This window comes from Ambystoma mexicanum, chromosome 9, assembly GCF_040938575.1.
Source record: "Ambystoma mexicanum isolate Mex_15411 chromosome 9, UKY_AmexF1_1, whole genome shotgun sequence".
Taxonomy (NCBI): Eukaryota; Metazoa; Chordata; class Amphibia; order Caudata; family Ambystomatidae; genus Ambystoma; species Ambystoma mexicanum.
In genome coordinates, this window is record NC_090931.1 from 1,518,271,743 (window position 1) to 1,518,343,636 (window position 71,894).

Below are 71,894 nucleotides of genomic sequence, written 5' to 3' on the forward strand. Positions count from 1 at the left end.
ACTCCCACACGCTGACGAAGCTTGCCAGCTGGCCTCCCACCGGGGTGCTTCGGTGGGGGCCCGACCCCACGGCCGGTTCAATCCTGCTTCGACGAGGCTTTGCCGCCTTGACCTCCTTGGCCTTGGCTTGGGGTCCGCCTGACTTGCCTCGTCCCCTGTAAGCTTCCTGAGACGATGAACGGGCCCCTTGACGGTAGGTGGAAAATCCGCCGCCGGAACCTTTGGAGGCGCCCTTGCCTCCGCCGCTCCGAAAGGGCGGCCGCCGTTGCTGGAGAACCCCGAGAGCCCGGGCCGTCTCTGTGTCCGCTTTAATGGCTTGAAGAGAATCGTCCACTGTTTTCCCAAACAGGTTGTTCCCATCGAACGGCATGTCCAGGACTCTGGTCTGTACGTCTTGACGGAAGTCAGTAGCCTTGAGCCATCCACGCCATCTAAGGCACACGCCGTTGCCCAACTGGCGAAATCCAGTGTCAGCGATGTCCGTCGCAATCGTGATGGCGTGGTCCGACGCCACCTCACCTTCCTGCAGGATCTCCAGGGCCTCCGCCCTCTTGTCGTCCGGTAGGAAGTCCAGCAGGGGAGCCAGTTTGTACCACAGCTCCCTGTCGTAGCGGGCTACGATAGCCAAGGCGTTGGCCGCCTTAATCGTTGTCGCTGCAGACGAGATGACTCTGCGCCCCATCGTGTCCAATTTCTTTCCCTCGCCGTCCGGCGGGGAAGTCGACGTGGAGGACGCACCCCCCCCCCCCACTTTCTTCCAGGCCGCCGCGGAGACGACGGAGTCCGGGGTAGGCTGTGCCCAGAGGCACAAGGGGGCCGCGTCCGGGACCCGGTACTTCTTCTCGTACCGGTCTCTTCTAGCCGGCGTCGTGGATGGGTTCTTGAGGAGGGCGAGGCCCTCATCCCAAATATCGTCCAGTAGAGGTACCGCGAGGACCGTTTTCCTCTTGGCCTCGCGCCGTTGATAAAGGAAACCTTCCTTCTTCTTCTCCTCAGGGCAGAGCTGGAAGAGCTCGGATGCCCTGGCGATCATGGAGTGAAACGATCCAATCTCGTCGGGCGGGGAAGCCCGGGTGGGAGGTGACGACGGCAGATCCTCGTCGTACACCTCGTCGTCCGTACCCGTCGCGGCCGTGTCAGTCCCCGTATCATCCCCTCGAGTCGTGGACGGGGAGGAGGGCTGAACGGGGCGCGACGGCTGAAAAGGAGGTGGAGGGTGAATCCGTCTTTTCTTGGGGGGAGGGCTGCCAGAAGGTCCTGGTTCTGGGTCCCCCGACGGGAGTGGCTCCTCCGCTGGTGGTAACGGTAGTCTCGTCCTTATCTCCGAGCATAAGGACTGTATAGCCAACAAAATGGCCGCCGAGTTGTCTTGCGGCGCTGGCAGAGGGGAGTCCGACGGGCGGTCAGGGGCCCCGTCGGCACCCTCGACGATATCGTCGTCTCCTGCGTCGGGATCCCTCCCGACGGGCTAGTCTTCTTCCACGCCAAGGCCATGGCTTAAGACCTCGATCAGCTCTTCCTCAGAGGTTGAGGCCGAATCCACGACGACCTCCTGCCCCCCCTTCTTCTCCGCCGGAGGTTTCACGGGGGTCCTGTCGATGGGCATAAAAGAGGACTCCCTCCGAAGTGGCAGGGAGACTCTGAGCCCCGAGGTCGCCACCACTGGTGTAGCCTCCACAGGCTGAGCCAGGGCCACCGCGACTGTCTCGATAGAGGCCTTGGCCGGATGGATTAAGGCTTTCACCACCTTAGGTGCGCTCACCGCCTTCTCCTTGAGGGGGGGGGGGACACTGCCTCGCTCCCCCTCCGATGGGGCCTTCGAGCTCGACCGGGGCCTCTCCAGGAGCTTCGCCGGGTGCTCGGCCTTCCTCTTACCCGACCCAGAGCGTTGGCTCGTGGTTGATGGTGCCGGGAGGGTGCGCCCTGCCTGGCGCCCGTAGAGCCCGACCGTTCGGCGCTCCCGGTGCCAGCGGACTCGCTGTGCTTGGCCTTATGTTGGACCCCCGTCGCCGGGGCGTCCTCAAAGGTCTTAGAAGACCGCTCGGATTTCTTCCTCTTCTTCTCGCCGGACGGGCTCTTCCCTTCCAGCCAGTTGGCGAGACGTTGATGGCGGTCCTTCATGGTCTACTCCGACATGTTGCCGCAAAACGCACAGTCCTTCTCCACGTGCGTCTTGTCCTCATGTAGGCAGTAAAGACAAAAGGAGTGTTCGTCTTCCTTAAAGACATTCTGCAGCTGGCATCCAGGGCAGACCCTGAACAGCTTTCCGGGCGTCGAGCTTCCCTTCTCCTGGGCCATGTCCGAGATGGGCCTGAGAAACTTCTGGAGTCCTCCAAAAGCGTAGCTCGACGAAATCTTCACCCTTGAGGGGCATAGACGAATCCGACACGGGTCCCCGTTGATCGGATGGAGAGTCGGTGGAGCTTGAGGCTCTTTTGACCGGAAAAACGAAGTTTTTGAGAAAAAACGTGAAAAAATAGCACTAACGCTCGAGAGCAATGGCACGAGGATCCCAACACATGAACGTGCGGTAAAAATCTGAAGATGACTGCCAGAGACGGGGCTTAGGTAGAGGGCAGTCATTGGCTGTGGTCAGTATGACGCAGAGATCAGTGATTGGTTACTACTACGAAAGACAGATCAGAAACGAAACTGATACTGTTTTTTTCTTTACCGAGGATTCCCAGCCTGACGACGGGGAATATTCATGAGCATGTGAATCCATGCCAGACCCCATGCTGGAGAATGTGAAAATGCATGAAAACTGGTTAAGATACTAAAGCTAGGATGTATCATACAATAATACACATTGCCCTCTTTGCACACAAACCTACCTAATGCTACCCCATGTTCGTATGTCAACTGCTGATATGAAATGTTGTGCTAAAATGGTATAGCCCCCAGCATGTACCCCTTCTAATGTAAAATGCATGTAAGCCATCTCAGAGACCCCACGTGTTGTCATACGCCCCTCACCCAAGGCACAGTACACCGCCCTGTGCAGAGTGCCGCGCTCAGCGCTGCAAGGCCATCTCCCCCTCCTCCCTCCCAGGCCGCTAGAGATAGCTGGTGTTCGAACAGCACTGCCTCGCCTCCCCTCCAAATCCTGCTGGACCCATTTCAAGCATCCACCTCCCCCATGTCAGAGGCCGCCACAGCCTGACTATGAATTACGAGCTACCTGGTCCTAAATCCCACCGTCTCCTGGGCACCGGTTACATGCCCCCCACGGCCCATTGGTATCCCCGCTAACCCCAAGGTAATGGTCCTGGAAGGGGGGCGCCCACCCCTGTACCAACAGATCGTAATACCATCCCTCACCGCACCCATCAAGACAGGACAATCGAGTAACCCCTCCTGTGCCCCTGACCCTGCACATGGCTTATGGGATCAACATGTTTGAACCTAAGGTGTCACTGTAAAGACCGGTGGGGGGGTCTGTACTTCTGCTCTCTATATGGTAGAGGAGAGGCACAGAGGACCCCAGCCAAGATTCTCTAATACGGTAGCAATGGGCGAGCAATCAAGGCCTAGCTTCTCAGGAGGTGATGCAGGCTGGTTCTTAAGTACAGTGTATCCCCAAGCCCCCACAAAGGAATGTCCACACACTGTATTACTGAAAACACAGTCTTTATATAATTAATATTCAAGGGTTATGTACACTTATCACAATAACGCACTTTGTGCTCAGGAAAATCAATAATGGTAAATATCTACAATTCTAAAGTGGTACCACTAATATTAGACCTCATTAAAGTGCATTCACAATACTGTAAAAATGGCACACAGATCAATAAGAAGGAAACCAGCAATAGAGAGAGGGGAGATAAAAGATGGTTGAAACAATAGGCAGAATACTGGCCCTAGCTACTGGACACAGTTCTGTGTGGAGATCCCCCCACCTGGGCAACCTGTAAAATAAAGGGATATGACACAAGCCCAGTCCATATATTGTTCCACAGTCTTATTCTCTCCTGCAATGTTTTTACCCCCCCAATGTACCTGGTGGAGTCGAGTTCTTCGAAGAGGCGTCGACAGATCCTTCTTGAATGACCCCCTTTAAAGCAGGAGTCACGGATCGTCGAGAGGCGTCGAGAAGCGTCGAGGAACTCGGTGTTCGGTGTCGGGGAATCGACGGCCCTTCTTGAATGCCTCCCCTTTCAAGCGGGAGACACGGGGCGTCGAACGTCCGACAACAAACGAGGTAGAACGGCGTCGATGAGGCGGCAGGCTTCGATCCGAGCGGTGCTCGTCGGCGTCGAGACGTCGGCGTCCTGCGAGGAAGAGGCGTGCGGGGCACCTCGGCGACACTAGTTCTGGACCGCAAAGATTGTAAATGACGGTGGCCCAGCAAGGGCGTCGAGTCGCTCGAGTCTTTGGGGTCGTGAGGTGGCGGGAAACCCACCGGCGGATTCTCCTCGGCGCGTTGGTCGTCCTCGACTTTCTCCGGCAGGACAAAAGCGGTCGACGGTGCGGACGAGGGAGTCCTTCGGGTCAAATGTTCTTAGGCAAGGAGCGGACGGCTCCGGTCGTCGGCGGCACGGCGTCAAGTGGTTCCCACGGCTGGGCAACACAACTTCGACGGGCCTCCAGCGGTTACACAGACCTGCGAACCCTGGTCGACGGCAATGGACTTCGACAGCGTCGAGGTCCGGGTGCTTTACTTCGATCTCCTCGGCGGTCCCGTCTCGGGTCGGCAGCCTTTCGAGGGTCTGACTTCCAGGGCGCTTCGGCGAAGATTCAGCGGTGCTCGATGGTCCCTCGGAGCACGGGAAGAGGGCGCCTAGCCAGGTCCTCTCTCGGGTCAGTCCTCGACGATGTCGACAACCTTCAGTTTCTGTCGAAGCAAATGCCACAGCAAGTCTTCTTCTTCCAGCTGGACGTCGAGGATCAGCAAATCCAGTTACTCTTGAGTGGAGACTCAGCTTCTGAATGCTTCTGAACAATTTCCAGTGGTGAGAGGTCCCCAGATATACTATCCTGTCTCTCATCCACACTGCTGGCACACACAGCAGCCAATCACACAGACGGGCATTCATGCAGTCAGTCAGCCAATCAGGCACACAGTGCATTCAGGCCACACTCCTCCCTTTCAGACACTCACAACAAGGAATGTGGATTGGGACAAGTACCCAGCCATTCAACACTACACACTGCATTCAGGCCAGTTTCGGGCAGGGCTGTCTCAGTCTTTGCCTCACATGCCAGAAACCAGACAACCACAACAAGAAGTGCATATTGGTCACACACTCCATTCACCCAGGTCCCACCCACAGGAGGTACCCACAACATACAGTCAAAGGGAAGGCTCCAGTCAGTCTAGCTGGGCCTTCACAACAACACCATATATGGAACTTCCACCCAACAGCCAGTCAGGGGGAAGGGACAGAGTCAGGGCTTCCCAGGACTTTGGGAAAAACAAGACAACAGGCAATAGAAAGCAAGAGGCCACAGGGGCCATCTTGTTTTCTATCAGGAATCAACTGATCCCAATGGCAGGGCCTGGGTATCCCAAAATGGAGGACACCCAGAGCACCTGTCTAATTCAGCATGGAGCTGCCACCAGCCCATACCCTGCTCTGTGGGCCACCCACAGGTGCCCAAAAACATACACTAGGGGCACAGGGTTGTACCCCTACCCATGGGTGCCATAAGGGTATCCCATGGGTCTGTTCACCAAACCAAAAGAGAGAGCTGCACTGCCAGGAGTCCCAAATGGACTCCTGGGCAGAAAACATAACAGAACACACGATAAAAGGCAGAAAAGGACAAGGATTCAGAGGCCCTGTCCCTCTGATGCATTTCCAGCATCACAGTCGCCCCCCCCAGACTGAGGTGGAGGGTGTCTAATCTCCCACGGGATAGACACCCTCATCCAGACGGTCAACATACCTCTGGAAAGGCCATCCGCATTATCGTGACTCTTCCCTGGTCTGTGCTCTATGGTGAAGTCTAGCCCTTGCAGGCTAATGGACCACCTGAGCAATTTCGGGTTCTCACCCTTCATCTGCATAAGCCACTTCAGGGGCTTATGATCTGTTTGGACCTTGAAGGTAGACCCCGTAAGGTAGGGCCTAAAACGCCTAAGGCTCCAAACTATGCTAAAACACTCCTTTTCAACAGTAGCCCACCTAAGTTCTCTACCCTTGAGTTGTCTACTGATGAATATGATAGGGTGTTCTCTCCCTTTGTCATCTAACTGGGACAAGACAGCTCCAATTCCGGTGTCGCAGGCATCCGTCTGGACGATAAAGGGTCGGCTGTAGTCAGGCGCACACAACACAGGTGCCCTACACAGACTTTCTTTCAAGCCATCAAAGGCCCTCTGACAGTCTTCAGTCCAATTAACCTTCCTAGGTTGTTTGGGCGAAGTTAGAGCTGTCAGGGGTGCAGCTATGGTTCCATAGTCTGCCATGAAATTGCGATAGTACCCAGTGAGGCCCAAAAAGGCTCTCACCTGGGTTTGAGTAGTGGGAGTCTCCCAGTTCTGTACGTCCTGTACTTTACTGGAGAGAGGTTGGATTTGACCCCCTCCTACCTCATGACCAAGATAGGTAACTTTCCCCTGAGCTATCTGGCACTTGGTGGCCTTGATAGTGAGGTTAGCCCTTTTCAAGGCCTGCAACACCCTATCCAGATGTGTCAAATGCTCTTCCCAGGTGGAACTGTAGACGGCAATGTCGTCTAAGTAAGCCACACAAAAGGCTTCCAGCCCACTGAGCGCATGGTTGACCAATCTCTGGAAGGTGGCAGGGGCATTCTTCAACCCAAAGGGCATGACCCTAAACTGGTAGAGTCCCTCAGGTGTGGAGAACGCCGTTTTTTCCTTGGCATGGTCCGTCAGAGCTATTTGCCAATAGCCTGAGGTAAGGTCAAAGGTGCTCACAAATTTGGCAGCACCTATGGTGTCCACGAGCTCATCAGCCCTGGGCAATGGGTGCGCGTCAGTTTTGGTGACGGCATTGACTCCTCGGTAGTCCACACAGAATCTCCAATCCTTGGTACCCGCCTGGGAACTTGCCTTGGGGACAAGGACCACTGGACTGGACCAGGGACTGGTTGAGGGTTCAATAACACCCAGATCCAACATCTTGGCGACCTCAGCCTGGATGTGGTTTTTGACGGTATCTGACATACGATAGCTCCTGCTCTTGACAGGCACGCTGTCACCAGTGTCAATTTCGTGCTTACACCACGGTGTAAGGCCCGGTGTCAGTGAAAACAGAGAGGCATACTGCTGGAGCAAAGCCATGCAGGCCCTCTGCTGCTCTGTTGTCAAATCTGGAGAGAGTTGTACTCCCTCCACTGAGCCATCCTGAGGGTTGCTATGCAGCAAATCAGGAAGGGGCTCACTCTCATCCTCTTCTTGCCCTGAAGCTAGCAAGAGACATGAGATCTCTGCTCGCCTGTGGAAAGGCTTGAGCCTGTTGACATGGAATACCTGGGGGGCTACCCCAGAGGCTCCCATGTCAACCAGATAATTGACTTCGCCCATCTTGGAGATGATCCTGAAGGGTCCAGTCCACTTGTCTGCCAAAGCTCTAGGCTTGGTAGGCTCCATCACAAGGATTTCCTGTCCTGGAGTCCAATCCACTTGCGAAGCTTTAAGATCATGCCAGTACTTGTTCAATTCCTGGCTGGCCTTGAGATTTGCTGTTGCCTGACCCATCATTTGTGTCATCCTCCGCCTGAGGCCTAACACATAGTCCCCCACTTGCTTGGCGGGACCTGGAGGGGTGGCTTCCAAGCCTTCTCGGATCAAGGCGAGGGGCCCCCTCACGGGATGTCCAAAGAGTAACTCAAAGGGGCTGAAACCAACACCCTCTTGAGGTACCTCTCTGTAAGCAAACAGCAGGCATGGCAGGAGGAGATCCCATTTCCTCCTTAGGGGCTCTTCCAAAGCACCTAGCATGCCCTTGAGAGTTTTATTAAATCTCTCAACCAGACCATTGGTCTGGGGGTGGTAAGAGGTGGAGAACTTGTAGGTTACCCCGCACTCTTTCCACATGGTTTTCATGTAACTAGACATGAAGTTGGATCCTCTGTCAGAGACAACCTCCTTGGGGAATCCAACACGGGTGAAAATGCCCAGGAGAGCCCTGGCAACCACCTTGGCAGTAACAGTCCGAAGGGGTATTGCCTCAGGGTACCTGGTGGCATGATCTACCAAGACCAGGATGAACCGATGTCCACCTGAAGTGGGAGGGTCAAGGGGACCGACGATGTCGATGCCCACCCTCTCAAATGGTGTGCCAACCACTGGTAATGGCTGCAGTGGGGCAATGATCCTGCCTCCAGTCTTGCCAGACAACTGACAAGTGGGGCAGGTCCTGCAGTGGGACTCCACTTCTACTCCCATCCGTGGCCAGTAGAAATGGGCAGAGAGCCTCTGCTTAGTCTTCTTGGTCCCAAGATGACCAGCCAAGGGCACCTCATGCGCCAACTGCAGTAGGAAGGGCCTGTAAACCTGGGGTACCACCAACCTCTTGCGGGCACCAGGTTCAGGCTTAGTGGGCTCACTAACAAGGAGCTCACCCTCCCAATAAATCTTGAATGTCCTAGGCACTTCACCTTGTGCCTGGGACAGGGCCTGTTTCCTCAGACCCTCGAGAGAGTGGCACTCTCTCTGTCCTTTACAGAAGTCTGCCCGGGAGGGTCCCCCTTCAGCTAACAAGCATTGAAGGTCGGGGTGCTCCTCCGGGTTAAGAACCTCTCCCACAGGAGAGTCTTCTGCCTCTTCTCCCACAGGAGTTGAGTTTGGGTTTTCCACTGGACCCAGCCCGTCCGGAGCATGGATCCCAATGGGTGCTGTCGGAACAGCAGGAAGAGAAGGTGTTCCCTCCACAGAGGTGGCCTTCTTGGTCTTCCTTCTTCTTGCCTTAGGCCTCGCCTTTGGCTCGGGTACCTGACTCACAGCCAGACCCGGTGTCACCTGTGACCTAGTGACTGCAGCAGCAGTCATGGGAAGACCATCCGAGATCAACCCCAACTCTACTAGATCATTTCCTAACAGAATGTTAGCAGGGACATTGTCCTGAACCAGGACAGGAAGCTTTGCTGTCTTGTCTCCAATCATGAGTGTGACTAAGGCTACAGGGGATAATTTGGGAGGCCCACCAGCTAATCTGGTGGTTTGCAGAGGAGCACCTTCATAGTCCTCTGGCCTGAGCAGGGTCCTGTCCACCACTGTCATGCTTGCCCCAGTGTCTCTCAAACCAGTAGAAGGCTGGTCATTCAAGAGGACACTTCTCAAAAACCTACGGGTGTTCTGTGGGATAGTCGCCAGTACTTCTGCGTACTGGTCCCAGGCCCCAAGGGACACTAAGGAAATCTCTACCGGAGCACCAAATGTGATTCCTGTAGAGGAGGGGAGGACAGTGGCCTCCACCTCAGACACGGGGTAAGGGTAGGTCAGGCTGACAGCCTGTACTCCAAGTGCCTTACCTTTACACTTGGGGTCACCCCTTTTGTGATCCAGAGCCCCACAATCCCAACAAGTGCCAGGAGTGCGGGGTGCGGTACTGGAACCACTGGGAACCTGCTTTGCAGCAGGTGGACCACTACTCTTATTCCCACCCACAGAGGACTTATCCCCACTAGATTTTTGGGTCTTAGGAGAGGAAGGTTTTGGTTTACCCGACTGTGACTGCTTTTGGGACTCCTCAGCTTTCTGAGAGGCCCCCTTTTCTTTGTCCTTGTCCTTCCCACTGGAGTCCTTAGGGGACACCCGATGGGAGACCCACTTGTCAGCCAACCTAGCCAGCTTAAAGGGGTCCAAAATGTTCTGGTCAGCCACATACTGACGCAGCTCTGGTGAACAGGCTTCAGAAAAATGCTCAAAAAACAAGAGGTGGGACAACTCAACAAAAGTTTTCACCTTGTATCCATCAATCCACCCCATCATGTTCATGTGCGCAGTACTCACCCAGTCAACCCAAGACACATTCTCTCTTTTCTTAAATTCCCTGAACCTTTTAAGGTATTGGGCAGGTGTCTTGCCAAACTTGGCAATCAAAGCAGACTTCATACACTCATACTGACCCCTTTCTTCCACACTCAGCTTCAGAATACAGTCATATCCAGTTTGAGGCACTCTGCTTAACAAACACTTAGCCCAATCTCTTTTATCTACATCATGAATTGCACAAGCCATTTCAAACGCTTCAATCCATTGGAGGATATCTGAACCCTCCACAAACACACCAACCAAATCTTTCATAAACTTGGTGGCTGGGGACCTGCCACTCTCAATTGGTCTAGCTGAAGTCTCCACTCGAGCTTTCTCTAACTGGATTCTCTGACATTCAGTGTCCTTTTCTTTGAGCGCAAGATCCCTATTCTTGAGTTCCACTTGCTGTGCCAGCTCCTCTTTCTTAAGCTCAGCTTCTATTTCCAACTTGCGATATTCAAAGGCTAACTTCATCCTTAATAACTCAAGTTCCATGGAATTGCTGGGGTTTGGAACAGAGGCAGCAGGAATGGTGGCATTCCCAGAAACAGATTCAGCGACAACCCCAGGGGCAGAGTCCTCACTGGTTGCATCCCCCCCTTCCTCAAGAGTTTCACCATCAGTCTGGTAATCCACCAGGGCAGCTATCAGCTCAGCCCTAGACTTATCCACAAAGTCTAACTCCCTGGCTTCACAAGCACTCTGGAGAGCCTCTAAGCTCATCCGAGTCAATTTACCATTTGCAATGGACTCCATTGCTTGTAATGCAGTTATTTGGAACACACCCGAACCTTAATCTAATAAAAGTGCGGATATTTTGTAAGTGGCACGGTTATACACTGAGTCTTAAAACCATAAGCATCCCACCGCTGCCACCAGCTTGTAAAGACCGGTGGGGGGGTCTGTACTTCTGCTCTCTATATGGTAGAGGAGAGGCACAGAGGACCCCAGCCAAGATTCTCTAATACGGTAGCAATGGGCGAGCAATCAAGGCCTAGCTTCTCAGGAGGTGATGCAGGCTGGTTCTTAAGTACAGTGTATCCCCAAGCCCCCACAAAGGAATGTCCACACACTGTATTACTGAAAACACAGTCTTTATATAATTAATATTCAAGGGTTATGTACACTTATCACAATAACGCACTTTGTGCTCAGGAAAATCAATAATGGTAAATATCTACAATTCTAAAGTGGTACCACTAATATTAGACCTCATTAAAGTGCATTCACAATACTGTAAAAATGGCACACAGATCAATAAGAAGGAAACTAGCAATAGAGAGAGGGGAGATAAAAGATGGTTGAAACAATAGGCAGAATACTGGCCCTAGCTACTGGACACAGTTCTGTGTGGAGATCCCCCCACCTGGGCAACCTGTAAAATAAAGGGATATGACACAAGCCCAGTCCATATATTGTTCCACAGTCTTATTCTCTCCTGCAATGTTTTTACCCCCCCAATGTACCTGGTGGAGTCGAGTTCTTCGAAGAGGCGTCGACAGATCCTTCTTGAATGACCCCCTTTAAAGCAGGAGTCACGGATCGTCGAGAGGCGTCGAGAAGCGTCGAGGAACTCGGTGTTCGGTGTCGGGGAATCGACGGCCCTTCTTGAATGCCTCCCCTTTCAAGCGGGAGACACGGGGCGTCGAACGTCCGACAACAAACGAGGTAGAACGGCGTCGATGAGGCGGCAGGCTTCGATCCGAGCGGTGCTCGTCGGCGTCGAGACGTCGGCGTCCTGCGAGGAAGAGGCGTGCGGGGCACCTCGGCGACACTAGTTCTGGACCGCAAAGATTGTAAATGACGGTGGCCCAGCAAGGGCGTCGAGTCGCTCGAGTCTTTGGGGTCGTGAGGTGGCGGGAAACCCACCGGCGGATTCTCCTCGGCGCGTTGGTCGTCCTCGACTTTCTCCGGCAGGACAAAAGCGGTCGACGGTGCGGACGAGGGAGTCCTTCGGGTCAAATGTTCTTAGGCAAGGAGCGGACGGCTCCGGTCGTCGGCGGCACGGCGTCAAGTGGTTCCCACGGCTGGGCAACACAACTTCGACGGGCCTCCAGCGGTTACACAGACCTGCGAACCCTGGTCGACGGCAATGGACTTCGACAGCGTCGAGGTCCGGGTGCTTTACTTCGATCTCCTCGGCGGTCCCGTCTCGGGTCGGCAGCCTTTCGAGGGTCTGACTTCCAGGGCGCTTCGGCGAAGATTCAGCGGTGCTCGATGGTCCCTCGGAGCACGGGAAGAGGGCGCCTAGCCAGGTCCTCTCTCGGGTCAGTCCTCGACGATGTCGACAACCTTCAGTTTCTGTCGAAGCAAATGCCACAGCAAGTCTTCTTCTTCCAGCTGGACGTCGAGGATCAGCAAATCCAGTTACTCTTGAGTGGAGACTCAGCTTCTGAATGCTTCTGAACAATTTCCAGTGGTGAGAGGTCCCCAGATATACTATCCTGTCTCTCATCCACACTGCTGGCACACACAGCAGCCAATCACACAGACGGGCATTCATGCAGTCAGTCAGCCAATCAGGCACACAGTGCATTCAGGCCACACTCCTCCCTTTCAGACACTCACAACAAGGAATGTGGATTGGGACAAGTACCCAGCCATTCAACACTACACACTGCATTCAGGCCAGTTTCGGGCAGGGCTGTCTCAGTCTTTGCCTCACATGCCAGAAACCAGACAACCACAACAAGAAGTGCATATTGGTCACACACTCCATTCACCCAGGTCCCACCCACAGGAGGTACCCACAACATACAGTCAAAGGGAAGGCTCCAGTCAGTCTAGCTGGGCCTTCACAACAACACCATATATGGAACTTCCACCCAACAGCCAGTCAGGGGGAAGGGACAGAGTCAGGGCTTCCCAGGACTTTGGGAAAAACAAGACAACAGGCAATAGAAAGCAAGAGGCCACAGGGGCCATCTTGTTTTCTATCAGGAATCAACTGATCCCAATGGCAGGGCCTGGGTATCCCAAAATGGAGGACACCCAGAGCACCTGTCTAATTCAGCATGGAGCTGCCACCAGCCCATACCCTGCTCTGTGGGCCACCCACAGGTGCCCAAAAACATACACTAGGGGCACAGGGTTGTACCCCTACCCATGGGTGCCATAAGGGTATCCCATGGGTCTGTTCACCAAACCAAAAGAGAGAGCTGCACTGCCAGGAGTCCCAAATGGACTCCTGGGCAGAAAACATAACAGAACACACGATAAAAGGCAGAAAAGGACAAGGATTCAGAGGCCCTGTCCCTCTGATGCATTTCCAGCATCACAGTCACTACAACTGATGTATTGGGGTACTTCCTATTGCATATCAATGTCCCTGTCTGCTTCTTGATCTAAGGTCAATGTATTACAAAAGTTACAAGACAACTGAAACCGCATAGTGTAACGAATGGATGTGAATGTGTGGCCACAAGGGCAAAATGCCAGTTTAGGAGGCCACCAGGGGGCGCAGGCAAGATGGATGCCTGAGCCTTAAGCTCCCCGCAGCGCCCCGGGAAACAAGACCTAGACATGCCTTAAACTCCTGCAAACTTGTCTTTGCCAGCATTAATTAGGTGGGGGAACCGGCGGGGAAAACATTCGAAAGCTGCTTCGAACTCGGGAGGGGTCCCGGGTCTCCCGTTGTCGGCTGGTAAACGGCCCTCCCCCCTCTCCCAGGCATTTGAAGATCTCGCGCGGAGAGCAGCGAGACTCCGGACTACGCGGTGGGGGAGGGGACCGGCCCGGGCCAGCCTCTGCAACATACGGCGCAACGCCCGCCAATGAGGAGGAGACGGGCGGAGGGCGATCGCTGTCACCCGGGGCCGGTCCCAGAGGACTTTGAGGGGTGTGCCTCGGGACACCCGCCGGCCCCGTTCCACCGCCGGCGGCCCGGGCCTCGCGGCCTGCCGCCTCCCTCCGACGTTTCGGGGGAGGTGACTCAGCCGGGCTCATCACACGGGAGGCTGGCGCCGCCCGAGGCACCACCGCGGACCAGTGTGGGCCCTGAATGGTGGCTCCCCACCACTACAAGCAGCTTGGGGCCACTGGACCCTCCACCATAGAAACGATTTGGCCTGGGCCGACGCGGGAGCGCGCCCGGGCTCTGCCCAGACAACTTATGCCTTGACGCCCCACTGCCACTTTGGAGGAGCTGGTGGACCTTCATAGGTGCCCTCCCTGAGAGATCCGCGGAAACGCTTGGGCCCTTGTGCCCCCTGCTCCACCAACTGCCTGTGACTGAGCCTATGGTGGGGGGGCCCTTTTCGGTCTCTGACCTCGACGCTGCCATTCAAGATCAACAGGTGAGCAGGGGCCCCCAGCACCTATCTACACCTTACAACACGGACACCAAGTTCCCATTACACTGGGGGGGCGTGGGACGCTACAACAGGCCCGACCCACCCCTGGAACTGCCGCCCGGGGTGGCCTACCGGTGTGGGGGCGGACAGAGATTGGTCAGGGGGGGCGATACTGAAGGAGTATACCGTACACTGAACTCGGACGCATCCACACAGGCCCACCACTTGAAGATAGCCAGGGGGCATTGGCTTGTGCGGTGGACATAACGATACGGGGCCCGGTGACACCTCAGGGGGTGCCCTGTGAGATCCCCGTGGCTGGCGGAGACTGTCGCCCCATGAGCTGGAGAGAAACTCTTGCCCAATACCAGTTTACCCCGGGACACCGCAAAATGGAGACTGATCCACCCACCGCGCGGCCCCCAGACATGAACGTTATGTAATGTAACATCCAAATGATCCTTGAGGAAATCAGAGGCATGCGAACGGACATGGGGGCTAAACTGGCTGACCTCACGGCTAAGGTCTTGTAAAGAAGACCGGTGGGGGGGTCTGTACTTCTGCTCTCTATATGGTAGAGGGGAGGCACAGAGGACCCCAGCCAAGATTCTCTAATACGGTAGCGATGGACGAGCAATCAAGGCCTAGCTTCTCAGGAGGTGATGCAGGCTGGTTCTTAAGTACAGTGTATCCCCAAGCCCCCACAAAGGAATGTCCACACACTGTATTACTGAAAACACAGTCTTTATATAATTAATATTCAAGGGTTATGTACACTTATCACAATAACGCACTTTGTGCTCAGGAAAATCAGCAATGGTAAATATCTACAATTCTAAAGTGGTACCACTAATATTAGACCTCATTAAAGTGCATTCACAATACTGTAGAAATGGCACACAGATCAATAAGAAGGAAACCAGCAATAGAGAGAGGAGAGATAACAGAGGGTTGAAACAATAGGCAGAATACTGGCCCTTGCTACTGGACACAGTTCTGTGTGGAGATCCCCCCACCTGGGCAACCTGCAAAATAAAGAGATATAACCCCAGCCCAGTCCAGATATTGTTCAATAGTCTATTTTTCTCCTATAGTGTTTTTACCCCCCCAATGTACCTGGTGGAGTCGAGTTCCTCGAAAAGGCGTCGACAAGCGTCGAGGGACTCGCTGTTCGGCGACGGGGAATCGACGGCCCTTCTTGAATGCCTTCCTTTTCAGGCGGGAGGCACGGGGCGTCGAACGTCCGTCGACGAACGAGGCCGAACGTTGTCGAAGAGGCGGCAGCTCCGTCCGAGCGGTGCTCGTCGGCGTCGGGGCGTCGGCGTCCTGCAAGGCGGAGGTGTGCGGGGCACCTCGATGACAATAGTTCTGGACCGCAAAGATTGTAGAGACGGGAGCCCAGCAAGGGCGTCGAGTCGTCCGAGTCTTTGGGGTCGTCGGGTGGCGGGAAACCCACCGGCAGGTTTCTCCTCGGCGCGTTGGTCGTCCTCGACTTTCTCCGGCAGGATAAGCGGTCGACGATGCGGTCGAGAGAGTCCTTCGATTGAATGTTCTTAGGCAATGGAGCGGACGGCTCCGATCGTCGGCGGCACGGCGTCAAGTGGTTCCCACGGCTGGGCAACACAACTTCGACGGGCCTCCAGCGGTTACACAGACCTGCGAACCCTGGTCGACGGCAATGGACTTCGACAGCGTCGATGTCCGGGTGCTTCACTTCGATCTCCTCGGCGGTCCCGTCTCGGGTCGGCAGCCTTTCGAGGGTCTGACTTCCAGGGCGCTTCGGCGAAGATTCAGCGGTGCTCGATGGTCCCTCGGAGCACGGGAAGAGGGCGCCTTACCAGGTCCTCTCTCGGGTCAGTCCTCGACGATTTCGACAACCTTCAGTTCCGTCGAAGCAAATGCCACAGCAAGTCTTCTTCTTCCAGCTGGACGTCGAGGATCAGCAAATCCAGTTACTCTTGAGTGGAGACTCAGCTTCTGAATGCTTCTGAACAATTTCCAGTGGTGAGAGGTCCCCAGATATACTATTCTGTCTCTCATCCACACTGCTGGCACACACACAGCAGCCAATCACACAGAAGGGCATTCATGCAGTCAGTCAGCCAATCAGGCACACAGTGCATTCAGGCCACACTCCTCCCTTTCAGACACTCACAACAAGGAATGTGGATTGGGACAAGTACCCAGCCATTCAACACTACACACTGCATTCAGGCCAGTTTCGGGCAGGGCTGTCTCAGTCTTTGTCTCTCATGCCAGAAACCAGACAACCACAACAAGGAGTGTATATTGGTCACACACTCCATTCACCCAGGTCCCACCCACAGGAGGTACCCACAACATACAGTCACTGGGAAGGCTCCAGTCAGTCTAGCTGGGCCTTCACAACAACACCATATATGGAACTTCCACCCAACAGCCAGTCAGGGGGAAGGGACAGAGTCAGGGCATCCCAGGACTTTGGGAAAACAAGACAACAGGCAATAGAAAGCAAGAGGCCACAGGGGCCATCTTGTTTCTATCAGGAATCAACTGATCCCAATGGCAGGGCCTGGGTATCCCAAAATGGAGGACACCCAGAGCACCTGTCCAATTCAGCATGGAGCTGCCACCAGCCCATACCCTGCTCTGTGGGCCACCCACAGGTGCCCAAAAACATACACTAGGGGCACAGGGTTGTACCCCCCCACCCATGGGTGCCATAAGGGTATCCCAGGGGTCTGTTCACCAAACCAAAAGAGAGAGCTGCACTGCCAGGAGTCCCAAATGGATTCCTGGGCAGAAAACATAACAGAACACACGATAAAAGGCAGAAGAGGACAAGGATTCAGAGGCCCTGTCCCTCTGATACATTTCCAGCATCACAGTCGCCCCCCCCAGACTGAGGTGGAGGGTGCCTAATCTCCCACGGGATAGACACCCTCATCCAGACGGTCAACATACCTTCTGGAAAGGCCATCTGCATTATCGTGACTCTTCCCTGGTCTGTGCTCTATGGTGAAGTCTAGCCCTTGTAGGCTAATCGACCACCTGAGCAATTTCGGATTCTCACCCTTCATCTGCATAAGCCACTTCAGGGGCTTATGATCTGTTTGGACCTTGAAGGTGGACCCCGTAAGGTAGGGCCTAAAACGCCTAAGGCTCCAAACTATACTAAAACATTCCTTTTCAACAGTAGCCCACCTAAGTTCTCTACCCTTGAGTTGTCTACTGATGAATATGATAGGATGTTCTCTCCCTTTGTCATCTAACTGGGACAAGACAGCTCCAATTCCGGTGTCGCAGGCATCCGTCTGGACGATAAAGGGTCGGCTGTAGTCAGGCGCACTCAACACAGGTGCCCTACACAGACTTTCTTTCAAGCCATCAAAGGCCCTCTGACAGTCTTCAGTCCAATTAACCTTCCTAGGCTGTTTGGGTGAAGTTAGAGCTGTCAGGGGTGCAGCTATGGTTCCATAGTCTGCCATGAAATTGCGATAGTACCCAGTGAGGCCCAAAAAGGCTCTCACCTGGGTTTGAGTAGTGGGAGTCTCCCAGTTCTGTACGTCCTGTACTTTACTGGAGAGAGGTTGGATTTGACCCCCTCCTACCTCATGACCAAGATAGGTAACTTTCCCCTGAGCTATCTGGCACTTGGTGGCCTTGATAGTGAGGTTAGCCCTTTTCAAGGCCTGCAACACCTTATCCAGATGTGTCAAATGCTCTTCCCAGGTGGAACTGTAGACGGCAATGTCGTCTAAGTAAGCCACACAAAAGGCTTCCAGCCCACTGAGCGCATGGTTGACCAATCTCTGGAAGGTGGCAGGGGCATTCTTCAACCCAAAGGGCATGACCCTAAACTGGTAGAGTCCCTCAGGTGTGGAGAATGCCGTCTTTTCCTTGGCATGGTCCGTCAGAGCTATTTGCCAATAGCCTGAGGTAAGGTCAAAGGTGCTCACAAATTTGGCAGCACCTATAGTGTCCACGAGCTCATCAGCCCTGGGCAATGGGTGCGCGTCAGTTTTGGTGACGGCATTGACTCCTCGGTAGTCCACACAGAACCTCCAATCCTTGGTACCCGCCGGGGAACTTGCCTTGGGGACAAGGACCACTGGACTGGACCAGGGACTGGTGGAGGGTTCAATAACACCCAGATCCAACATCTTGGCGACCTCAGCCTGGATGTGGTTTTTGACGGTATCTGACATACGATAGCTCCTGCTTTTGACAGGCACACTGTCACCAGTGTCAATTTCGTGCTTACACCACGGTGTAAGGCCCGGTGTCAGTGAAAACAGAGGGGCATACTGCTGGAGCAAAGCCCGGCAGGCCCTCTGCTGCTCTGTTGTCAAATCGGGAGAGAGTTGTACTCCCTCCACTGAGCCATCCTGAGGGTTGCTATGCAGCAAATCAGGAAGGGGCTCACTCTCATCCTCTTCTTGCCCTGAAGCTAGCAAGAGACATGAGACTTCTGCTCGCCTGTGGAAAGGCTTGAGCCTGTTGACATGGAATACCTGGGGGGCTACCCCAGAGGCTCCCATGTCCACCAGATAATTGACTTCGCCCATCTTGGAGATGATCCTGAAGGGTCCAGTCCACTTGTCTGCCAAAGCTCTAGGCTTGGTAGGCTCCATCACAAGGATTTCCTGTCCCGGAGTCCAATCCACTTGCGAAGCTTTCAGGTCATGCCAGTACTTATTCAATTCCTGGCTGGCCTTGAGATTTGCTGTTGCCTGACCCATCATTTGTGTCATCCTCCGCCTGAGGCCTAACACATAGTCCCCCACTTGCTTGGCGGGACCTGGAGGGGTGGCTTCCAAGCCTTCTCGGATCAAGGCGAGGGGCCCCCTCACGGGATGTCCAAAGAGTAACTCAAAGGGGCTGAAACCAACACCCTCTTGAGGTACCTCTCTGTAAGCAAACAGCAGGCATGGCAGGAGGAGATCCCATTTCCTCCTTAGGGGCTCTTCCAAAGCACCTAGCATGCCCTTGAGAGTTTTGTTAAATCTCTCAACCAGACCATTGGTCTGGGGGTGGTAAGAGGTGGAGAACTTGTAGGTTACCCCGCACTCTTTCCACATGGTTTTCATGTAACTAGACATGAAGTTGGATCCTCGGTCAGAGACAACCTCCTTGGGGAATCCAACACGGGTGAAAATGCCCAGGAGAGCCCTGGCAACCACCTTGGCAGTAACAGTCCGAAGGGGTATTGCCTCAGGGTACCTGGTGGCATGATCTACCAAGACCAGGATGAACCGATGTCCACCTGAAGTGGGAGGGTCAAGGGGACCGACGATGTCGATGCCCACCCTCTCAAATGGGGTGCCAACCACTGGTAATGGCTGCAGTGGGGCAATGACCCTGCCTCCAGTCTTGCCAGACAACTGACAAGTTGGGCAGGTCCTGCAGTGGGACTCCACCTCTACTCCCATCCGTGGCCAGTAGAAATGGGCAGAGAGCCTCTGCTTAGTCTTCTTGGTCCCAAGATGACCAGCCAAGGGCACCTCATGCGCCAACTGCAGTAGGAAGGGCCTGTAAACCTGGGGTACCACCAACCTCTTGCGGGCACCAGGTTCGGGCTTAGTGGGCTCACTAACAAGGAGCTCACCCTCCCAATAAATCTTGAATGTCCTAGGCACTTCACCTTGTGCCTGGGACAGGGCCTGTTTCCTCAGGCCCTCGAGAGAGTGGCACTCTCTCTGTCCCTTACAGAAGTCTGCCCGGGAGGGTCCCCCTTCAGCTAACAAGCATTGAAGGTCGGGATGATCCTCCGGGTTGAGAACCTCTCCCACAGGAGAGTCTTCTGTCTCTTCTCCCACAGGAGTTGAGTTTGGGTTTTCCGCTGGACCCAGCCCGTCCGGAGCATGGATCCCATTGGGTGCTGTCGGAACAGCAGGAAGAGAAGGTGTTCCCTCCACAGAGGTGGCCTTCTTGGTCTTCCTTCTTCTTGCCTTAGGCCTCGCCTTTGGCTCGGATACCTGACTCACAGCCAGACCCGGTGTCACCTGTGACCTAGTGACTGCAGCAGCAGTCATGGGAAGACCATCCGAGATCAACCCCAACTCTACTAGATCGTTTCCTAACAGAATGTTAGCAGGGACATTGTCCTGAACCAGGACAGGAAGCTTTGCTGTCTTGTCTCCAATCATGAGTGTGACTAGGGTTACAGGCGATAATTTGGGAGGCCCACCAGCTAACCTGGTGGTTCTCAGAGGAGCACCTACATAGTCCTCTGGCTTGAGCAGGGTCCTGTCCACCACTGTCATGCTTGCCCCAGTGTCTCTCAAACCAGTAGAAGGCTGGCCATTCAAGAGGACACTTCTCAAAAACCTACGGGTGTTCTGCGGGATAGTCGCCAGTACTTCTGCGTACTGGTCCCAGGCCCCAAGGGACACTAAGGAAATCTCTACTGGAGCACCAAATGTGATTCCTGTAGAGGAGGGGAGGACAGTGGCCTCCACCTCAGACACGGGGTAAGGGTAGGTCAGGCTGACAGCCTGTACTCCAAGTGCCTTACCTTTACACTTGGGGTCACCCCTTTTGTGATCCAGAGCCCCACAATCCCAACAAGTGCCAGGAGTGCGGGGTACGGTACTGGAACCACTGGGAGCCTGCTTTGCAGCAGGTGGACCACTACTCTTATTCCCACCCACAGAGGACTTATCCCCACTAGATTTTTGGGTCTTAGGAGAGGAAGGTTTTGGTTTACCCGACTGTGACTGCTTTTGGGACTCCTCAGCTTTCTGAGAGGCCCCCTTTTCTTTGTCCTTGTCCTTCCCACTGGAGTCCTTAGGGGACACCCGGTGGGAGACCCACTTGTCAGCCAACCTAGCCAGCTTAAAGGGGTCCAAAATGTTCTGGTCAGCCACATACTGACGCAGCTCTGGTGAACAGGCTTCAGAAAAATGCTCAAAAAACAAGAGGTGGGACAACTCAACAAAAGTTTTCACCTTGTATCCATCAATCCACCCCATCATGTTCATGTGCGCAGTACTCACCCAGTCAACCCAAGACACATTCTCTCTTTTCTTAAATTCCCTGAACCTTTTAAGGTATTGGGCAGGTGTCTTGCCAAACTTGGCAATCAAAGCAGACTTCATACACTCATACTGACCCCTTTCTTCCACACTCAGCTTCAGAATACAGTCATATCCAGTTTGAGGCACTCTGCTTAACAAACACTTAGCCCAATCTCTTTTATCTACATCATGAATTGCACAAGCCATTTCAAACGCTTCAATCCATTGGAGGATATCTGAACCCTCCACAAACACACCAACCAAATCTTTCATAAACTTGGTGGCTGGGGACCTGACACTCTCACTGGATCTAGCTGAAGTCTCCACTCTGGCTTTCTCTAGCTGGATTCTCTGACATTCAGTGTCCTGGCTTTTGAGTTCAAGGTCCTTATTTCTGAGTTCAAGATCCCTATTCTTGAGTTCCACTTGCTGTGCCAGCTCCTCTTTCTTAAGCTCAGCTTCTATTTCCAACTTGCGATATTCAAAGGCTAACTTCATCCTCAATAACTCAAGTTCCATGGAATTGCTGGGGTTTGGAACAGAGGCAGCAGGAATGGTGGCATTCCCAGAAACAGATTCAGCGACAACCCCAGGGGCAGAGTCCTCACTGGTTGCATCCCCCCCTTCCTCAAGAGTTTCACCATCAGTCTGGTAATCCACCAGGGCAGCTATCAGCTCAGCCCTAGACTTATCCACAAAGTCTAACTCCCTGGCTTCACAAGCACTCTGGAGAGCCTCTAAGCTCATCCGAGTCAATTTACCATTTGCAATGGCCTCCATTGCTTGTAATGCAGTTATTTGGTACACACCCAAACCTTAATCTAATAAAAGTGCGGATATTTTGTAAGTGGCACGGTTATACACTGAGTCTTAAAACCATAAGCATCCCACCGCTGCCACCAGCTTTGTAAAGAAGACCGGTGGGGGGGTCTGTACTTCTGCTCTCTATATGGTAGAGGGGAGGCACAGAGGACCCCAGCCAAGATTCTCTAATACGGTAGCGATGGACGAGCAATCAAGGCCTAGCTTCTCAGGAGGTGATGCAGGCTGGTTCTTAAGTACAGTGTATCCCCAAGCCCCCACAAAGGAATGTCCACACACTGTATTACTGAAAACACAGTCTTTATATAATTAATATTCAAGGGTTATGTACACTTATCACAATAACGCACTTTGTGCTCAGGAAAATCAGCAATGGTAAATATCTACAATTCTAAAGTGGTACCACTAATATTAGACCTCATTAAAGTGCATTCACAATACTGTAGAAATGGCACACAGATCAATAAGAAGGAAACCAGCAATAGAGAGAGGAGAGATAACAGAGGGTTGAAACAATAGGCAGAATACTGGCCCTTGCTACTGGACACAGTTCTGTGTGGAGATCCCCCCACCTGGGCAACCTGCAAAATAAAGAGATATAACCCCAGCCCAGTCCAGATATTGTTCAATAGTCTATTTTTCTCCTATAGTGTTTTTACCCCCCCAATGTACCTGGTGGAGTCGAGTTCCTCGAAAAGGCGTCGACAAGCGTCGAGGGACTCGCTGTTCGGCGACGGGGAATCGACGGCCCTTCTTGAATGCCTTCCTTTTCAGGCGGGAGGCACGGGGCGTCGAACGTCCGTCGACGAACGAGGCCGAACGTTGTCGAAGAGGCGGCAGCTCCGTCCGAGCGGTGCTCGTCGGCGTCGGGGCGTCGGCGTCCTGCAAGGCGGAGGTGTGCGGGGCACCTCGATGACAATAGTTCTGGACCGCAAAGATTGTAGAGACGGGAGCCCAGCAAGGGCGTCGAGTCGTCCGAGTCTTTGGGGTCGTCGGGTGGCGGGAAACCCACCGGCAGGTTTCTCCTCGGCGCGTTGGTCGTCCTCGACTTTCTCCGGCAGGATAAGCGGTCGACGATGCGGTCGAGAGAGTCCTTCGATTGAATGTTCTTAGGCAATGGAGCGGACGGCTCCGATCGTCGGCGGCACGGCGTCAAGTGGTTCCCACGGCTGGGCAACACAACTTCGACGGGCCTCCAGCGGTTACACAGACCTGCGAACCCTGGTCGACGGCAATGGACTTCGACAGCGTCGATGTCCGGGTGCTTCACTTCGATCTCCTCGGCGGTCCCGTCTCGGGTCGGCAGCCTTTCGAGGGTCTGACTTCCAGGGCGCTTCGGCGAAGATTCAGCGGTGCTCGATGGTCCCTCGGAGCACGGGAAGAGGGCGCCTTACCAGGTCCTCTCTCGGGTCAGTCCTCGACGATTTCGACAACCTTCAGTTCCGTCGAAGCAAATGCCACAGCAAGTCTTCTTCTTCCAGCTGGACGTCGAGGATCAGCAAATCCAGTTACTCTTGAGTGGAGACTCAGCTTCTGAATGCTTCTGAACAATTTCCAGTGGTGAGAGGTCCCCAGATATACTATTCTGTCTCTCATCCACACTGCTGGCACACACACAGCAGCCAATCACACAGAAGGGCATTCATGCAGTCAGTCAGCCAATCAGGCACACAGTGCATTCAGGCCACACTCCTCCCTTTCAGACACTCACAACAAGGAATGTGGATTGGGACAAGTACCCAGCCATTCAACACTACACACTGCATTCAGGCCAGTTTCGGGCAGGGCTGTCTCAGTCTTTGTCTCTCATGCCAGAAACCAGACAACCACAACAAGGAGTGTATATTGGTCACACACTCCATTCACCCAGGTCCCACCCACAGGAGGTACCCACAACATACAGTCACTGGGAAGGCTCCAGTCAGTCTAGCTGGGCCTTCACAACAACACCATATATGGAACTTCCACCCAACAGCCAGTCAGGGGGAAGGGACAGAGTCAGGGCATCCCAGGACTTTGGGAAAACAAGACAACAGGCAATAGAAAGCAAGAGGCCACAGGGGCCATCTTGTTTCTATCAGGAATCAACTGATCCCAATGGCAGGGCCTGGGTATCCCAAAATGGAGGACACCCAGAGCACCTGTCCAATTCAGCATGGAGCTGCCACCAGCCCATACCCTGCTCTGTGGGCCACCCACAGGTGCCCAAAAACATACACTAGGGGCACAGGGTTGTACCCCCCCACCCATGGGTGCCATAAGGGTATCCCAGGGGTCTGTTCACCAAACCAAAAGAGAGAGCTGCACTGCCAGGAGTCCCAAATGGATTCCTGGGCAGAAAACATAACAGAACACACGATAAAAGGCAGAAGAGGACAAGGATTCAGAGGCCCTGTCCCTCTGATACATTTCCAGCATCACAGGTCTCAACGCTAGAAGACAGAGTGGAAGGGGTCGAATGCAATCAGGCGTCAACAGACCTCCTGGAAGAGCAAATGGAAACTAGATTTCAGGAACTCCATCGCCGAGAAGAAGATCTTCGCTTAAAGGTTGACGACATGGAAAATCAAGAGAGGAGGAATAACTTGCGCATTTTCGGCCTGGAGGAAGCAGACGGAGAGACCCCGGTGGGACTTGAAAGTAAAGTTCAAGAGATCATCAGAATTGTCCTGGGGTCGGACTCGGGCGAAACCCTCTTGCTCGACAGAGTCCACCGGGCCGGTGGGGGGGCAGAGGTCCGCGCTCTGTCCTGGCGAGTATTCACTACTATAAGGACAAAGCCAGGGTGTTGGAAAGGGCGAGAACTTTGCGTGACATTCAACATGGCAACTCCAGGGTGTCGATATACCAGGACCTCTCTGCCCTCACACTTCAGATGAGGAAAAAGTGCGGCCCTATTACCAGATGGCTACAGGAGAAGGGTATACGTTACCGCTGGGGGCACCCATTCCACCTAGCATTCGAATGGCAGAATCAGCAATATCAGTTGGTCACAGAGACGGACATTCGCAGAGCCACGGAGGACCTCACGGGAGATGTCGCGGGACCATCGAGTGAGCAGACTACAGCCGATGGAGCCCACAGTGGCACGCCTCGGGGCCAGGACCTTTCCCAGCGGAAGCAAAAGGTCAAGGGCTCAAGCAAGTTCAGGAAAGCCAGACACCCCTCCAAAGATCGGGGGGACCCCATTTGATTACACACAGGGCAATCAAGGCTTATTTCTCGCAAGCAATGGCTCAGTTCACGCCTCTCCGGAACTCATGGCGTCCTGAAGAACTTCGCTGAACGCAGAGCGTTTCTTTCACGTCTTGGGGGGAGTTCATTGTCCAACTGGCCTGGGTCAGAGTTAAGTTGCTGTTTACAAGGGAGTTGATTTGTTGGTTTCATAGAATTGTTGATTAGGAACCCCCCCTGCCTGGTCCTCGCATGATAGCACGCTTTGCAAGGAGCTATGAGTGCCGATCATGTGCTATGTTTGGGGGACACGCTGCATGGGGGGCGCCACGGCCGGTCTTCCACCATTAATCGTGAAGATTGCCATGCCATCAAACTAGGAAAGGCATGATTAGAGGAATTATGTTGAGAAACATGTTTTCTTTTCCCGGGGCCGGGATAATGACCCTGGTAGTTCGTCGTCGACTTCAACCCCATTTGGGGGCTTGGCGACGGACGCCCTGCTCAATGGAGAGGGGGGGTGGGGTGGGGAGGGGATGGTGCTCTTTACAGGTTCCACGGGGGGGGTTCATATAAATACTTGGTTTGCAATGGGCTATGAAGAGGAGATGCCGGGAGGTGCTCAAAATGCACAGACCTAAAGATGATAATGATTGAAGGGAGGATAGGCACGCTAAACGTCAAGGGTCTCAACTCCCAAAACAAGAGGTCCCTTACGAGCAATATGTTCCGAAAGCAACACCTAACAGTCCTTTTTTTACAGGAGACGCATTATAAGCGGGGAAGGGAATCGAGAATCAAGGGCAGGAAGATAGGTTGCAATTATTGGGCCTCACACAGCAGCTTCAAGAAGGAGGGGGTGGGTATTCTCCTGCACACAACGTTCCGTCTCACGGGAGTAGAAATCAAGAGGGGCTTTGGGGGTCGATTCCTGGGGGTCAAGGGGTTTTATGGGGGTGAACGCGTCACCTTGGCCACCCTCTACACACCCAACTCGGGTCAAGTGCAGTTTCTTGCCCAGATCTTTAATGTCATGGACGAGTGGGCGGAGGGGGCCATGATTCTGGGTGGGGACTTCAACCTCATAATGGACCCCCATCTGGACTGGTGGTCAGCGAAAGGGGGAATACACAGAGGAATCTCTAAAGATAATCTGTCCCTGCAGGCCCTCCTGAAGGATCACTACTGGGTAGATGTCTGGCACAGGGCAAATCCAGGCCAGGGCGGGTACACATTCTTCTCTCCTCCGCACCACACTTACACCAGAATCGACCTATTGTTGGTTTCAGAGGAAGGTAACGGGGTGGCCCGACAGCCGAGGGTAGAGGCCATAACATGGTCAACTGCTTGTAGTCAATTGGTCCTTGCCCATGGCTCCGAGATCCTCCCGAATGCGATGTAATGATACGCTTCTCAGGGACCCCGTATTTCGAGACTTTATGAGACAGGAAATGACAGCCTACTTGGAGACAAATGATAATGGTGAGACCGATATGTCCATGGTATGGGAGGCTGCGAAAGCTACCTTTAGGGGTCTCCTCATAGCAGAGGGCTTGAGGCGTAAGCGGGAAAGGGGTCTGATAGAGGGCAGACTCCGGGCAGAACTGGGTGCCCTACGAGCCAGACTGGGCTGCCCTGGGATAGACCGAGAGGCTCTTCTGGAGGAGATGCGAGGTAAAAGACAGGAGCACCACACCGTCCTCATAGGGGAAGTTATTAAGAAAATGTGTTACACCAAGCAGAGGTACTATGAACGTGGAGATAAGGTGGGGACTCTTCTGGCACAAAGAGCTCGGGGTTGCAGTGTTGAAAGGGGGGGTCGCCCAGCTTAGAGATGGAGGGGGTGGGGTGTACGGAGGCGGGAGGAGATAGCAGAATGTTTCGCTGATTACTACAGCAAACTTTACTCCAAGCAGACGGGCGAATCACTGGAGGATATTCGCTCCTACTTGGCGGAACATCCCCTCCCCAAATTGTCTGATGAGGAGCATGGGATTCTCGAGGGGGAAATATCGGAGGAGGAGGGCGCAATCAAGAGACTGAAGGTGAGAAAGGCACCCGGGGGGGATGGCTACACAGCCGATTTCTATGAACAGACCCAATCAGTTCTGCTGAAACCCCTGGCCAAACTGTTCAATCAGATCCGGAACCAAGGCTCAATCCCGCCGACGTTCCTCCAGGCCCTTATCACGGTCATACCCAAACCTGGTAAGGATCAGACAGACTGCGGGTCCTACAGACCTGTCTCGCTTCTAAACTTGGATGCCAAGATATTCACCAGAATCCTGGCCTCCAGACTTGAGGGCTGCCTTCCTCGCTTGATACACCCTGACCAGGCGGGATTCGTCCTTAACAGACAAGGCTCTGACAATTTACGAAAGACACTCCATGTGCTTGCCTCTAGGGGAGTTCGAGACGAGGGTGCACTCCTGCTGGCCCTCGACGCTGAGAAGGCCTTCGACAGGGTCAATTGGACTTTCATGGGGGAGGTTTTCACGTCTCTGGGGATGGGCCCACATTGGCTAGGGTGGATGTCCGCACTTTATTCCTCCACCTCTGCTAGAGTCGTGGCCAATGGAACAGAATCGAGAGTCTTCCCTCGAACGTGGCACGAGGCAGGGATGTCCTCTGTCCCCGCTAATTTATGCGTTGGTGATGGAACCATGGGCAATATCTGTCTGCAACGATACATCCATCATGGGAGTGCAGATGGGAGACATGCAATGCAAAATCTGCCTCTTCGCAGACGACGCACTGCTCTACGTTACCAGACCATCACAAACGGTCCCTCAGCTGCTTCAGGGCCTTTCGCACTACGGAGAGCTTTCGGGGTACAAGGTTAATCTTGATAAGTCAGTAGCATTCATAGCGGGAAACTTGTCAGGCCCGGAGCTGTCCTTTGTGAATGGGCTCCCCTTTCGGCGGGAGGAGGAGGGATTCCGATACTTGGGGGTACAGGTCACACGCAACCTTGAGGGGCTATATGAGGCGAATTTCCCCCTTCTTTGGTCTGCAATCAGAAGAGATATAGAAAGATGGTCAGCGATGGGTCTCTCCTGGATGGCACGCCTTAATCTCATAAAAATGGTTCTCCTTCCCAAACTCTTGTTCCTCTTCCAGATGCTCCCGGTGCTGGTCCCCGGGGCATTCTTTAGGGAAACAAAGCGTGTCCTTCTCAACTTCCTCTGGTTGGGTAAAAAGCATAGAATCTCCTATGACACATTGTCTAGACCGAAGGAAGAGGGGGGTGTGGGGTATCCCGACTTGGAGACATATTACAGAGCATCCCAGCTGAGGGTCCTGGTGGATCACTTCACCCCAGATAGGAAGAAACAATGGGTGGCCATGGATAACCTACCCTTAAAACCGGTCACAATAGAGGAATGGCTTTGGGTACCAAGACAGAAGATTCCCAGAAGTGTTCTAAACCACCCAATCCTGAAGGTGCTGTGGCTGTGGTCCCTGTGGAGGGAGGGAGGTTACTATCGCTGGCTGACAACTTGGCCCTCTCCACTGAGCTGCATCTGGGCTCCCCCCTTCCTGGCTAAAATAGCAGAACCGGCCGCATACCAGAAATGGTTTGAGGCAGGTTTAAGTAGGACTGGCCACCTTTGGGTGGGGGGTTCTTTCATATCCTTAAGGGACCTCGAGGAAGCCCTGGGAATTGGTACCCTATCCCCCTTTCGCTACCTCCAGCTTAAGGGAGTCCTTACCGAACCATCTTGGGGGGACACCTTAAGAAGGGATCTTACAGACTTCGAGAAGCTCCTACTATCCACGAGGGGCTCGAAAGGGGTAATATCTCGTCTCTATAAGCTCTTCCTGTTCTCGGTTCCCAGGGATCCCCCACCGGCACGTACACAGTGGGGTAGAGACCTGGGGGAAACTATTGATGATGAAAAGTGGGCGGAAATGTGTAGGCGGGCAAACCGCTCCACGGCTTCCCTCCAATACCGCCACCAAGCCCTTAAGGTATTACACCGATGGCATTACCCCCCGCTGAGGATTGCTAGGATGAAGCCAGGATATGACCCCCATTGTTGCAAATGTAAAATTGAGAGGGGGGACTAGATCCATATGTGGTGGGGGTGCCCAGTGGTCCAGAACTACTGGGAAAAGGTATTGGCCTGGATCAAGGGGGTGGATGCGGTTCAACGGTCTTCCTGTCCCTGGCTTCTCCTTTTTGGAATTGACATTGGGGAGGACCAAGAAGGTGCTCAGGATCATATGCTCCAGATCATGTTGGTGGCGGCTAGGTGCTGTTTGGCGCAAAAATGGAAAAACCCCAGAATGCCCAGGGAAAAAGCATGGGTGACCAAGGTGCGGGACATCTATGACATGGAATTTCTTACGCATTTACTTTATGAGTCCAAATCTAACAGAGGAACTCTGGCTCCCCTTTTTTTCGACAAATATGGCCATCCAGCTTAATGTTGCGTTTTCAGGATGGGGGGCTCCCCCTAGGGGTGCCAGGCCCTTGTTCACCAACCTGATTGCGGACTCCTCCCAGTTGGGCCCAAGACTCTGGCGTGCTGAGTGCACTTTGTGTAGACACTGTTGTTTTTTAAGAGCCCATTGTTCTAACAACAAGTAACTAAGGAGAACTTGAACTGCTGGGGGTGGGGGAAGGGACGGGGAAAGGGAGGAGGGGTGGTGTGTTACGACGGTTGTTTGTTAACCTATGTTTAAACATGCATTGTTTTGTTGTACTACACTTACGGAAATTATTAAAAACTTGATTTAAAAAAAAAAAATGCCAGTTTAGCCACCAATCACCGCTACAAGTCATGTCCGGCCCACCACTCCACCCTGATGAGCCCAGCTGACCTTTCTACCCTGCATGGCACCGCACGGACGTCCGCCAATCATTGAGCAGCAACTGTATACATTGTATACCACCTAGACATCACCACCCAATCCCCAAGACTATGTACCCCCTATAGCTTGTGTCATCTGTGACGTAGTTTTGTAATAAGTAGGACTGTCTTTGCTATTGTCAGACAGAGCGCTCTCGGAGTTTTGCAAAGTCCTTTGCTTGCCCTATATTGATTTAGATAAAAACTCTTTCTGATCTCACCCGCACTTGGTCTTGGTCTCATTCCCTTCTGGGGTGTGTCCTTCATTGCCTCTCACTAAGGGGGGTGCGTTTTTGGGCGACGCTTTCATTCACGTGCTTTCTGGTCTGGGGAGATGCAATACAACGTACAGAATATTCTTAAGAATCATCGAACATAGCAGCCACCAAGATTAGGGCCAGCAAGCTCAGCAGCCACTTCCTCTTCTCTGATTTATTTCTAGGTTGGAGACAAAAAGATAATATAAGTGGGAAAAATATGCTTAATGACATTAGAAACAAACAATATTATGGCAACGAGCGAATTTGGCGACTCTAAAAATCAATGTAACTTTTGCTATTGGAATATAGTCACAGGGATACAGAGTATACCACATTTTAAAAACTTTTTTATTGAAGACATGAGAAGAGAAAAAAATCTATGTTGTTTTTGTCATTACGTGTGAGTTCATGCATATTCTAAAATCCACAAAGTTAGGAGACTATTCACAGAGAAGTTACCATGAATAACTGATTAATCCCAGATTTACCCCTCACACCGGGAGAAAGCTATTGGATTCAAAAAAGAATTTAATGTGAGGAAGGCAGAGTTACAAGCAGTAAGCCAAGAGTAAGCCTGAGTTACTAGTAGTGTGCCAAGAGTACGTCAGAATAACTCAGAGTACCTTGTTTTATTAATGGAATCAGATTTGTACTGTACATCTCTTGCCTAGAAAACACTTAAATTGCTTTCCTTCAATTAACACTTAACACGGGAAACAAGAGACATGATATTAGGGGAAAGGCTCTTGTTGCAGAAAACACATAAAACACAACCCAGTTTCACACTCTGGGATACAAACCCCAATAATGAGCTTAGCTCACCAAACCAGGTCTCTATAAATACACCCTCAAATACAAGTTTTACATTTCCACTTGTTTCTTTTCCAAATTCAAATAAGGTCAGCAAGTGAGGTTTCATCAAGAGGTGTCATGCTTTGCATCAATTCTCTTTCTAAATATCTGAGTGTGTCATGAGCCATACCTCTAAACCCCTTTTCAGAACATCTGTCTTCATGGAACCCCTGGTTCAGCTGAAGCCCTGGAAGGGATACCCGTACACTCAGTCTGTAAAGGAGGAGTCACTTTCTCAAGTCCCCTTTGGACCATCATCTCATTAAAAATAACACTGAACCGTATAGCTGCTGGGTCTTCTTCCTCGACTGGCTCTGTACCTGGATCCAGGAAAGGGGGAGACTGCATGAGATGAGGAAGGGGCTGGCTGGGTCTTGAGAGGCATAAGGGAGAAGGTTAAGCCAATGAAAATGAAATCGGCAATGCCCTAGTGAGTCCATCAACAGAGGATGCAGTGCACTGAGAAGGCGGAAGCCATGTGACACCGCTGTGAGACCCTTTGTCAAAGGAGGCAAATTGGAAGTCGGCACAGTGCCGGATGGGTGCCCGAGAGGGACCCCCAAATGTGTGCTGCCCTGAGCAGAATGTATATCTATATAAGCAATACAACCTTCCTTCTCCTTTCATCTAAACCAAGACCCAACAGTGAAGAAAGGACTGTGATTAAGTGGCTATATTGAAGGCCTTGGCAGTTTGCCTCATAGTCTCTCCTCTCTGTAGTTGTAACGTTCTTCATGGAGCTGGAAAAGTCGTCTTGTGTTGTTTTAAAAACTACCCTCACAAAACTAGGGGAGTATGACCTGAAAATCAGTACTGTTAAGTCTTCGTGATGACAAAGGAACAAGTTACTTACCTGTAACTGTTCTCCAGCATGGGTCTGGCATGGATTCACATGCTCATGAATATTCCCCGTCGTCAGGCTGGGAATCCTCGGTAAAGAAAAATCAGTATCAGTTTTGTTTCTGATCTGTCTTTCGTAGTAGTAACCAATCACTGATCTCTGTGTCATACTGACCACAGCCAATGACTGCCCTCTCCCTAAGCCCCGCCTCTGGCAGCCATCCTCAGATTTGGTAGCACGTGAAGTGGCAGTATGACCAAGTGAAGAGCTGCAGAGGGGTAGGCGGGAGGGTTCGCATGTGAATCCATGCCAGACCCATTCTGGAGAACAACAGTTACAGGTAAGTAACTTGTTCCTTCTCCAGCCTGGGGTCTGGCATGGATTCACATGCTCATGAATGAGAATGTATTACTTACCGCAAAAGCATTTCTGATGGTTGTATCTGCTTAGATTCACATGCTGTGCATAGGTCCGACATCCAGTGGTCACTGCGGAGTATTGCATTTTGTTTTTCGTAGTCGAAAAAGGGGACGTCGACAAGGCGTGTCTGAAACACTATCCCTATAGTGACGTGCATTGTACCCACAATCCCTCACGCGTCGAGGTCCCTCTGTTTGTATTTTTCTGCCCTGAGGGAGCCTTCTAGACGTGAGTGAGTACAGAAAAGAGAGAGATATATAAAGGAAGTCTATGTTCCTTCCATCCGAGCGGGGAGGAAGGGTGGGCGCATGTGAATCTAAGCAGATACAACCATCAGAAATGCTTTTACGGTAAGTAATGCATACTCTTCTGATGTTTGTTAATCTGCTTAGAATCACATGCTGTGCATAGACTAGCGAGCAGTACCCGGAGTTGGCGGTGGGTTATGAGAAGGAACAGTAGAGAAAAGGTGTCGTAATACTGCCTGCCCCACCTGGGAGTCAGATCTAGAGTGTGTATCTAGACAGTAGTGTTTTGTAAAGGTGTGCACAGAACTCCAGGTAGCCGCTTTGCAGATGGACTCAAGGGGAACATTTGCAATGAATGCTATGGATGCCCCCGTGCCTCGAGTAGAGTGTGCTCTTGGCCTAAAGGGCAGTTCTCTCTTAGCAAGAGTATAGCAGAGAGTGATGCATTGAACAATCCATCTAGAAATAGTGGATTTTGAAACCGCATCTCCTTCTCTTCCTGCTGCCACCGAGACGAAGAACTGATTAGTCTTCCTCAGTGGTCTGGTTCTTTCCATGTAGAACATGACCGCTCTGCGTACATCTAATGTGTGCAGAGTCCTTTCTCCCAAATTGGAAGGATTTTGAAAGAACGTTGGTAGTTCTATAGATTGGTTTACGTGGAATTTAGAGATAAATTTCGGAGCAAACCTAGGGTGAGTGCGTAGAACCACCTTATCTCTGTGAACTGTAACGAAGGGGTCTAGAATAGAAAGAGCCTGAAGTTCACTTACTCTCCTAATGGAGGTGATAGCTATTAAAAAAGCAGTCTTAAGAGTGAGGTGTTTAAGAGATGCTTTGTGCATGGGTTCGAATGGAGAGCCAATGAGTCTGGTAAGTACCACATTAAGGTCCCATCCGGGAGCTGGGTCAGCTATCGGGGGTGTATTCTCTTTACTGCCTCCATGAAGGCCTTAATAACAGGGATCCTCCACCACGACACTTTGAGTTGGGAAGTGGTGTATGCAGAAAGTGCCGCTAGGTGGACTTTAATGGAGTTAAACACTAGACCTGAATCCAATAGGTGGGTCAGGTATAGGACCACATGTGTGGGAGAGCAGTCAATAGGGTTGATGCTCTTACTCCTGCACCAGATGACAAATCTTTTCCACTTGCTAGAATAGCAGTGGCAAGTGTTCGGTTTTCTGGCTTCCCTGAGGATGTCCATGCATCTTTGCGGGAGTTGTAGATGTCCGAACTCTATGATCTCAGGAGCCAAGCTGCTAAGTTCATGTTCTGGGGGCATGGATGCAGAGTCCTGCCCTTGTCCTGAGACAGCATGTTGTACGGGCAGGGGAGTTTTACTGGGGGAGATAGAGACATCTCCATCAAGTGAGCGAACCATGGTTGTCGTGCCCACATTGGGGCCACTAGTATCATGGTCACTTGTTCCTGGTGCATCTTGTGCACCACTCTGTTGAGAAGGGGAGTCGGGGGAAAAGCGTAAACAAATTTCACTGACCATAGCATCGACAGACCGTTCCCCTTGGATTGGTTCTGGGGATACCTGGAGGCGTAACTTAGGCATTGTGAGTTCTCCAGGGTTGCGAACAGGTCTATCTCTGGGAATCCCCATTGTGTGAAGATGTCGAAGACGATGTCTTCGTGCAGGCGCCATTCGTACTCTTCGGGCAGGGGGAAATCTCTGCTGAGTCTGTCTGCCAGCAGATTGAGTTCCCCGGGTACATGTAGTGACAGTAGGAACATGTCCTGTTTGAGAGCCCACTTCCATATATTCTGGGCCAGTTTGGACAGGCCTGGAGAGTGGGTGCCCCCCTGCTTGTTGATGTAGTACATGGCTGTAGTGCTGTCTGTAAGGACCATTACTGTCTTGCCTTGTAGGTGTTCTTGGAAGGCTTTTAGCGCCTTGAACACCGCTAGTAGCTCCAGTAGATTGATGTGTTTGGATGCTATGTTCAGAGTCCACACTCCGTGAGCAGTCTGATGGGATAGGTGCGCCCCCCATCCAGTGAGGGATGCGTCTGTGGTTAGAGTGGCTTCCGCCGCGGGTGTGGCAAAGGGTTTCCCTTTTCCCATGTTTTCCTTTGTCCACCACCGTAGCGAGAGAACCAAGGCCTGCGAGACCACCACTAGATCCTCCCATAGTCCGCTGGCCTGACACCACTGGCTGTTGAGCCACTCTTGCATTGGGCGCATGCGCAGGCGCGCGTGACGTACCAAATAAATACAGGACGCCATCATTCCTAGGAAGCGCATTGCTTTGTGTACCGTCACCTCTCGCCCGGTTACATATTGAGGGATCTGAAACAGCATGTTTTGGACCCTCTCTTTGGAGGGGAAGACAAGGCCGTCCCTTGTTTGAATTAGAGCCCCTAGGAATTGTTTGATTTGACTGGGGTCTAAACTGGACTTCTTTTCGTTGATGGAGAAGCCCAACTGGAACAAAAGGTCTACCGTCTTTTGGGTATTGGAGAAGCATATTTCGTAAGAATCCCCTGTTATGAGCCAGTCGTCGAGGTAAGGGTAAACTGGGATGGACAACCTGCGCAGGTGGGCCGCTGCCACTGCCAGCACCTTCGTGAATACCCTTGGTGCTGATGCTATACCGAAGGGTAGCACTTTGAACTGCTAGTGTTTGCCCTCTATCATGAACCTTAGGTATTTTCTGTGCGCTGGCAACATTAAAATATGAAAGTATGCATCTTTCATGTCCAATGTTGTCATGTAATCTCCCTGAGAAAGCAGTGGGATCACTTCCTGTAAGGTTACCATACGAAACTTTTGAGGTTTGATAAAATTGTTCGCTGGGCGCAGATCTAATACAGGGCGCATGGTTAGATCCTTTTTGGGTACAAGGAAGTACACTGAATAAATACCTTCCGTTACCTGAGATAGAGGCACGACCTCTATGGCTCCTGTTTCCAGCAGTTGTTGTACTTCTTGGAGAAGGATGGCAAGATGTTCCGGTGTCATGCGACGTCCCCTCGGGGGTCTGTAGGATGGGGAACTGTTGAATTCGATACAGTATCCGTGGGCTACGGTGGAAAGTACCCAACGGTCTGACGTTATCTCCTCCCATGCAGGAAGAAAGGATGTTATCCGGCCCCCGACCGGTGTTGCATGGGAGGGGACGCGAATCTTCGCGTCACTTGGAGTTGTTGGGGGCTTGGGAGCCTCTGGGGGTGGATCCCCGACCTCTCCCCTTACCCCGGCGTTGGCCTCTTTGGCTGTACTGCCCACTATTGGTCTGGTAATTGGTGGCAGGGTATTGTTGATGTTGACTTTGTTGTTGTTGCTGGCGTTGGCCACGAAAAATGCGTTTGTTGCCATAGCCGCGTCTGGTAGTGGGCCTAGAGATCTGGTCAAGAGTCTTGATAGTATCGAACTCTTTTTTAGCCATCTCTAGAGCTTCATCCACCGCTTTTCCAAAGAGGTTAGAGTCTTCGACAGGTTTATTTATTAAAGACGCCTGTGTCTCCGGTTTAAAGCCTGAGTTGCGCAGCCATACATGGCGTTTTAGGAGTATTCCCTGCACCAGGGAACGTCCCGCTGTTTCTGCCGCGTCCAGAGAGTTTTTTACAATGCTCTGGTTCACCTGGGTTCCTTCGCCAATAGTTGAAAGTAGGCGTGTACGTAAAGGCTCTGGTGCTTCCTCGGCGTCCTTGCGCAGTTTGGTCCACTGCGCGTCTGCGTAGCTAGCAAGCAAGGAATTGTTGTTCGCAATTCTTGCTGAGAAGGCAGCCGAGGAAGTTACTCTCTTTGCAAGGGCATATAGCCTCTTGCCCTCCTTGTCAGGGGGTGCCTCACTGGTGGAAAGTGGTACCCCTGCCCTCTTTCTAGTATTAGATACTACTAGGGAATCCGGCATGGAATGTCCCCTAATGTAGAGCGGGTCTGAGGGTGAAGGAGTGAAAAGTTTTTCAATTCTCGGATTGACCCCTCTGATCAATGCGGGAGTGGACAGCGAAGGGATGATTCTTCTCTTCACTGAAGCGAGGAGGGGAATGGTCTGGCTGACCGGGGGTTTCTCTTTAATAACTCTTTCTACAAAGTCCAATTCTGGAGAGAGCTCCCCAGTGTCCAGTTCGAAATGCGCTGCTGCTCTGCGCAACAGTGCATTGAAAGTGGGCTGATCGTCGATTGGAGACGTGTTCCTAACCGGAGAATTGTCCGGAGGAGTTAGATTTAGGACATCAGTGTCGGAATATACTGATGGGGATTGCCAGGGGTGCGAAGGTCCTTCTTCTGGGTTTTCTCCGAAGCCTTCTTCTATAATGTCTGGGCTGTCTTCCAGACATTCCTCCTGGTTCTGTCCTTCTTCATTGTCCATGAAATCATCTTCTTCCTCCAAGTATTGTTCCTCCCCAGTGAGGTCGTATACCTTATGGAAGTCTGAGGCTGTGTCCTGCTGGGGATCGACTAGCCTCGGATTTTTGGCACAGGGGTACTCCTGAGGCCCTTCTCTAGTCCTTTTGTGAATTTGAGAGGTCTGGGTACTCATAAACCTTTCCATCCTCTCCATACAGAGGTGGAGTCTTTCCATGGTTTCATGGGGTACCCCAGAGCGGTCTGGCGGGGGAAAAATAGAGTCATCTAGCTGGAAATGGCTCGACCTCTCCCAAAGCGTCGAGGAAAGTGTCCCGTCGCCCTCTGAAAAACCTTCAGGTATGCCGGCGTGTCTTTTGACTTATGCGTAGCGCTCGACGTGTTCTTCGGCGTACGCTTCTGGGCGTCGGCTACAGCGATCCTTGCCAAGCTATCGGCGACTCGTTTGTCGGCGACTCGTTTGTCGGCGGAAGCTTGTGTTTTCGACGCTATGTGTGTCGAACGCTCTACGGCGGTCTGCACCTTCTGTTGATGCGCGCCGGCCGATGGTTTGGGGGCGGCGCCCTTATTCGCCGAAAGCCCAGTCGCTGGTCGCGGCTGCGAGAGGGGCTTCGAACCCGAACGGTCCGAGGAGTCCGCCGGTGGAACCTGCGTCTCCTTGGGCGCCGAAGCTCTTTCGTCTTAGACGAAGAAGAGCCGTGGGTTGTGTGCTTATGTGTGTCTTTGTGTGCGTCAGTGTCGCCGGGGTGTTCATCCCCATAAGCAGGGCGTGAGCCGAGCCCGTCGGGGCCGGGGACAGACGACGAAGCGCGCAAGCGCTCTTTAGAGGGGGTTTCGACTTCCGTAGCGGACGTCGTGTTATCGCGTTCCTCGTCACTGTCGGTGGTAGCAGCGGCGGGTGAACCTTCGGCCTTCGACATCCCGTAGGCCGCCCACCTTTTAACCCTACGGTCTTTTAGAGTTTTAGGCTTAAGAAGCCGACAAGCCGCGCAACCTTCCTCCTCGTGATCGAGGGGCAAGCAGCGGTTACACCGTGAATGCTTGTCCTTCCAAGTAAATTTGCCTTTGCAAAGCGGGCAAAACCTAAAGGGTGTCCTCTCCATAGCCGAGGCAATAAATCGCGATAAGCACCCCAAGGGAAAGGAAGGGGAAAGGGAAAGGCATTCTCAGAAAGACCCAGAGATGTCCCATGACCCCACTTTCCTACTGTATATGGCCTGCGAGGCCAGGCCACGTGTTCGGCAGCGCCGAAGGATTTCCTCCGCTCGACCCTCCGTCGAAGATTTTTACTCGGCGGAGAACAGCTACAACTGCGTCGAGGGAGGGTTTATTAATATTATGAGAAAAAAACGACCAAAGGTCGAGGGTTGCAATGTCTCTCGAGGAGCACCGCATGAAGGCGACCAGAAGCTGGGCGGAAAAAAACAATCTGAGGGACCTCGACGCGTGAGGGATTGTGGGTACAATGCACGTCACTATAGGGATAGTGTTTCAGACACGCCTTGTCGACGTCCCCTTTTTCGACTACGAAAAACAAAATGCAATACTCCGCAGTGACCACTGGATGTCGGACCTATGCACAGCATGTGATTCTAAGCAGATTAACAAACATCAGAAATAAGAATACATAGCAGTACACACATGCCCAACCACGGGAGGTGGCAAAAGGCTCAACATTAAGCAAACAACAACTCAACATTAAGCATCTCTTACCTCCTCACCAGGCTCACCTTAGGCGAACAGGTTGCGCAGCACTGCTTGGCCGACCCTGGACTCCTCCATGGAATCCCGATCGACGCAGTAGAATTTCGTGAAGGTGTGCGTCGACCTCCACGTAGCCGCCCTGCAGATGTCCAACAGGGGCACACCAGATAGGAATGCTGTGGTAGCTGCGATCGCTCTGGTGGAATGGGCTCTCGGACGGCCGGCAGCGGTCGGTTTGCCAACCGGTGACAGTGCATGATGCAGCCGGAGAGCCATCTGGATATGGAAGCCTTCGAGAGAGCCTTCCCCTGATTCACAGGTCCAAAGTTCACAAAGAGCTGTGATGTCTTCCGTAAGTCCTTTGTACGGTCCACGTAGAACTTCAGCGCTCTAGCCACATCCAGCGAGTGCAAAGACCTCTCCGCCGGCGACGGAGATGGGAAGAAAATCGGCAACACCAAGGGCTCGTTAAGATGGAAGTTCGACGGCACCTTGGGCATGAAGGAGGGGTGCGTCCTAAGCACCACCCTCGTGGAATGGAAAGTCAAGTACGGGCTTTGCAGGATAAGGCCTGGATCTCTCCCACTCGTCGTGCGGAGGTGATGGCCACCAAGAATGCAGTTTTCCACAACACAAACTTCAGCGGTGCGGAGTGCATCGGCTCGAATGGGGCCCCCATGAGCCTGGTCAGCACCACGTTCAGTTCCCACGCCGGGGCCGGAGCCTTCAACGGCGGGAACGATCGGAACAGTCCTTTCATAAATTCCTTCTCCAGTCGATGGGACCACAGGGACGTCCGTCCCGTGGTTCTGGTATACCTGGAAATCGCCGCTAGATGAATCTTAATGGAGGCATGGGCCAGCCCAGCCTTTGCCAGCGATAGCAGGTTACGGCAGCACTTGCGGGGCCGTGATCCATAGAGGGTTAATCTGCTGTGCCCGGCACCAGACAGAGAACCTCTTCCACTTGTGTCCGTAGCATTTGAGAGTCGAGGACGCCCTGGCCTTTGCAAGAACCTCTCTGCAGTCAGCCGGGATATCGTACCCTCCAAACTCTAGCGCTGCAGGAGCCAGGCCTGCAAGTTGAGAGTCGCCGGGTCGTGGTGGAGGATGGCACCTTCTCTGGAGAGCAGATCCGCGTCCGCCGACAGCTTGATGGGCGGGGACGACGACAAGTCCAGAAGGTCCGGGAACCAGATCTGCCTCGGCCACGTAGGTGCGACGAGGATCATCCTGCACCGGGACCTCTTGAGCTGATTGATGAGTCGAAGCAGCAACGGCAACGGGGGGAACGCATACAGGGATAGACCATCCCAGGGGAACGAGAACGCATCGCCCATGCTTCTCGGCTGGGGAAACCTGCTGGCGAACCTCCGGCACTTCGAGTTCGTCTCTGTCGCAAACAGGTCGATTTGGGGTTTGCCCCATCGTCGGAAGAGTCGATCCACCTGATGCTGGCGCAGTTCCCACTCGTGACACGCACGCAGCTCCCTGCTGAGCGAGTCGGCGATGGTGTTTCTTTCTCCCGCCAGGTGGAAGGGAACCAGGAACATCCCCTGGGCGACCGCCCAGTGGCACAGATCCTGAGCTTCCTTGGATAGGGCTGGGGATCTGGTGCCTCCCTGCTTCCGTATGTAAAACATCGTCGTGGTGTTGTCCGCGAAGATCCTCACCACCTTGCCCTTGAGAGATGGAAGGAACGCCCTGAGAGCCCAGAACACGGCTCGGAGTTCCAGGATGTTGATGTGCAGGAGCTTTTCCTCCGGGAGCCAGAGGCCCCTCGCGTGGAGCTCTCCGGAGTGGGCGCCCCAACCTTCCAGGGAGGCGTCCGTCGTCACCGTTTCCAGGTGCGACGGCATCTGGAAGTCCGTGCCCGCCGTGAGGTGCGCTCGAGAGCCCCACCACTGAATGGACCGGCGGAACACCTCGTTGAGGGGGATCCTGTCCTCGAAGGTGCCCGTCGCTTGCATCCAACGGGCGTCGAGACAGGGCCACCTGCGACGGAACCAGATGGGACTTCGGGTAATTTATGGTGAATCCCAGGTCTGTGATCAGTCGGACGGTCCTCGCAGTGTGCTCGACGGCGAGTTCCCTTGAGCTTGCGCGGATGAGCCAGTCGTCCAGGTAGGGGTAAACGTGAATCCCCTGGAGGCGCAGCCGCGCCGCCACCAGGCACTTGGTGAAGACCCTGGGCGCCGACTTCAATCCTAACGGCAGTGCTCTGAATTGGTAGTGGCGTCCCTGAACGACGAACCTGAGGAACTTTCGGTGACTTTTTAGGATGGGAACGTGGAAGTACGCATCCTCTAGGTCCAGCGACGACAGGAAGTCGCCTTCCTCCAGTTGACCCAACACATGCTGGAGGGTGACCATCCTGAACTTTTGTGACCTGATGTATTTGTTCAAACGACGAAGGTCCAGGATGAGGCACCAGCCGCCTGTCTTTCGGACGAGGAAGTATCTTGAGTACACCCCGGAGCCCCGGAGTCTCTTCGGGACGAGGGCGAAGGCGCCTTTTCTGAGCATCGCCCGTACTTCCAACAGGAGTTGCGGAACATGATTTTCCTTCCTGGCCACGGGTGGAATGTGAGGGCACTTCTTCTGGAATTCGATAGAGTGTCCTCTTGCCAGGGTATCCAGCACCCAGCGGTCGGTGGAGATGGTCTCCCACACGCAGACGAACTTCGTCAGCCGGCCTCCCACCGGGGTGTTTCGGTGGGGACGCGACGCCACGGCCGGTTCAGTCTTGCTTGGAGGTGTTGGCCTTGCCGCCCTGGCCTCCCTGCCGACGGCGGCGAGACCCTCCTTGCTTGCCGCGACCTCTGTACGCCTCCTGAGACGAGGAGCGTGCCGCTTAGCGGTAGGACGACGAGCCACCGCTGGATCCCTTCGAGGCCCCTTGTCTGCCTCCGGCGCTCCGAAAGGGCTGTCGTTGCTGGAGGGTTCCAAGAGCCCGGGCCGTCTCCGTGTCCGTCTTTATGGCTTGGAGCGATTCGTCCACTGCCTTACCGAACAAGTTGGTGCCGTCGAACGGCATGTCCAAAACCTTGGTCTGGACGTCTTGACGGAAATCAGTTGCCCTGAGCCAACCTCGTCGTCACAGGCAAACCCCGTTGCCCAGCTGGCGAAAACCGGTATCGGCAATGTCCGTTGCCACCGTAATGGCGTGGTCCGATGCCATCTCACCTTCCTGAAGTATCTCCAGGGCCTTGGACCTCTTGTCGTCCGGCAGGAAGTCCAAAATGGGGCCCGGCTTAAACCAAAGCTCCCTGTCGTAACGGGCCACGATAGCAAGGGCGTTGGCCGCCTTGATCGTCGTCGCCGCCGACGAGATGACCCTACGCCCCATGGAGTCCAGCTTCTTTCCCTCACCGTCCTGTGGGGAATTGGATGTCGAAGCTCCTGAGCCCGCCGCCTTCTTCTTCGCCGCCGAGACAACCGAGTCCGGCGTTGGCTGGGCCCTGAGGCACAGGGGGGCCGTGTAGGGTACCCGGTACTTCTTCTCGTACCGGTCCCGCTTGGCTGGTGCCGTGGAAGGGTTCTTCAGTACTGACAGACCCTCGTCCCAGATGTCATCGATCAGGGGCACCACGATGACCGTCTTCCACTTTGCCTCCCGACGCTGATAAAGGAAACCTTCCTTTTTCCGCTCCTCCGGGCAGAGCTGGAACAGCTCGGACGCCCTGGCGATCATGGAGTGGAAAGAGCCAATCTCGTCGGGCGGAGAGGCCCGTGCGACGGGAGACCTGCTCCGTCGTCGGCGCCGTCAGATCCCGTCGTCGTGCCCACCGCATCGTCGTCTCCCGGCTCGGGGGAGGATGAGGAGGGAACTGCAGGCCTTGCTGGGGCGAAGGGTGGGGAGGGATGGATCCTCCGTCGCTTGTTCGGAGGGCTTCCCGACGAGACAGGTTGCGGGTCCTCCAGCCTGGGCCGTGGCAACCTCGTCCTTATCTCAGAGCATAAGGACCGGATCGCAAACAAGATGGCCGCCGAGCTATCCTGAGGCTCAGGTTACGGCTGCACCGGACGGGAGGGTTGATCTTCCTCGCCCTCGTCGTCGTCCTCGATCAAATCCCGGGAATCATCCTCGCGGGATCGAACCTTCTCGAAGCGCACTTCGAGGTTTCTCACGACCTCAGTCAGTTCCTCCTCCGAGGCTGACTCCGAGCTCGAGATGGCCACCGTGCCCCCCACCCTTTTTCCATCATGGGGGCCTGGACGATGGGCTGGAAAGAGGATTCCCTCCTAGGAGGCAGGGAAACTCTAATCCCAGAGGCAGGCTCCGTCAGCGGGGTGTCTGCCGGCATGGCCAGAGTCGCCGCGATCGCCTCGATAGAGGCCTTTATCTGCTGGGTAGGGGCCTTGACCGCCTTAGGCGCGTCTTGGGCCTTCTCCTTGGGGGAGGGTCAACGCCTCGTACCCCCTCCACCGAGACCCGACGGGGCTTCTCCCGAAGCTTACCCGGGGTCTCGGATTTTCTCTTCCCCGAACCAGAGCGCTGGCTTGTGGTTGATGGTGCCGGGGAAGCAGCGCCCTGCCTGGCGACCGAAGAGCCCAACCTTTCGGCACTCCCGGAGCCAGCGGACTCGCGGCGCTTGGCCTGTTGTTGGGCCCCTGTCGCCGGGGCACCCGCACAGGACTTAGAAGCCCGCTCGGACCCTTTCTTCTTCTCACCAGCTGAGCCCTTCTCCAACCAGCTGGCGAGGCGGGATCGATGGTCCCTCATGGTCCGCTCCGACAGGTTCTTACAGAACTCACAGTCTTTCTCTACGTGCGTCTTATCCCCGTGGAGGCAGTAGAGGCATCTCTAATGTTCGTCTTCCTTAAACACATTCTGCAAACCGCATTCAGGGCAGTTCCGAAACAGCTTGGATCCGGGCGACGAACTCTTGTCCTGGGCCATTTCCAAGTAGGCCGCGACTCTTCTGGAATCCTCCAGGAAGTTGATTCGACGAAATCTTCACCCTTGAGGGGCGTAGAAAAATTCCGAAACGGGTCCCCGTTAACGGAAATAGAAACGGTGGAGCTTGAGGCTCGAAAACCGGAAAAATTGGAAAATTATCTGAGAAAAACCGCGTAAACGCAGCAAAAGCTTGAGAGCTAAGCACGAGGACTCCCAACACTTGAACGTGCGGTAAAAATCTGAGGATGGCTGTCAGAGGCGGGGCTTAGGGAGAGGGCAGTCATTGGCTGTGGTCAGTATGACACAGAGATCAGTGATTGGTTACTACTACGAAAGACAGATCGGAAACTAAACTGATACTGATTTTTCTTTACCGAGGATTCCCAGCCTGACGACGGGGAATATTCATGAGCATGTGAATCCATGCCAGACCCCATGCTGGAGAATAGGTGCTTCCAAGTCCTTGGATTTGGACTTGTGTTCATGGCTGAGTCTGTGGGGGAAAGTTAGACTTGGAATTGGTGTATAACTGTATGCTGACTGACAAAAAAGGGTTGGTAGCATGACAGACCAGTATCAAGTCTGAACTTGCTATGTCCATGGGATCCTTTGTGTGGGCCTTGATAGACCAAAGATCCAGAAATGTACCAGCTACCAGAGATAGGCTTTGTGAGCACCTAAAATAAGGGACATGTGAATAGCAGCATTTCTTGTGCCTTGGGAGGTCTTTCAGTATGTTAGGTCCAAAAAGGCACTGCGGTAGTAAGTCAAGAACAAGAGGTCATTTTATACATCAAATTGTATTCAATTAAGCAAGCAAGGCTTATTCTGCCCCTATCTCTAAGGAGGTTTTAACTCTAGTCTATAAGGAACAAGTTACTTACCTGTAACTGTTGTTCTCCAGCATGGGTCTGGCATGGATTCACATGCTCATGAATATTCCCCGTCGTCAGGCTGGGAATCCTCGGTAAAGAAAAAACCAGTATCAGTTTCGTTTCTGATCTGTCTTTCGTAGTAATAACCAATCACTGGTCTCTGCGTCATACTGACCACAGCCAATGACTGCCCTCTACCTAAGCACCGCCTCTGGCAGCCATCTTCAGATTTGGAAGCACGTGAAGTGGCAGTATGACCAAGTGAAGAGCCGCAGAGGGGTAGGCGGGAGGGTTCGCATGTGAATCCATGCCAGACCCATGCTGGAGAACAACAGTTACAGGTAAGTAAGATGTTCCTTCTCCAGCATGGGGTCTGGCATGGATTCACATGCTCATGAATAAAGAATACATAGCAGTACACACATGCACAACCACGGGAGGTGGCAAAGGCTCAACATTAAGCATCACATCAACTCAACATTAAGTATCTTACCTCCTCACCAGGCTCACCTCAGGCGAACAGGTTGCGCAGCACTGCTTGGCCGACCCTGGACTCCTCCCTGGAATCCCGGTCGACGCAGTAGAATTTCGTGAAGGTGTGCGTCGACCTCCACGTCGCAGCCCTGCATATGTCCAGCAGGGGCACACCAGATAGGAACGCCGTGGTAGCTGCGATCGCTCTGGTGGAATGGGCTCTCGGACGGCCAGGCAGCGGTCGGTTTGCCAACCGGTGACAGCACATGATACAGCCGGAGAGCCATCTGGAGATGGAGGCCTTCGAGAGAGCCTTCCCCTGATTGACAGGTCCAAAGTTCACAAAGAGTTGTGACGTCTTCCGAAAACCCTTCGTGCGGTCCACGTAGAACTTCAGCGCTCTAGCTACATCCAGCGAGTGCAAAGTCCTCTCAGCCGGCGACGAAGGCGACGGGAAGAACACAGGTAACACCAAGGGTTCGTTGAGATGGAAGTCCGACGGTACCTTGGGCATGAAGGAGGGGTGCGTCCTGAGCACTACCCTCGTGTCGTGGAAAGTCAAGTACGGGGCCTTGCAGGAAAGGGCCTGGATCTCTCCCACTCGTCGTGCGGAGGTGATGGCCACAAGAAAAGCTGTTTTCCACGATAGAAACTTCAACGGGGCCGAGTGCAGAGGCTCGAACGGAGGTCCCATGAGCTTGGTCAGCACCACGTTGAGCTCCCACGCCGGGGCCGGAGCCTTCACCGGCGGGAACGATCTGAACAGTCCCTTCATGAACTCTTTCACCAGACGATGAGACCACAAGGACGTCCGGCCCGTGGTTCTGGTGTATCGGGAGATCGCAGCAAGATGAATCTTGATGGACGCATGTGCCAGACCAGCTTTGGCCAGCGTCAGCAGGTACGGCAGTACTTGGGGAGCCGTAATCCGTAGAGGGTTAATCTTCTGTGCGTGGCACCAGACAGAGAACCTCTTCCATTTGTGTCCATAGCATTTAAGAGTCGAGGACGCCCTGGCCTTTGCAAGAACCTCTCTGCAATCGGCCGGTATGTCGTATCCTCCAAACTCTAGTGCTGCAGGAGCCAGGCCTGCAAGTTCAGCGACTTCGGGTCGTGGTGGAGGATGGCGCCTCCTTCCCTGGAGAGTAGATCCGCGTCCGCCGGCAGCTTGGTCGGCGGGGACGCTGACAAGTCCAGAAGGTCCGGGAACCATATCTGCCTCGGCCACGCAGGTGCGACGAGGATCATCCTGCACCGTGACCTCTTGAGCTGGTTGACGAGCCGGATTAGCAGAGGCAAGGGAGGGAACGCGTAGAGGAACAGGCCCTCCCAGGGGAACGAGAAAGCATCGCCCATGCTCCTCGTCTGGGGAAACCTGCTGGCGAACCTCCGGCACTTGGCGTTCGTCGCCGTCGCGAACAGGTCGATCTGGGGTGTGCCCCACCGTCGGAAGAGGCGATCCACCAGATCCTGCCGTAGTTCCCACTCGTGGCACGAGCGCAGCTCCCTGCTGAGTGAGTCGGCGATGGTGTTTTTTATCCCTGCCAGATGAAACGGCACCAGAAAAATCCCTTGGGCGACGGCCCAATGCCACAGGTCCTGCGCCTCCTTGGACAGCGCTGGGGACCTGGTTCCGCCCTGTTTCCTGATGTAAAACATGGTGGTGGTGTTGTCGGTGAAGATCCTCACCACCTTGCCCTTGAGGGACGGAAGGAAGGACCTGAGGGCCCAAAACACTGCACGGAGCTCCAGGACGTTGATATGTAGGGACTTCTCCGTCGGGAGCCAGAGTCCCCTTGCGTGCAGATTTTCGGTGTGCGCTCCCCACCCTTCCAGGGAGGCATCCGTGGTCACAGTCTCCTGGTGGGCTGGGGTCTGGAAGTCCATGCCCGCCGTCAGATGCGCGCGGGTGCCCCACCACCGTATCGCTCGTCGGAAACTCTCGTCGAGCTTGATCCTTTCCTCGAAGCTGCCCGTCGTCTGGATCCAGCGCGCATCCAGGAATTCTTGCAACGGGCGCATCCGGAGCCTGCACATGGGAATGAGGTAGATGCAGGAAGACATCAACCCGAGGAGGGACTTGATGGACCTCACTTTGGCCGCGTCGGCCACCAACATCCGTTGCACCTTGCCCAAGATGGTCCTGGTCCTCTCCTCCGACGGGGAGGCCAGAAGGGACACTGTGTCGAGCCTCGCTCCCAGAAACAGTGCGACTTGCGCGGGCACCAGGTGGGATTTGGCGTAGTTCACGGAGAATCCCAGGTCCGTGAGGAGTTGGACGGTCCTTGCCGTGTGGACCACGGCGAGCTCCCTCGTCTTGGCGCGGATGAGCCAGTCGTCCAGGTAGGGGTAGACGTGGATCCCCTCGCGGCGCAGCTGCGCCGCCACCGGTGCAAGGCACTTGGTGAATACCCTGGGTGCCGACCGTAGTCCGAAGGGAAGGGCTTTGAACTGGTAATGACGCCCTTGGACCACGAATCTGAGGAATTTGCGGTGCCCCTTTAGGATGGGAATGTGGAAGTAGGCATCCTCCAAATCCAATGACGATAGGAAGTCTCCTTCCTCCAGCTGACCCAGGACGTGCTGGAGGGTGACCATCCGGAACTTCTGCGCCTTGATGAACTTGTTCAGACGTCGCAGGTCCAGGATGGGGCGCCATCCTCCCGTCTTCTTCTTCACGAGGAAGTATCTCGAGTAGACTCCGGAGCCCCGAAGCCTCTTTGGGACGAGTTCGATGGCGCCCTTTCTGAGCATCGCCTTTACCTCCAGGAGAAGTTGAGGGACGTGAAGTTCTTTCCTGGCCACGGGGGGGACGCGCGGGCACCTTCTTTGAAACTCGAGCGCGTGGCCCCGGGCCAGGGCGTCCAGCACCCAACGGTCGGTGGAGATGGACTCCCACACGCTGACGAAGCCCGCCAGCCGGCCTCCCACCGGGGTGCTTCGGCGGGGGCCCGACCCCAAGGCCGGTTCAATCCTGCTTGGACGCGGCCTTGCCGCCTTGACCTCCTTGGCGACGACGGCGGGGTCCGCTAGACTTGCCTCGTCCTCTGTAGGCCTCTTGCGACGACGAGCGGGCCGCTTGACGGTAGGAAGCGAAACCGCCGCCGGAACCTTTGGAGGCGCCCTTGCCTCCGCCGCTCCGAAAGGGCGTCCGTCGTTGCAGGACTCCAAGGGCCCGGGCCGTCTCAGTATCCGCCTTGATGGCCTGAAGGGAATCGTCCACTGTCTTCCCAAACAGGTTGTTCCCGTCGAAGGGCATGTCCAGGACTCTGGTCTGGACGTCCTGCCGGAAGTCCGTAGCTTTGAGCCATCCACGACGTCGAAGGCAAACACCGTTGCCCAGCTGGTGGAATCCAGTGTCGGCGATGTCCGTCGCCACGGTGATGGCGTGGTCCGAGGCCACCTCACCTTCCTGCAGGATCTCAAGGGCCTCCGCCCTCTTGTCGTCCGGCAGAAAATCCAGCAGAGGAGCCATCTTGTACCAGAGCTCCCTGTCGTAGCGGGCCACGATAGCCAAGGCGTTGGCCGCTTTAATCGTCGTCGCTGCCGACGAGATGACTCTACGCCCCATAGTGTCCAATTTCTTTCCCTCGCCGTCCGGCGGGGAAGTCGATGTGGAGGCCGCACCCCCCCCGCTTTCTTCCTGGATGCCGCGGAGACGACGGAGTCCGGGGTAGGCTGCGCCCGCAGGCATAGGGGGGCCGTGTCCGGGACCCGGTACTTTTTCTCGTACCGGTCTCTTCTAGCTGGCGTCGTGGAAGGGTTCTTGAGGAGGGAAAGGCCCTCATCCCAAATGTCGTCCAACAGAGGCACTGCGAGGACCGTCTTCCTCTTGGCCTCGCGCCGCTGATAAAGGAAGCCTTCCTTTTTCTTCTCCTCAGGGCAGAGTTGGAAAAGCTCGGAAGCCCTGGAGATCATGGAGTGGAAAGATCCGATCTCGTCGGGCGGAGAGGCCCTGGTGGGAGGCGACGACGGAAAATCCTCGTCGTCCGTACCCGTCGCTGCCGTGTCAGTCCCCGTATCATCCCCTCGGGTGGACGGGGAGGAGGGCTGGAAGGGGCGCGACGGTTGAAAAGGAGGTGGTGGATGGATCCTTCTTTTCTTGGTAGGGGGAACACCAGAAGGTCCCGGTTCTGGATCCCCCGACGGGAGAGGTTCCTCCGTCGGTAACGGTAGCCTCGTCCTTATCTCGGAGCATAAGGACTGTATGGCCAACAAAATGGCCGCCGAGTTGTCTTGCGGCGCTGGCAGAGGGGAATCCGACGGGCGAGCAGGGGCCCCGTCGGTATCCTCGACGATGTCGTCGTCGTCACCTGCGTCGGGGTCCATTCCGACGGGCTGGCCTTCTTCCACGCCTAGGCCGTGGCTTAAGACCTCGATCAGTTCCTCTTCTGAGGTTGAGGCCGACTCTACGACGACGCCCTGCCCCCCCTTCTTCTTCCCCACGGAGGGTTTCACGGGGGTCCTATCGATGGGCACAAAGGAAGACTCCCTCCGAGGAGGCAGGGAGATTCTGGGCCCTGAGGTCGCCACCACTGGTGCAGCCACCACAGGCTGAGCCAGGGCCGCCGCGACCGTTTCGATAGAGGGCTTGGTCGGATGGATCAAGGCCTTCACCACCTTAGGTGCGCTCACCGCCTTATCCTTGAGGGAGGGGGCACTGCCACGCTCCTCCTCTGCCTTAGAGCTCGACCGGGGCCTCTCCAGGAGCTTCGCCGGGTGCTCGGCCTTCCTCTTACCCGACCCAGAGCGTTGGCTCGTGGTTGATGGTGCCGGGGAGGGTGCGCCCTGCCTGGCGCCCGCAGAGCCCGACCGTTCGGCGCTCCCGGTGCCAGCGGACTCGCGGTGCTTGGCCTTATGTTGGGCCCCCGTCGCCGGGGCGCCCTCAAAGGTCTTAGAAGACCGCTCGGATTTCTTCTTCTTCTCGCCAGACGGGCTCTTACCCTCCAGCCAGTTGGCGAGACGTTGATGGCGGTCCTTCATGGTCCGTTCCGACATGTTGCCGCAAAACGCACAGTCCTTCTCCACGTGCGTCTTGTCCTCATGAAGGCAGTAAAGGCAGAAAGAGTGTTCGTCCTCCTTGAAGACGTTCTGCAGCTGGCATCCAGGGCAGACCCTGAACAGCTTTCCGGGCGTCGAGCTTCCCTTCTCCTGGGCCATCTCCGAGACAGGGCCTGAGAAGCTTCTGGAGTCCTCCGAAGTGTAGCTCGACGAAATCTTCACCCTTGAGGGGCACAGATGAATCCGACACGGGTCCCCGTTGATCGGATGTAGGATCGGTGGAGCTTGAGGCTCTTTTGACCGAAAGAATCGAAGTTTTTGTAAAAAGCGCGAAAAAATAGCACTAACGCTCGAGAGCAATAGCACGAGGATCCCAACACATGAACGTGCGGTAAAAATCTGAAGATGGCTGCCAGAGGCGGTGCTTAGGTAGAGGGCAGTCATTGGCTGTGGTCAGTATGACGCAGAGACCAGTGATTGGTTATTACTACGAAAGACAGATCAGAAACGAAACTGATACTGGTTTTTTCTTTACCGAGGATTCCCAGCCTGACGACGGGGAATATTCATGAGCATGTGAATCCATGCCAGACCCCATGCTGGAGAAAGAAAATAACAAAGGGTGCATGTCAGGATGTCTGATCAACACAAAACGATCCTCTGGCCAAAGCCTAATCTGCGCTGAATCCTGTCCCTACCACTAACAAAAAGGATAACACAAACTCAAACAAACCTTGTCTGGGGAGCATACTCTATTGAACAACGGAGGTGGTGGCTGGCTTCAGTCACCCACCCAAATGTCCCTGTAGTTTCTCCCAGGTCACTTGTCCGGCGAGACGTTTCAAAGTTCAGGTTCATCCAATGTCTCTTTATTCTTCCTTTCCTCCTAGGGTAACCGTCTGTTTTTTTGGGTGAGCTCGTAATCACTCAGTCCTGAAATATAGTGTCTCTTACACCACCTTGCAGTATTTCTCACCCCCTTCCATGGGAGGCCTGTTGCTCACACCTTGGCTTGGGGTCCTGCATCTCGCACCCTGTCTTGCTGTTCTGCTTCTCACGCCCTGTCTTGGAATCTCCTGGGCTATCAGGTTTCTCACCCCTTCTTGAGTTATTTGGTTTCTCACCCCATCTTGGAGTATGGCCAGGCCTCTCCACCCTTCTCATGATGCCCTGGACACATAAGATACCTTGTTCTCTGTGGCTGTGTTCCTAGAGTGAGGCAGTGTCTTCGGCTGGTGCAGAACTGCCACTCCGGTTCGCTTGCATCGGTTCCTTCGGTCGTGGCTCCACAGGACTTCTGCGTCGATCAACCACTTCTTGGGAAGTCCAGGGTGTGCCTCTCTGTATCTCTCTCAATTTCTTTCACTCTATCCCTCATCCGTTTTATTATTTATTATTGTAAAGTGTGGGTGATCTTAGTTGCGATCAGCAAATGTGTGCATGTATAGATTTATACAATTGTTTAGGGATAGTTACTTTGAAGTCACCTTCAAGAGTACCTCAAAGGGCTAAATTACAGTACGTTTGTACATCTGTCTAATTTGATTTGAGTGCTCTGTGTGGCTCACAGTACCTTTACACCATCACCACACTTCCGAAGTCTTGCCTTACTGCTCTGCTAAACTACCTTGATAGATTTTGACTAGACCTAAGTGTCAATTACCCATCAACTGGGGTGGCCACTCAGACAGAACCCTCCCACAGGGCCGGTTTGGAAATCCATCTTAACACACCTTAAAAAGGCTCACATTATGAATTGATAGTTCAATTGCGTTTTTCTGGCAACCTATAAGTATCAAATGAAGAATGAAATTCGTTTTTCATTATTGGTTCATAAATGAACAGTTCAATTTACAATGTATTAATTCACTGATAAGTGAATCTAATGTTCTTTTCTTATTGGTCTTTCCCTATTTTTTGTCTCCTCTCTTATGTACGGTGTACAAATTAAAAAAAAATGTTCTTATTTTGCTGATCTGCATCTTTCATTGTCCAGTTTGTATTTTTTTATTTTGTTTAAAAATCTGATTTCCATATTGGTTAAGGTTGCTGAATCAAGTTTTGCCTTGAAAATGACCATGGTGACCGAAACACGTGTTGGCAAGGTATCGCAACCGACACTGTGATTTGTTCATAACAATTAATGTATTGTTTCTTGCAACACATGTATTAATTTTGCCAATTAAAATAGAGAATACACATGATATGATATGATATGATTGTTTATTTGTATAGCGCCTATACACAGAAGTGTTTCAAAGCGCTTCAAGGAGGGAGGGAGCAAAGGAAAATACAGTACATTCAGTAAAAAGTCCTTTAAACAATACAGAATGTGAAAAAAAAAAACAACCCTCATGTAACTGGGCTATTGACTGTGACAATAACATTAAATACTAGTTTATGATATTTTGCAAAAAGCGCATTAGATGATGGCACACTACGTTTGTATCATAAATATGGTACTAAAGGAAATGGAGATTCAAATAGCCACATCAGTTGTTATTTTTAACCACGAGCAGTCAATGTTTTTATTAGTACTGACTGTTTTAGTTTCCAACCGGATCCCCCTACCCCACACTTTCCTCTCCTAATTATACTGCCACAACAAAAGTAAAAGAATCAATAGAATCCAGAATGGTTTTCAATTTCTCTGTGGGTACTTCAGCCATTGTATCTCCCAATGCCTACCCCAAGGCAAAATATGCATAATGAGCTATTTAGGCAACTCCTTTTCCTAAGACCACTGTCTCTCATTCGAGGAGATGTGCAAAGAAAAGTGTTTAACACTGTGTTAGGCCAGATGTAGGATCACGCGCGATGCAGGTTTTGATAATTTTTATTGGACTAACTGAAAATACTATGCAGACATAGAACAAAGCATTAGCTTACGCAGTCACAGACTTCTTCATCAGATGGTGCAGTGTGAAATGATTTCTAAAGAAAAAGCCACAGTTCAGTTTGTTCACAAAATGAAGAATTTGCTTTATTGGCTGATGGTGCAGTATGTCTGGAATCTTCTTCTGCCATATCTAAAAAGGCCATAAACCACCCCTCCCCCCCTGGACACAGTTTGTAAGCAGTACACATTTCTATCTGAAAGTTACACTTAGTAAAAAAAAAGGAAAAGAAAATCTTTTTCACATGGAACTGTTAAGTGAGGCCCAAGTCAGCCAATCAGGTGTACAGTGCATCCAGGCCATTCTCCTCCCTCTCAGACACTCACAACAAGGAATGTGGATTGGGACAAGTAGCCAGCCATTCAACACTACACACTGCATTCATACCAGTTACGGGCAGGGCTGTCTTAGTCATTGTGTCAAGCACCAGAAACCAGACATCCACAACAAGAAGTGCATATTGGTCACACACTCCATTCACCCAGGTCCCACCCACAGGGTGTACCCACAACATAAAGTCACGCGGAAGGCTCCAGCCCGTCTTGCCTGGACTTCACAACCACACTATATATGTAACTTCCACCCAACAGCCAGGCAGGGGGAAGGGACAGAGTCAGGGCTTCCCAGGACTTTGGGAAAACAAGGTAACAGGCAATAGAAAGCAAGAGGCCACAGGGGCCATCTTGTTTCCTATTAGGAACCAAATAATTCCAATAGCAGGGCCTGGGTATCCCAAAATGGAGGATACTCAGAGCACCTGTCAAATTCAGCATGGAGCTGCCACCAGCCCATACCCTGCTCTGTGGGTCACACACAGGTACCCAAAAACATACACTAGGGGCACATGGTTGTACCCCAACCCATGGGTGCCATAAGGGTATCCCATGGGTCTGTACACCAAACCAAAAACAGGAAGAGCTGCACTGCCAAGAGTCCCATATGGACTCTTGGGCAGAAAACAATACAGAACACAAATGAAAAAGGACTACAGGACAAGGACAGGAAGGCCCTGTCCCTCCAATGTATTTCCAGCATCACAGTGGCCCCACCAGACTGAAGTTAGGGTGCCTAATCTCCCACGGGATAGACACCCTCATCCAGACGGTCAACATACCTTCTGGAAAGACCATCTGCATTATCGTGAATCTTCCCTGGTCTATGCTCTAGGGTGAAGTCTAGCCCTTGCAGGCTAATGGACCACCTGAGCAGTTTCGGGGTTTCACCCTTCATCTGCATAAGCCACTTAAGGGGCTTACGATCTGTTTGGACCTTGAAGGTAGACCCTGTAAGGTAGGGCCTAAAACGCCTAAGTCTCCAAACTATACTGAAACACTCCTTTTCAACAGTAGCCCATCTAAGTTCTCTACCCTTGAGTTGTCTACTGATGAATATGATTGGGTGTTCCCTCCCTTTGTCATCTAACTGGGACAAGACAGCTCCAATTCCAGTGTTGCAGGCATCCGTCTGGACGATAAAGGGTTTGCTGTAGTCAGGCGCATGCAACACAGGTGCCCTACACAGACTTTCTTTCAAGCCATCAAAGGCCCTCTGACAATCTTCAGTCCAATTAACCTTGCTAGGCTGTTTGGGTGAAGTCAGAGCTGTCAGTGGTGCAGCTATGGTTCCATGGTCCGCCATGAAATTGTGATAATACCCAATGAGGCCCAAAAAGGCTCTCACCTGGGTTTGAGTAGTGGGAGTCTCCCAGTCATGTACATCCTGTACATTACTGGGGAGAGGTTGGATTTGACCTCCTCCTACCTCATGACCAAGATACGTGACTTTCCCCTGAGCTATCTGGCACTTGGTGGCCTTTATAGTGAGGCTAGCCCTTTTCAAGGCCTGCAACACCTTCGCCAGATGTGTCAAATGCTCTTCCCAGGTGGAACAGTAGACGGCAATGTCGTCTAAGTAGGCCACACAAAAGGCCTCCAGCCCACTGAGCGCATAATTGACCAATCTCTGGAAGGTGGCAGGGGCATTCTTCAACCCAAAAGGCATGCCCCTAAACTGGTTGTCAGGAACCCTGGATTCCTCTACTCTTACGACACGTATTCCCAGAATATGGTTTTATAATACTTCAAGAGTTTCCAGACCTTCCCAAGTATTGCCTGTAGCTATTCAGAAAAACCGTTATAATACAGGTTTCACTGTTTTAAAGAAAGGAGCGCCATTTACAGCCCGATGGCGGTTGCCGTGGAGACTAGGATGTAAACAATGAGGCATAGGTCATCACGCGCACGTTCTGTCACGTGATTCCATGACCATTTAAAACTCTGCCTTGACTTTGAATCAGTGCTTCTGATTTTAGCTGAAGTGCACTACGTATCTAGTGATTACTCAAGTTTGGTTTATTAGTTTCCTGACCTGTTACTTTGTCCTTGAACTTCTGCTCCACGTGACTCCCACCCTTGTTACCTTGTGTTTCTCCAGCCCTTTTCACCTGGTGTTGCCTTCTGTGAACTGCTGTCTCCCTAACCGCTCAAGCTGCCGACCCGGACTGTTCAAAGTATTTCTGTCTCCTATCCATTTTGGCTTACCTTTATCTTCCACGTTGTCGACCCAGACAGCTCCTCAGATTTCTCCCTCCACTCAATTTTGGATTGTTCTTGCCATCAAGTTGCCGACCCTGATTGTTAAACGGATTGTTTTCGTCTTTCGTCTCCTAACCTTACCTGCATATCGAACTTCCAGCGAACTGCACTCTGGATTGGATCCCCGCCTCTGATCACTACCTGGTATTCCGGAAGCCTCTCACTCCCTTTCATCCCAGTATGGACTAGACACTTCCTGGTACTTGGAGGGTGTTTTGGGAGCGTCCGCATTCCGACGGGCTCTTCAAGTGACTTCCTGGCCACTAGGCGTTCCGTTGTGCACAGGAGTAGTCTTTTCCCATAGTGTTGCTATCGGAACTACCTCAAGAGTGATCATTCATCTGTTTTCACGTCAGAGGCTAATCATCAACAGGAACACAGTAAGAGTCCATCTAATCCTTCCTGATCTCTTGGTCCTTCCCCTTTCTTTTCATTATACCAAAACTTCACTGCTGTATCTTTGTACCTTGTTCCCTCCAGATTTGCATACATCCTTCCTACTCGATTGATTCCACCTATTTCGACCAAGCAGGGTTGTGTGATTCTTTACTTGTGGGAAGTTCAAGGTTAGTCCTGTTTGGATACACTGTTACTTGCCTCAAAAAGTAAAAGGCTTTTGTTAACCTGCCTTTTCCTTTCCGGTTCTAGGTCTGCTGTTCGTGTTTGGGTCCATTCTTTCAAATAATAGATCTCTTGGTGTGGTATTTTAACTCCATACACAGGGATACATTGTTGGGTAGAATTCTTCGTCTACACTCCGTGGGCAAGTTACCTCTACCCTGATATAATCAGAAGCCTAATCCATGGACCCAAACGAACCTTTGGCCCAAATACTACAAATGATCACCGAATTACATGCTGATGAGACACCGCTTTCCATGCAGCTACTCAGCAACGTATCAATGAAATTCAGGCCGGTATGCAACCGTCTGAACCCCCGGTCCCTGAAATGGCACAACCTTCGGGTTCTGGCTTAGCTCCTCCTAGGTAGGAATCTGGGCCAGTATACATGACGGCTCAGTTCCCTCTGGCTCAGCCTGAGAGATTTAGTGGGGACCCCAGAACATACTATACCTTTTTGAATAAATGCTGGTTGCATTACCTTTGAAGGCTGTCCTCCTTTCCCGATTCGGCTACTAAAGCTGCTTTCCTGTTGTCTCATTTAGGGCGTACAGCAGCAGCATGGGCAAATCCATTGTTGGAACAGGGAAGTCTGTTACTATTTGACTGACGCCCTTATCGCAGCTATGAGTAGAGTTTTTGATACTCGTTATAAGACTCAAGCAACGGATCTTGAACTATTAGGATACATCAAGGTGACTCTCCATTATTGGCATATCTGGCTAAATTTAATCAACTCATAGCTGAGACAGGTTGGCCTGAAGACAAGAAGGCTTCCATGTTTTATAAAGGACTATCTGAATCCTTAAAAGACACTTTGGCAACGGTGCCCATAGTGCCAACCATATTTCCTGAACTTTTGGATATGGTCCTTCAAATTACCGCCAGGAAAGCTGAGAGGAAAGGAGAAAAGAGACCCTTAGTACCTTTGGCCACAACTACCCCGGCTCCAGTTCCTGTAGGTCCTGAGCCCATGCATATTGGTGCTGTACGGGCCTTTGACCTCGGAGGAAAGGGAGGCAAGGAAAAAGAATAACCTCTGTTTCCACTGTGGTTCCTCTGAACATTTGCTAAAGGCTTGCAATAAGAAGCCAAAGCGACAGGGAAACGCCAAAGCTCGACAGTAGAAGGGGTCGAACTGTCGAGCTTAGCATCTTTGGACTCCCTGGTTTCAAAAACCTTTGTAATTCCCATTCGCTGTTCTTGTTCCCCAACTCAAGAATGGTTCATAGATGCAGTAGTTGATTCTGGAGCTACTGGCAACTATATTGATGATGCTTTCGCAAGGAAACTAGGCATTCCGCTGGTGAATAAGTCACATCCGGAGTTGGTTAATGCCGTAGATGGTTCCACCTTACTTTCTGGTTTGGTTACGGAACAAACAGTTGACTTAACCATGATGACTAACAGTGGTCACACAGAATCCCATTGCTTTGACCTCATTGCAGCCCCACAATATAGTTTGATCCTAGGATTGCCATGGCTAAAGCGTCACAATCCAGCCATTGATTGGAGGTCCAGTGAAGTGTATTTTGTTTCCTCTAATTGTGAGGCTATGTGTTTTTCTTCTAATAAAAGTTCAAACTCTCCATGTGAGCCACTGTTCAAGGTCTCATCGTCTCTAGGGGCCATCACGACTGTCATCTTGCCAAAGGAATACAATAACTATGCGGATGTGTTCAATGCTAAGGGTGCAGAAACTCTCCCTCCACACTGACAGTATGACTGCCCTATTGATTTGGTCCCTGGAGCTAGGATACCGGTAGGTCGTATATATATTCCCTCACGCATAAGGAGGATATTATCCTCAAGGAATACACTGACAAATCCTTACAATCTGGTTTCATCCGTCCCTCCCATTCCACAGCAGCCTCCCCGTTTTTCGTGCCCAAAAAGGAAGGCGATTTGCAGCCTTGCATTGACTATCGTGCATTGAATTCCGTTACCATCAGGAATCAATATCCTATCCTTTTGATCTCGGTACTTCTTCATCAACTCGGGTCATCAACGATATTTACCAAATTAGACTTACAAGAGGCTTACAATTTGGTGAGGATTAGAGAGGGGGATGAGTGGAAAACGGCATTCAAGATTAAGTACGGTCTCTTTGAGTATTGCGTGATGCCGTTCGGCCTATGCATTTCAGTGCGGAGCAGATAAGTGAAAGGCCCCCAGCGCCCCCATTCTTGTGCCAAATTTGCGTGTCTCCCCAAAAGCAGCGTTTCCCAGGCCCCGTGTGACGAGCACTTCCTGATTTCCCGAGCTCCCCTCTCCCAGCCCGCCCTCCCTTGTTCCGATTGGCTGAATCTTTATTTTGTTTTTAGGGTCTAGCGACCCGTATACTGCCCCTGACTCCATTTCAGTGCGGAGCAGGTGAGTGAAAGGCCCCCAGCTCCCCCATTCTTGTGCCAAATTTGCGTGTCTCCCCAAAAGCAGTGTTTCCCAGGCCCTGTGTGTCGAGCACTTCCTGATTTCCCGAGCTCCCCTCCTCCCGCCTCCCAGCCCACCCTCCCTCGTTCCGATTGGTCTAGACGAAAGGTCCCCGTTTCATTACTAGTCCTTCCAGGGCAGCCCTCTGCCCGGCAGCCCATCGGCTAAGGACCCAAGGCAAAGGACGGCGGCTCCATCATTGATGGCTCCAGGTTGTAACTGCAGGTATCAGCAGGAGAAGCAAGGAGCCGACAAAAAGTAAGTGTGGCAAGGGCAGGGTCAGAAGAAATTACTTCCCACCATACTACCCTACCACTCAACCTAGTAACTAAGCCATTATAAAATCTTCATATTGTAGTAGCTTTACATTTAGAACTGTGCCCAACAGCCTCTTTGTTAAAGTTGAACCTAGAGGTGTGCCCAATAGCCTCTTTGTTAAAGATGAACCTAAAAGTGTGCCCAATAGCCTCTCTGTCAAAGCTGAATTTAGAAGTGTGCCCAATAGCCTCTATGAAAAGTTGAACCTAGAACTGTGCCCAATAGCCTCTTTGTTAATGTTGAACCTAGAAGTGTGCCCAATAGCCTCTTTGTTAAAGTTGAACCCAGAAGTGTGCCCAACAGCCTCTTTGTGAAAAGTTGAACCTAGAAGTGTGCCCAATAGCCTCTCTGTGAAAAGTTGAACCTAGAACTGTGCCCAATAGCCTCTTTGTGAAAAGTTGAACCTAGAACTGTCCCCAATAGCCTCTTTGTGAAAAGTTGAACCTAGAACTGTCCCCAATAGCCTCTCTGTCAAAGCTGAATTTAGAAGTGTGACCAATAGCCTCTATGAAAAGTTGAACCTAGAAGAGTGCCCAATAGCCTCTTTGTTAAAGTTGAACCTAGAAGTGTGCCCAATAGCCTCTTTGAGAAAAGTTGAACCTAGAACTGTGCCCAACAGCCTCTTTGTTAAAGTTGAACCTAGAAGTGTGCCCAACAGCCTCTTTGTTAAAGTTGAACCTAGAAGTGTGCCCAATAGCCTCTTTGAGAAAAGTTGAACCTAGAACTGTGCCCAACAGCCTCTTTGTTAAAGTTGAACCTAGAAGTGTACCCAATATCCTCTCTGTCAAAGCTGAATTTAGAAGTGTGCCCAATAGCCCCTATGAAAAGTTGAACCTAGAACTGTGCTCAATAGCCTCTTTGTGAAAAGTTGAACCTAGAAGTGTGCCCAATAGCCTCTCTGTGAAAAGTTGAACCTAGAACTGTGCCCAATAGCCTCTTTGTGAAAAGTTGAACCTAGAACTGTCCCCAATAGCCTCTCTGTCAAAGCTGAATTTAGCTATGAAAAGCTGAACCTAGAAGTGTGCCCAATAACCTCTATGAAAAGTTGAACCTAGAAGTGTGCCCAATAGCCTCTCTGTGAAAAGTTGAACCTAGAAGTGTGCCCAATAGCCTCTCTATGAAAAGTTGAACCTAGAAGAGTGCCCAATAGCCTCTCTGCCAAAGCTGAATTTAGCTATGAAAAGCTGAACCTAGAAGTGTGCCCAATAACCTCTATGAATAGTTGAACCTAGAAGTGTGCCCAATAGCCTCTTTGTTAAAGTTGAACCTAGAAGTGTGCCCAATAGCCTCCCTGTGCAAAGTTGAACCTTGAAGTGTCCCATTAGCCTCTCTGTGGAAAGTTGAAGTTAGAAGTGTGCCCAATAGCCTCTCTGTCAAAGCTGAATTTAGAAGTGTGCCCGATAACCTCTCTGTGAAAAGTTGAACCTAGAAGTGTGCCCAATAGCCTCTCTGTTAAAGTTGAACCTAGAAGTGTGCTCAATAGCCTCTCTGTGCAAGGTTGAACCTAGAAGTGTGCCTGTTAGGCAGAAACCTGTGCAGTTCCCTCTGGGAACACTGCAAAATATTTAAGACTACAGGTGTTGGCAGTAAACCCACTTGGTAGCAGTCTGTACCACCCAGATTTACCTGGTAGCTGTGGCTGAGCAGTCAGACTTCCCTCAAGAAGAGTTAGGCAGTATACAGAGTATACACAATAGGTCAAGTAAACACAGTTGAACAGAGCTTGGTGTAAAAGAGATATAATTATTTATTTAAAGCACATCTAATAAACACACAGGCACTAAGGGTTTGAGCAGTTCAAAAACACGGTCACTAAAAGATATACACTCCCTTCAAAAAATATTAGACAAGTCTAAAGTAAAGCCCCACTTATTTTCAGACAGCGGTGAGCACTTAACGTAGATGGCACTCTAATATTTTAGTTAAAAAGGGAGAAAAAGGCACAGCAAAGATAGAAACAGATCCCAACACTCTTAGATGAACACAGGAGGAGAGAAAGGCAGGTTATAACCGAAAAGTCAATGTTCAAGTGGCCGGACCCACTTTAAGAGGCTCCGGTCGAAATGTGTCCAAGATCACACGGTTAGAAGTGCACAAAAAGTCTCAAACCAGTTCAGGGAGAGTTGGATCAATAGAAAGGGACCAGTTAGAGGTCAAGGCGGCCAGCCCAGTCCAGAAGGTTAAGGGGTTATTATTACCTTGTAGCAATCTTTAGAAAGGGAGGCCTGGCGGACGCGGTACCTTAAAAGTGGGGAGAACGCTCCAGCGGTGGCAGTTGTTCCTGGCAGCGGGTGCAAGTCGGTGCTTCGTCTAGAGGAGAAGATCTCGTCGTGGAGGAAAACAGGAGTCCGTTGCACTGCCAGGGAAGAGACCAGCCGCAGAGCTTCTCGGGTTAAAAGGAGCGGTCCTTTTATTTGCGGTTCAGGGGTCAAGGGCTATCCGGTTGCCGGGGTGCGAGGCACGGGCAATTCGACCTCGAGACGTCCTGGGATGCGAAAAGAGAAGGGAAACTGGTTGTACCCACCAGTCAAGGGAAGAAGACTCTCCAGCAGGGAGATCTCCTCTGTCGTTGGGAAGTGGTGAGTCGATTCAGCAGGGCTCCACCGGTGGTGTCGTTGTGGTTGGTCGGCTCAGCTTCTCCCTCGTCGGATTTTCAGGTCCTGTGGCGACTTCTGAAGTTCTAGCCCCAAAAGCCCTGCTTTTATGCAGAAAACCCCCATTCACACAGCCTAGCTGTCACTCAAACATGCTAAGTGGGGCCAATCACACTAGAGAGCGACATGAGTTGGCAAGGCAACTCTGTCCAGGGTGCCTAATCCCCCTCCCCGCACATCCTGTGGCACCACTTTGGAGGGCTTCTGTGGAGAAGCCCGCCAAAAGTGGAACAAAGGGGCTCAACTTTGGGTTAGAGTTACAGAGGCGAACACAAACGCCATTTTAAAACCGAGTTCTGGCAAAAAATCCCAACCGGAGAATAAATATTAAATAAATAAACCGGCGGTGTTCGGGGCTACCGTAAATAATTAAATAAAAGGTATTAGCCTAAAACAATGGGAAATCCCATAGGGAAATATTCGCGGTTGAATATAAAAAGTAGTTTCCACTGCCACCAGCCAAAACTCGATCAGGGGGGACGGAGACGTGCCCCCTCGACTAACAGACCCCGGGGCAATCGAATTGCCCCGGCCAGTACGTCCACAATATGATGGTTTGTACTGGTTCTGTTCAGGATTTGTGACTAGTAAAGTCAATGGTGACTTTACATGCCCTGGGAGACAGTAGTCAGTCCCAGGGTAGGGAATCTATGTTAGGGGGGTCCCTAGGACACCCCTGGGCTACTACACAGAAGGTGCTGTGTAACCCATGTTACAAAAACACATGAGGCCCTATGGAGTAAAAGAACCCATAGCCCATTCAACACAAAGAGAATCAAAGAAACACACCAAAAACATGTCCAAAAGTGAGGGTAAAAGAGTCTCACTCTTGGCAGGAGAAAAAAATAAACCCCAGAAATCCAGCAAAGCTGCTGGGGGACTCACTAGGTTAGGAAATTCAGCCTAAACAGATAATTCTCCCTAACAGTGCTCAATAGCCTCTCTGTGCAAAGTTCACCCTAGAAGTGTGCTCAATAGCCTCTCTGTGCAAAGTTGAACCTCGAAGTGTCTCATTAGCCTCTCTGTGAAAAGTTTAATTTAGAAGTGTACCCAATAGCCTCTCTGTGCAAAGTTGAACCTAGAAGTGTGCTCAATAGCCTCTCTGTGGAAAGCTCTGTTGAACCTAGAAGTGTGCTCAATAGCCTCTCTGTGCAAAGTTGAACCTCGAAGTGTCCCCATTAGCCTCTTTGTTAAAGTTGAATTTAGAAGTGTCCCCAATAGCCTCTCTGTGAAAAGGTGAATTTGGAAGTGTCCCCAATAGCCTCTCTATGAAAAGGTGAATTTAGAAGTGTACACAAGTTCAACCTAAAGTGTCCCAATAGCCTCTCTGCGAAAAATAGAATTTAGAAGTGTGCCCAATAGCCTCTCTGTGAAAAGTTGAACCTAGAACTGTGCCCAATAGACTCTATGAAAAGTCGAACCTAGAAGTGTCCCCAATAGCCTCTTTGTCAATGTTGAACCTAGAAGGGTCCCCAATAGCCTCTCTGTGAAAAGTTGAATTTAGAAGTGTGTCTAATACCCTCTTTGTTAAAGGCATGGTCTAGTACAAAATTGTATTTCAAAAAAAGATAGGCCACATAAAAAAAATACTAGCATCTTTCGTTTTTAAACTTCCTATGTAAAGTTTTGAGTTATTCAAGATTCAGATGCAGCTTTCCTGCTCTGGTCTCCGGTTCCCGTACAGCACTAATGAAGGGAAAGCCACCCAGAGGTAGCTTTTGTTTACTACAGCTGGCTGGCTTTTCCTTCATTAGTGCCGCAAAAGCCAAAGCCAGCACAGGAGGGCATCCATTTCACAAAATGGATGCCCCCATGTGCCTGCTTTTGCGATGTTTTGAGCTTGAACTCAAAACTTTACATAGGATGTTTAAAAACGAAAGATGCTAGTATTTTTTTTATGTGGCCTATCTTTTTTTGAATTTTTTTTTTTATTAGACCATGCCTTTAAAGTTGAATTTAGAAATTATGCCCAATCGTCTCTGAAAAGTTGCACCTAAAAGTGTCCCCAGTAGCCTCTCTGTGAAAAGTTGAATCTAGAAGTGTGTCTAATACCCTCTTTGTTAAAGTTGAATTTAGAAAGTATTCCCAATAGTCTCTGTGAAAAGTTGCACCTAAAAGTGTCCCAATAACCTCTGTGTGAAAGTAGAATTTAGAAGTGTGCCCAATAGCCTCTCTGTGAAAAGTTGAATTTAGAAGTGTCCCCAATAGCCTCTCTGTGAAATTAAAATCTAGAAGTGTGCCCAATAGCCTCTTTGCAAAATCTGACTCTAGAAGTATACCCAATAAGCCTCTGTGGAAAGTTGAATTTAGAAGTGTGCCCAACGGGCTCTGTGAAAAGTTGAATTTAGAAGCGTGCCCAATAACCTCTTTGGCAAAGTTGAATTTAGAAGTGTGCCCAATAGCCTCTGTGAAAAGTTGAACCTAAAAGTGTCCCCACTAGCCTCTCTGTGAAAGTTGAATTTAGAAGTGTGCCCAATAACCTCTGTGGAAAGCTGAACCTTAAAGTGTCCCCAGTAGCCTCTCTGTGAAAAGTTGAATCTAGAAGTGTCCCCAATAACCTCTCTGTGAAAAATGTAGAAGTGTGCCCAATAGCCTCTTTTGTTAAAGCCGAATTTAAAGCCTGCCCAACTTCGTTTCTGTATAAATGAAAAATAGAAGTGCACCCAATACCCATTCTGTGCAAACCTTGCACATAATATCCCTCCAGTGCAAACCCGAACCCAAATATACCCAATACCCCCCGTGCAAAGCTGACCCTAGAACTGCGAAAAGTTTAACTGAGAAGTTCGGTCTAAATTACCGACCTGAAGTAGGCCTGACATCTATCTAACAGTCCAACACCATCCCTGTGTACAGCTGAATTCGGAACTTAGAAGTCTATCTAATATCCCAACATCATCACTGTGTACAGTCGAACTTAGAAGTCTATCTAATAGACGAACATCATCTCTGTGTAAAGCTGAATCTAGAAGTGTGCCTAAAAGCATATTCCTAAATACCCGCACTAAATACCTGCAAAGCTTAATTTAGAAGTAGACCTAATAACGCACCTAGCCCGAATTCAGAAGTATGACTATTAATTGCCCTAGCTGAACTCAGAACTATTGATAAATACCATCTCAGTGCAAATTGAACTTGGAAGCGTGCCTAATATCCTCTCTGTCTACATAATATCCCTCCCTGTGCAATAGTGTGCCCAGTATCGTTGAGTTATTAGCTGAATACTGAAGCATCCCCAATATCCTATCTGAACAAAACCAAAATTTAGAAGTGGGCCCAATAGCACCCCTAGCTTGAATCTAGAAGTGTGCCGAATAGCGTACACATTGAATCTAGAACTAAAATTAGAAAGCCCTCCTAAAGTGCACTTAAAAGTCGACCTAAAACCATACCTGGGGTGTTACTACATTCAATTTCTCCCTAATAGCTTACCTGTATTCCAGCTTACTAGAAGAGAGCCTACCAAACAGCGTAACTGTGCTATAGTTCCAACTAAATAGGCCACCTAATCACCATTCACTGAAACCATGACCAATCTCACCCAGTGATAGCTGAACTTATAAAGTCCAATAAAATGTAAGCTTCGCCTGAAACTACCACCAAGTAGCCCGTGCTAACCATGAGTGCACCCGCTCCACCAGGGTTTGCCAGAAACAACCACCATGGACCACCTCCACTCCCCGGTCCGCCTCCCGCCCCCCTTTCCCAAATCGTCCCACTCTCCCTCACATCCCCTACCCTTCTCCTATCCAAACACCAAGCCAGAGGGGAACGAAGGCGAGCCAACCACCCCAAGACCACTGCCCCCCGGAATCCCATCACCCACCAGCCGACATTGATCATGCCCGCTTCCCTCACTGTCATTCCAGGCACACCCCGCCCTTCAACCATTCCCTCTCCACCTTTACCACAAACCCCCACCATCTTCCTCTCCCGACCACACCCTTTCCCCTCCCTAAAAACGACACGCCTAGCACTAGCAAGAACAGAAGCCTCAGCCCTGTCCTCTCCCCCTGACCCCCCTACCCTCTCCCACACGCCAATCACAACGAAGTCACTAAAAAGTGAACGTACCTGGTCCCCCTCAATCTCTCAGCATTCCTCGCCACCCCTGTCTCGACCCACCACCTCTTTCCCCCCAATCACCACCTTCCCCCCTCGCTTTACCCTTCCTGAAACCCCTCTCCCTCGATTTCTCACCAACTGTAACTGAAACCCCTAACCGCCCGCACCCCGCCTTCAAACTTCCCGGTCCAAATCCCATCATCCTAACACACGCATCCACCCACTCCCACCCGAAGCCCACCAACCTTTCTGCTCGCCCACTTTTTCCATCAATCATCAACCACCCCATCCCTCTCCCCCCCCTCTCCAGTTCCCACCCTCTCTCTCCCCCTTCCCCCTTGCGCTCCAGAACCGACACCATCCTCACCTACCGAAGTGAACTGCATCCTATTTAATGCCCGATCCGTAGCAAAAAACAGACATTGCATCTTTGACCTCCTCGCCTCTGACAAACCAGACCTGGTTTTCATCACCGAAACTTGGTTCTCCGACGACTTCGCCCCGATCGCCAATGAAGCCTTCCCCCCTGATTACTCCCTCATCCCACTTAACCGTCCCTCTAGAGGTGGAGGAATAGCATTTGTCTTCAAGTCTCGCCTCCACGCCTCAATCACCGACAACCAAACCTGCATTCCTGCCTGCGAATCACTCCTCGTTAAACTATCCCTTTCCCCGTCGCTCTCACACAGCTTCCTATAATCTGCAGACCCCCTGGCTACGATAGACAATTCTCAAGCAACCTCTGCAACTCTATTGCCACCCTTCAACTAAACCATCCCAACCTCACCCTTCTTGGAGACTTCAACATATGGCTCGACATCCCCACCAACCCTATTACACACTCTCTGGTTGACGGTCTAGACGCAATTAACCTCCAACCCCACATAAGTAACAAGTTACTTACCTGTAACTGTTGTTCTCCAGCATGGGTCTGGCATGGATTCACATGCTCATGAACATTCCCCTTCGTCAGGCTGGGAATCCTCGGTAAAGAAAAAACCAGTATCAGTTTCGTTTCTGATCTGTCTTTCGTAGTAGTAACCAATCACTGATCTCTGCGTCATACTGACCACAGCCAATGACTGCCCTCTACCTAAGCCCCGCCTCTGGCAGCCATCCTCAGATTTGGAAGCACGTGAAGTGGCAGTATGACCAAGTGAAGAGCCGTAGAGGGGTAGGCGGGATGGTCGCATGTGAATCAATGCCAGACCCATGCTGGAGAACAACAGTTACAGGTAAGTAACTTGTTCCTTCTCCAGCATGGGGTCTGGCATGGATTCACATGCTCATGAATAAAGAATACATAGCAGTACACACATGCACAACCACGGGAGGTGGCAAAGGCTCAACATTAAGCATTACATCAAACTCAACATTAAGCAATCTTACCTCCTCACCCGGCTCACCTTAGGCGAACAGGTTGCGCAGCACTGCTTGGCCGACCCTGGACTCCTCCCTGGAAACCCGATCGACGCAGTAGAATTTCGTGAAGGTGTGCGTCGACCTCCACGTAGCAGCCCTGCAGATGTCCAGCAGGGGCACACCAGATAGGAACGCCGTGGTAGCTGCGATCGCTCTGGTGGAATGGGCTCTCGGACGGCCAGGCAGCGGTCGGTTTGCCAACCGATGACAGTACATGATACAGCCGGAGAGCCATCTGGAAATGGAAGCCTTCGAGAGAGCCTTCCCCTGATTGACAGGTCCAAAGTTCACAAAGAGTTGTGACGTCTTCCGAAAACACTTTGTGCGGTCCACGTAGAACTTCAGCGCTCTAGCCACATCCAGCGAGTGCAAAGTCCTCTCAGCGGCGACGAAGGCGACGGGAAGAACACAGGCAACACCAAGGGTTTGTTGAGGTGGAAGTCCGACGGCACCTTGGGCATAAATGAGGGGTGCGTCCTGAGCACTACCCTCGTGTCGTGAAAAGTCAAGTAAGGGGCCTTGCAGGAAAGGGCCTGGATCTCTCCCACCCGTCGTGCGGAGGTGATGGCCACAAGAAACGCTGTTTTCCACGACAGGAACTTCAACGGGGCCGAGTGCAGAGGCTCGAACGGAGGTCCCATGAGCTTGGTCAGCACCACGTTGAGCTCCCACGCCGGGGCCGGAGCCTTCACCGGCGGGAACGATCTGAACAGTCCCTTCATGAACTCCTTTACCAGACGATGAGACCACAAGGACGTTCGCCCCGTGGTTCTGGTGTATCGGGAGATCGCAGCAAGATGAATCTTGATGGACGCGTGCGCCAGTCCAGCTTTGGCCAGCGTCAATAGGTACGGCAGTACTTGGGGAGCCGTGATCCGTAGAGGGTTAATCTTCTGTGCGTGGCACCAGACAGAGAACCTCTTCCACTTGTGTCTGTAGCATTTAAGAGTCGAGGATGCCCTGGCCTTTGCAAGAACCTCTCTGCAGTCGGCCGGTATGTCGTATCCTCCAAACTCTAATGCTGCAGGAGCCAGGACTGCAAGTTCAGCGACTTCGGGTCGTGGTGGAGGATGGCGCTTCCTTCCCTGGAGAGCAGATCCGCGTCCACTGGCAGCTTGATTGACGGGGACGCTGACAAGTCCAGAAGGTCCAGGAACCATATCTGCCTCGGCCACGCAGGTGCGACGAGGATCATCCTGCACCGTGACCTCTTGAGCTGGTTGATGAGCCGGATCAGCAGTGGCAATGGAGGTAACGCGTATAGGAACAGGCCCTCCCAGGGGAACGAGAAAGCATCGCCCATGCTCCTCGGCTGGGGAAACCTGCTTGCGAACCTCCGGCACTTGGAGTTTGTCGCCGTCGCGAACAGATCGATCTGGGGTGTGCCCCACCGTCGGAAGAGGCGGTCCACTAGATCCTGCCGTAGTTCCCACTCGTGGCACGAGCGCAGCTCCCTGCTGAGTGAGTCGGCGATGGTGATTTTTATCCCTGCCAGATGAAACGGCACCAGAAACATCCTTTGGGCAACGGCCCAATGCCACAGGTCCTGCGCCTCCTTGGACAGTGCTGGGGACCTGGTTCCGCCCTGTTTCCTGATGTAAAACATGGTGGTGGTGTTGTCGGTGAAGATCCTCACCACCTTGCCCTTGAGGGACGGAAGGAAGGACCTGAGGGCCCAAAACACTGCACGGAGCTCCAGGACGTTGATATGGAGGGACTTCTCCGTCGGGAGCCAAAGGCCTCTCGCGTGCAGATTCTCGGTGTGCGCTCCCCACCCTTCCAGGGAGGCATCCGTGGTCACTGTCTCCTGATGGTCTGGGGTCTGGAAGTCCATGCCCGCCGTCAGATGCGCGCGGGTGCCCCACCACCGGATCGCTCGTCGGAAACTCTCGTCGAGTGTGATCCTCTCCTCGAAGCTGCCTGTCGTTTGGATCCAGCATGCGTCCAGGAACTCCTGCAACAGGCGCATCCGGAGCCTGCACAGGGGAATGAGGTAGATGCAGGAAGACATCATTCCGAGGAGGGACTTGATGGACCTCACCTTGGCCGCGTCTGCAACCAGCATCCGCTGTACCTTGCCCAGAATGGCCCTGGTCCTTTCCTCCGACGGGGAGGCCAGAAGGGACACTGTCGAGCTTCGCTCCCAGAAACAGTGCGTCTTGCGCGGGCACCAGGTGGGACTTGGCGTAGTTCACGGAGAATCCCAGGTCCGTGAGAAGTTGGACGGTCCTTGCCGTGTGCTCCATGGCAAGCTCCCTCGTCTTGGCTCGGATGAGCCAGTCGTCCAGGTAGGGGTAGACGTGGATCCCCTCTCGGCGCAGCTGCGCCGCCACTGGTGCAAGGCACTTGGTGAATACCCTCGGTGCCGACCGTAGTCCGAAGGGAAGGGCTCTGAACTGATAGTGACGCCCTTGGACCACGAACCTGAGAAACTTTCGGTGTCCCTTTAGGATGGGAATATGGAAGTAGGCATCCTCCAAATCCAACGACGACAGGAAGTGGGTGACCATCCGGAACTTCTGTGCCTTGATGAACTTGTTCAGTCGCCGTAGGTCTAGGATGGGGCGCCATCCTCCCGTCTTCTTCACGAGGAAGTATCTTGAGTAAACTCCGGAGCCCCAAAGCCTCTTTGGGACGAGTTCGATGGCGCCCTTCCTGAGCATCGCCTTTACCTCCAAGAGAAGCTGAGGGACGTGAAGCTCTTTCCTGGCCACAGGGGGGACGCACGGGCACCTTCTTTGAAACTCGAGCGCGTGGCCCTGGGCTAGGGCGTCCAGCACCCAACGGTCGGTGGAGATGGACTCCCACACGCTGATGAAGCTCGCCAGCCGGCCTCCCACCGGGGTGTTTCGGTGGGGGCCCGACCCCACGGCCGGTTCAGACCTGTTTCGACGAGGCTTTGCTGCCTTGACCTCCTTGGCGACGACGGTGGGGTCCGCCTGACTTGCCTCGTCCCCTGTAAGCTTCCTGCGACGACGAACGGGCCGCTTGACGGTAGGTGGAGAATCCGCCGCCGGAACCTTTGGAGGCACCCTTGCCTCCGCCGCTCCGAAAGGGCGGCCGTCGTTGCTGGAGAACCCCGAGAGCCCGGGCCGTCTCTGTGTCCGCTTTGATGGCTTGAAGGGAATCGTCCACTGGTTTCCCAAACAGGTTGTTTCCATCAAACGGCATGTCCAGGACTCTGGTCTGTACGTCTTGACGGAAGTCAGTAGCCTTGAGCCATCCACGCCGCCTAAAGCACACGCCGTTGCCCAACTGGCGAAATCCAGTGTCGGTGATGTCCGTCGCCATCGTGATGGCGTGGTCCGACGCCACCTCACCTTCCTGCAAGATCTCCAGGGCATCCGCCCTCTTGTCGTCCGGTAGGAAGTCCAGCAAGGGGGCCAGTATGAACCACAGCTCCCTGTCGTAGCGGGCTACGATAGCCAAGGCGTTGGCCGCCTTAATCGTCGTCGCTGCCGACGAGATGACCCTACGCCCCATCGTATCCAATTTCCTTCCCTCGCCGTCTGGCGGGGAAGTCGACGTGGAGGCCGCACCCCCCCCGCTTTCTTCCTGGCCGCCGCGGAGACGACGGAGTCCGGGGTAGGCTGTGCCCGGAGGCACAAGGGGGCCGCGTCCGGGACTCGGTACTTCTTCTCGTACCGGTCTCTTCTAGCCGGCGTCGTGGATGGGTTCTTGAGGGCGAGGCCCTCATCCCAAATATCGTCCAGTAGAGGTACAGCGAGGACCGTCTTCCTCTTGGCCTCGCGCTGTTGATAAACGAAACCTTCCTTCTTCTTCTCCTCAGGGCAGAGCTGGAAGAGCTCGGATGCCCTGGCGATCATGGAGTGAAAAGATCCAATCTCGTCGGGCGGGGAAGCCCGGGTGGGAGGTGACGACGGCAGATCCTCGTCGTCCGTACCCGTCGCGGCCGTGTCAGTCACCGTATCATCCCCTCGGGTCGTGGACGGGGAGGAGGGCTGGACGGGGCGCGACGGCTGAAAAGGAGGTGGAGGGTGAATCCTTCTTTTCTTAGGGGGAGGGCGGCCAAAAGGGCCTGGTTCCCGGTCCCCCGACGGGAGTGGTTCCTCCGCTGGTAACGGCAGTCTCGTCCTTATCTCTGAGCATAAGGACTGTATAGCCAACAAAATGGCCGCCGAGTTGTCTTGCGGCTTTGGGAGAGGGGAGTCCGACGGGCGGTCAGGGGCCCCGTCGGTACCCTCGACGATATCGTCGTCTCCTGCGTCGGGATCCCTCCCAACGGGCCGGTCTTCTTCCACGCCAACGCCGTGGCTTAAGACCTCGATCAGCTCTTCCTCAGAGGTTGAGGCCGAATCCACGACGACCTCCTGCCCCCCCTTTTTCTTCTCCGCCGGAGGTTTCACAGGGGTCCTGTCGATGGGCATAAAAGAGGACTCCCTCCGCGGTGGCAGGGATACTCTGAGCCCCGAGGTCGCCACCACTGGTGTAGCCTCCACAGGCTGAGCCAGGGCCGCCGCGACTGTCTCGATAGAGGCCTTGGCCGGATGGATTAAGGCTTTCACCACCTTAGGTGCGCTCACCGCCTTCTCCTTGAGGGGGGGGGACACTGCCTCGCTCCCCCTCCGATGGGGCCTTAGAGCTCGACCGGGGCCTCTCCAGGAGCTTCGCCGGGTGCTCGGCCATCCTCTTACCCGACCCAGAGCGTTGGCTCGTGGTTGATGGTGCCGGGGAGGATGCGCCCTGCCTGGCGCCCGTAGAGCCCGACCGTTCGGCGCTCCCGGTGCCAGCGGACTCGCGGTGCTTGGCCTTGTGTTGGACCCCCGTCGCCGGGGCGTCCTCAAAGGTCTTAGAAGACCGCTCGGATTTCTTCCTCTTCTTCTCGCCGGACGGGCTCTTCCCTTCCAGCCAGTTGGCGAGACGTTGATGGCGGTCCTT